At 39.1% G+C, this 72,089-nt stretch overlaps 1 protein-coding gene, 1 long non-coding RNA gene and 1 pseudogene across 2 annotated transcripts; 2 read left to right on the forward strand and 1 right to left on the reverse strand.

The window, feature by feature from the left end:
- Positions 1-33,270: 33,270 nt before the first annotated feature.
- LOC149839717 (caffeoylshikimate esterase-like) lies at positions 33,271-37,372 on the reverse strand. Its single transcript, XM_090002772.1, has 9 exons — positions 37,311-37,372; positions 37,189-37,217; positions 36,994-37,087; positions 36,853-36,885; positions 36,578-36,724; positions 36,362-36,492; positions 36,088-36,225; positions 35,858-35,956; positions 33,271-33,649 (listed from the first exon to the last, which is right to left on the reverse strand). Exons 1-9 carry the CDS (start codon positions 37,315-37,317, stop codon positions 33,386-33,388), a joined length of 942 nt encoding a protein of 313 aa, XP_089858898.1. The 5' UTR covers positions 37,318-37,372; the 3' UTR covers positions 33,271-33,385.
- A 10,729-nt stretch (positions 37,373-48,101) lies between these two features.
- On the forward strand, positions 48,102-50,618 carry LOC149839718 (uncharacterized). The gene is made up of 3 exons (XR_016431345.1): positions 48,102-48,382; positions 49,448-49,525; positions 49,977-50,618. It is a non-coding gene; the product is annotated as an uncharacterized LOC149839718 (long non-coding RNA).
- Positions 50,619-55,349: 4,731 nt separating this feature from the next.
- LOC149839719 (dirigent protein 10 pseudogene) lies at positions 55,350-56,510 on the forward strand (annotated as a pseudogene).
- The last annotated feature ends 15,579 nt before the right edge of the window (positions 56,511-72,089 follow it).

Consider the following 72,089-nt stretch of genomic DNA (forward strand, 5'->3'; position numbering starts at 1 on the left):
AATTGAATGCCTTTGATGAAAGATTCCGGTTTCTGTGGCACTTGTTGATGGCATAGTAGCAGGAGCCTTGCTCAATCACCATGATTGCGTTCTAGCCAAATCAATTTCCATGAAGACCCAGACAACTGACTTTTTAGCTCATAAGATCTTAGGCTTTGTTTGAAAACTGATGGTTCGAAAGAGGGAGAGGACAGTCTCACTTCCTCTCCCAAATGCATAAACTCTCATCCCAGCCGTCGATTTCCAAACACCCACAATTTGACCATGTATCTACCGAAAGCATGAACTCCCATCTCAGCTACCACTTTCCAAACAAAGCATTAATTCTAGACTTCAAGATCTAAGTCCCATCTCATCGTCAAATCTCGTCCAGCTGTTGGGTGCACTCTAAGGGCATGTTTGATGGCTCATCTCGTGCGTCGCACACGGGATGAAAAAGTTGTTGAGAACAATTTTTGTAACAAATATTGGATGCAACGGATGGCATTCCGCGCATCCGCCACATCCTTTCCTTTACGTTATTTTTTATCCACCTCCCCCTTGTTATGAAAAAAAAATGCATCGATGGGCGCGCTGCGCTTGTCGATGCATCTCTCTCTCTCCAATTTTGCAGAGTAGAGATCGATGAAAAAAATAGAAGAGAAAAGGAAGGGGAAGAGGGGATGGTGTTAAAGGGCAGATTCTTTCCTTAGTCCTCTTCTCCCTCCTCCAAAAGAACCACCAAGTCGGGTGCTCGTCTTCGTCGATCGGGAGCGGAGTTATTCTAGCTGTTTGTCAGCGTCTGCAAGTTGAAACCCATGAAGTTCTTCGCTGAAGAAGACGAATATGAGCAGATTTCGAAGATGGGTGGCAACGATTTTGACTCTAAGGAGGAGCTCATCACGGACCAGAAGGTGGTCGTCATCAAGCCCAGCCATCTTCGCAACTCGTCGGAAACCCCCCAAATTGGTACCTGCCCACCTCTTGGTTCTCTGGTTTCTTGCATTTTCGTGAACATTTTCGCCTTCGAATCGACTTACCTTCAGTTGCAAACGACGCACACGCCGTTTGATGTCGAAAACATGAAGGCTGCAGATCGGGCGATCGTTGCTTAGCTTCGAAAACTCTTTGAAATCAAGCACTTGTTTTCGTTGCAGATGCCCATGCCGAGGTAGAGGAAGCCGGTGCCAGTGACCTCTGAGGTGCGACGCTCGGTGTTCTCGTACTACTCATTTCTGTCGTCGATGATAGAGTCATCGGGCTCGAGTAAGGGAGAGAAGGAGGCTATGGTGTGATCGACCGAATAGTCAGCCTTGACGAGGATGATGATGGATTGGGGCCGCCTGATGGAGAGGACGAAGTCACACTGGGAGTAGTGCTCAATGAGGGGAAGGCCCTCACCCTCGCCCTCCTGTCGGGCACGGTCGACGGTATCATCGACGCGAAAGGTGGTGTGGTTGTAGACAGAGATGGAGAACACTACTTGGGGAAGAAGGGTTTTGTTGTTACGGCATCATCGAAGATATTTGCGCTGGTCGTAGGCGGCCAGGTGCTTCACTAGAGTTTCGTCATGTACGAAATCGACCAGAATTATCCTTGTCCAAGTTGTCCACATTGCCATCAAACAATGGATATTTGAAATATAACATATGAGTACGGTCCAAACAAACGTTGGACTTAGAACCGTTGTCATTTGAAAAAACGCTTACAGTGGGCTCCATCCCTATTGTGTTGGATGAGGGGGGACCCACCACTATGAACAAGACCCCTGCATCTCCCTTCTTTTGAAACAACGGCTCCCACCCCCTCTTTAATGGAGAGGGTGGTGTATGTTCTCCCCCGATGATTCTTGAATCCCACGTTTGTTTTTGGGGGTCTGAATGAGCACCACGTATACAAGCACATGGGGCTCGTATTCTCGTGTATGTTGACATCACTTAGCATTGGAGTCTGGTGTGGTTGCAAAGACTTCAGTACCCTTTCTTGTTATTCTTCTCATAAAGCGATGGTTTGAAAAAATGACAAAAATGCTCTTCATTCAAAAAAGAAAAAACAAATCGTTCAAAAAAAGGACAAACATGTCCTCCATCCAGAAAGTCGAGGATGATGTTGACTCTTCAAAGTCTTCTTCTTCTTTCTCTGTAAAACACTGTAAAACCCCCTCTCTCTCTAAAGAAGAAATCAAGAGAGGCAAAGAGTTCTCCCTAGAGAAGATCATGAACATCAACCCTCTCACTCTCTCTCCCTTCTCTCTCTACTTATATGCACATCCAACAGACGATCCTACATTGCTCCATCAAACACTGACTGACCTGCACACTGACTGTAGCATCGTTCAACTTGATGAGTTGTGGAGCCCGATTCATAGTTTTTGCCCTTATAGAAGGGGGTTTGAGGGCTCCTCCCAGCGTGGGTAACATCATTCAACTTGATTAGTTGTGGAGCCTGATTTAGAGTTTTTGCCCTTACAGGAGCCCCCCCCCCCCCCCCCGGCGCGGATCCCGCGATTTGTAGTGTCTTCCGCAAATCACTATAGCGATTTATAGTGCTTTTGGGTTTCCAACGAGCCCCACAACGATTTATAGTGTTATTCGGCTTTTCAACAGCGATTTGTAGTGTCTTCCGCAAATCACTATAGCGATTCATAGTATTTTTTGGTCTCCAATGAGCCCCACAATGATTTATAGTGTTATCCAGCTTTTCAACAGCGATTTGTAGTGTCTTCCACAAATTACTATAGTGATTTATAGTATTTTTGGGTCTCCAACGAGCCCCACAACGATTTATAATGTTATCTGGTTTTTCAACAGTGATTTATAGTGTCTTTCGCAAATCACTATAGCGATTAAAAGTGTTTTTGGGTCTCCAACGAGCCCCACAGCGATTTATAGTGTTGTTGGATCTTACTATAGCGATTTGTAGTGTCTTTCGCAAATCACTATAGTTATTTGTAGTGTCTTCCGCAAATCACTATAACGATTTGTAGTGTTATTCAGTAAGCAAATCGGTGTAAATCGCTACCCGAATTAGGACCAACTTGTCAGGGTCATATCTCTCTAACCGGAGGTTATATTCCAAATCCGTAAAAAGTGGTGTCTTCGTTATTGAGTCTAGTTTATTCCTGTAAATTTTCAGTGATTTCTATTGTCATTTCATTCCCCATTTTAACTAAAAACCAGACTCCTATTATTCTGTGTTATTTGAGTTGCACAACATCATTCTCGCTTGACATCCACATCTTGATTCTGGCATGCTCCTTATTATATTTTCCAGTGATTTCTTTCAACCTTGCTTGAAACAAACATATGTCTTTCTCACCACGACACCCTGTGCATTTTTTGACCACGACACCCAGGACCCGTGCCGGGGGGAGCCCCCGGACTCCCCTCCTGTAAGGGCAAAAACTCTAAATCAGGCTCCACAACGAATCAAGTTGAACGATGCTACCCACACTGGGAGGATCCCCCAAACCCCCCTCCTGTAAGGGCAAAAACTCTGAATCATGCTCCACAACGAATCAAGTTGAACGATGCTATCACGCTGGGATGAGCCCCCAAACCCTTCTCCTATAAGGGCAAAAACTCTAAATCAAGCTCCGCAACTCATCAAGTTGAATGATGCTACCCACGCTAGGAGGAGCCCTCAGACCCCCCTTCTGTAAGGGTAAAAACTCTGAATCAGACTCCACAACTTTTCAAGTTGAATGATGCTACCCACGCTGGGAGGAGCCCCCAAACCCTCCTCCTATAAGGGCAAAAACTCTAAATCAAGCTCCATAACTCATCAAGTTGAATGATGCTACCCACACCGGGAGGAGCCCTCAGACCCCCCTTCTGTAAGGGTAAAAACTCTGAATCAGACTCCACAACTCTTCAAGTTGAATGATGCTATCCACGCTGGGAGGAGCCCCCAGACCCCTCTCCTGTAAGGGTAAAAACTCTGAATCAAGATCTACAACTCATTTAGTTGAATGATGCAACCCACGTTGAGATGAGCCCCCAAACCCTGCTCATGTAAGGGTAAAAACTCTGAATCAGGCTCCACAACAGTCAATGTGCAGGTCAGTCGGTGCTTGATGGAGCAATGTAGGATCTTCTGCTCGATGTGCACAAAAGCAGAAAGAGAAGGGAGAGAGAGAGTGAGAGGGTTGATGTTCATGGCCTCCTCCAAGGGAGATTTCTTTCTCGGATAATCCTGCAGTGCAGAGACTGGGTCTTAAATAATTATCTTCAGGGCACTTAAGTCTTTACAACCACTCTTTTTCAAGAATCATCATTTTTTTTTGGCACCAATGGAGGAGAGGGTACTTAAGTCTTTGCAATCGCATCAAACTCCAACGCTAATTAATGCTGACAAACATAGGGATACGAGATGCACATGCTTACATACGTGGTGCTCTTTGGGACCCCCAAACATGAGATGTATCTAACTGCCCTGTTCAGGGGGGAACATATAACATGCTTCGTCTTTAATGGGATTGGGAAATCCCCCTGTTTCAGCCTCCAATCAAAACTTTCCAAGCCTTTATTTTTTGAGCCCATCATACGAGGAGTCTCCTTCCTACCATGGGGAAGCCGACCCGTCAGCCGACCAGTTTCGCAGAACAGATGCATTGCCACCTCCAGCATCCTCCTTATGATGCCAGACTAGCCTTCCTTTGTTGTTGTGTGGCTGGCTTCGCTCAACGTCAGCCTCGACCCTCTTGTTGACCTGTCGTTCTTGCTGCCCCCATGCTGCCAATCTTGGGATGAAGCCCAAGCCACAACGTGACCACCATGAGACAGTGGCCCCTCCTACACGGTCTGCGCAACAGGGGCTCTAGGTCCAGCAGACTCTGCCCCCATCGTGGTAAACCCAGCTTTACGTTCCTTCACTGCACCAGCCCTTTTAGAGATGAAGCAAGTTATATGTCCCCCCCCCCCCGGAAGATGCGTGTTCATGGGTCCCAATGAGCACCACGTATGTAAGCACGTGTGACTCGTATCCCCATGTTTGTCAACACCTGTTAGCATCGGAGTCTGGTGCAGTTGCAAAGACTTAAGTACCCTTTCCGCCATGGGTGCTATAAAACGATGATTCTAAAAAAAGAACGGTTGCAAATACTTAAGTACCCCGGATATGGTTATTTAAGACTCAGTCACTGCACTACAGGATTATCTGAGAAAGGAATCCCCCCTGAAGAAGGTCATGAACATCAAACCCCCCTCTCTCTCTCTTCTCTTTCTGCCTCTGTGCACATCCAACAGACGATCCTACACTGCTCTATCAAGCACCGACTGACCTGCACACTGACGCCCCTCCCCTCCCCCCCCCCGATGCGGGTCCCGCTGCGCGTTCAGCGGGTGGGGGTCCAAGGGGCCTTGTATACATTTTTTTTCTTTTCCTTTTATAACTGTCGAAAAAGAGCAATAAATTTTTCCCTCTGGGCGACCATGGTTTTTTACTCCCCCTCGGATTTGAGGGGAGATTTTTTCACATAAATTTGTGTGTCGTTGTGTTTTGTTTGATCGTTCTTGTTTATTGTTTCCTTCGGTTGTTTCTTGCTCACAGTTTTCGTAACACCCTTTCCTCCCATTGGTGTCATGAAATGATGATTCTAGATAAGGACAAAATTTCTTTTTTTTTTTTTTTGCTACGTGATTTATGAAAATCGCGTTGCGATTTGCCTTTTTTTTTTTTGCAACGTGATTTAGAAATTTACGAACATCGAGTAGCGATTTGCAATTTTTTTTTTGCTATTCGATTTAGCGATTTTCTAATTTTTTTTGCTACGCGATTTTCGTAAATTGCTACTCGATTTAGCGATTTTCTACTTTTTTTTTTGCTACGTGATTTTCGTAAATCGCTACTCGATTTAGCGATTTTCCATTTTTTTTGCTACGTCATTTTCATAAATCGCTACTTGATTTAGCAATTTTTTTCGCTACACAATTTTTGTAAATCGCTATATCGAGTAGCGATTTACGAAAATCGCGTAGCGATTTACCATTTTTTTTTTGCTACGCGATTTTCATAAATCGCTACTGTGTGTAAATCGTAAATCGCAATGTCGAACTCCACCCCCTTGAGCACGATCTTCGCCATGATCAGGTTGTAGTCGCCAGCCGTCCCGATGGCAGTCTTAAGGTCCATGATGGAGAAGCTGGAGAGGAACGTGACATTCTCGGCGTTGGCAGGGAGGTGGGTCTTATTGGAGAACACGATGCCGAAGGTCGAGATGAGGACCTCGTAGTGCCAGAACCCAATGAATGCCAGCCAGGACTTGAGGGTGCGAACGCCCATGTTGAGCAGCGTCAGGGTGGCCTGGAAGGCATAGCCCTGATCAGAAGTATTGTCGACGTAGGGGTAGACGGATTATACTTTGAAAGACTCTGTTGTAGGTGTACTTGAGGAAGATTCCGTTGTAGGTGTCTCTCGAAGGCGGCGGAGGGGCCACCGCAGTCGGTTACCTACTGGATGAGGGCAGCATTTTGACCACTGCTAGCAGGAAGAGAATGATGATCGCCATAGGATCGTCGACTCTTTGCTTCCCTTAATTTCCTCTCTAAAGAGAGAGAGAGAGGGGTTTTACAGTGTTTCACGAAGAAGGAAGAAGAAGAAGATGACGATGAAAAAATCAGACGAAAAAGAAAGAGAGAGTGCTTCAGGTTCGTTTCGTTGTTTGGACTTTCACTACAAGAAAATTGTTAATTACCGACGGAAATTTGCGACGGATTTTTTCCGTCGCAAATTAGCGACAAATTAGCTAGAGAAAACTTTTTTCATGAATCCGTCGCTAATTAGCGACGAAAGTTGTTTCATCGCTAATCCATCGCTAATTAGCGATAGATTAACGACAACAATTTTTCGTCGCTAATTCTCAATACAAGAAAACCATTTTAGCGAGGGATTTAGCGAGGGAATTTTTTCGTTGCTAATCCGTCGCTAATTAGCGACGGATTAGCGACAGAAAAATTCCCTCGCTAAATCCCTCGCTAATTTTCGATTTAAACTGAGCGCGAAATTTTCCCTCTCTCCTCGTTCGAAATTTAAATCGACCGCGCGATTTAAACCGCTCTCTCCCCGTCAAAGAGCGCGCTGGAGAGCATGACGGCGATGAGGCAGATTGTTGGAGGACGGCGATGCCGGCGACGGAGGACGGCGACGACGGAGGACGGCGACGACGGAGGACGGCGACGCCGGAGGACGACGACGATGATGAAGGACGGCGACGATGGAGGACGACGATGACTTCGGAGGACGCTGTTTCACGGAGGACGGCGACACCAGAGGACGGTGACGACGTCGGAGGACGACGACGGTGACGACGGATGACGGTGACGAGTTCGGAGGACGCCGTTTCACGGTGGATGGCGACGAGGCTGAGCGATTGTTGGAGGAAGGCGACGCCGGTTCACGGAGGACGGTGATGCCGGAGAGCACCGGTTCACGGAGGATGATACAAGTCTGTGAAATGCCTGTCGGGTGCGGTATAAGTCCGGCTTATTGCTGCCGGAATACCGCCCGAGAGGGATCAATTTTTTTTTATTTTTTTTTTAAATTTAGCGACATATTAGCGACGGATAATGTCTGTCGCTAATCTGTCGCAAATTTGGGCCGGAATTAACGACAGATAAGTTTTTCGCCAATTAGCGAGCAAAAATTCGTGATGGCCTCTATCCATCGCTAATCCGTCGCTAAACTGTTTAGCGATGGCTTAGCGACGGATTAGCGACGGATTTAGGTCGTCGCTAATCCACAGGTTTCTTGTAGTGTTTGAAGAGTTAACATCATCCTCGACTTTTTGTATAGAGGGCATTTTTATCATTTTCTCGAACCGTCATTTTCCTTTTTTTGAATGAAAGATATTTTTGTCATTTTCTCGAATCGTCGTTTCATGGCGAGAATAGCAAGAAAGGGTACTTAAGTCTTTGCAACCGCACCAGACTCCGATGCTAAGTGATGCTGACACACACGAGAATACGAGCCCCACGTGCTTATATACGTGGTGCTCATTTGGACCTCCGAACACGCAATGTAGCAAACAGTGTGTCTTCGGGGGAGAACACACAACACCCTCCCTTTTTGAGACGTCGCGGTTCGTTACCACAAGGTCGAGTACTCTTTTTAAAACATTTGTTTAATATTTTAATGCATGTTTACATAGTTGGTTCATATAATATTTGTTTATTCCCTTGACTCTGTTTCTAGAAAATTTCAAAATCATACTTGTTGTGAGAGACAAGGATTTAAGATAAGTTTTTTCAAGAATCAGCTCTCAAACCTTTTGAAATTATAGAAAATCACCTAGTCTTTTCTGTTTAACTCAACAACTTCTATAAATTCTGATCCAGGGTTCTGGTTTGTTGATTTTACCCTAAACTACCTTCTAACTTTTTTGATATTACAGAAAAATGTTTTTTATTTGTTGAATACCTCTCAATATTTTATTCTTGACAAAGACAAGTTTGGATTAGGAATCATTTCATGAGTTTGATATTCAATTAAGGTAATCTATAATGGTATATTTAATTTTATTTTAATGGTCTAAAAATTCATAGTTTATTTTTTGAATCCAATTGTAATCTGGATTCAATCTCTACTCTGATATTGCAGAGTTAAAACTTTTATTAACATTTATCTATATTGAATCTTGAAATGCTTTGTGTAATTGCATATTGTTTTTTATATGCTTTATATTTTGTTCATGTTCGGATCCTATTAATATATAGATCCGGTATAGCCTAGTATTGATCCAGATTTTCAGTTGAATCAAGATGGAACAAGTTAAATTCTAATAAACCTAGTTGGATTCAGTAAAGAAATATTGGACTTGGTTGAACTTAAATGAATCTAAATATATTCAGTTGAATATTTCTGGATCACAGTAATGGTCTGAATGAAATATATACATGATACAGGTCAGTTGGATCCATATTGACACTATGAGATCTAAAAACGTTGCATATTACTTTATGTGCTTATGAATAACTATTGTTTGGTCCTATTATATATGGATCTATTATGGTTCTAAATTAATATAATGACATTCAAATTTATTTAACTTGGTTATATGGGATTATGCTTGTTTTGATGCATATTTAATTGTTTGGGCAGTTTCTTATTGGGTCTCCTTATTGAATGAATCCAAAGATGGATCCAAAAAAGTATGCCAAATATGAGGTATGAATCCCTTTGAATTTGAAACCTAAGGATATGGATTTGGACTGCGGTCAAATCCTATGTGGCCCATGATTTTGCTTGAATTATTTAAACTTGCATTTAGATCCATTTTTTTATGGATCATGTTAATATTTTAAGTCAAATTTGGATATGAACTCATATAAATCCAATGGATTTTGATATAGATTTTTGTTTTGATGTGTTAATGGATCTGAATTTATATTCATAGACTTGAAGTTTGAATGCTTATTATCATATTTGATAAGATTAAAGCCATAAAAAACGAATGTGCTTATAATATTTGGCATATTCAAATGGTTATAGGATAAAAAAAGGATATGGATCTAGTGCATATCCAAATTAAATTTAGATATGAAGACTTAAGTTTTATTCATAATGCATATTGCTTCTAATTTATGATGTCTAATTGTACATATTGATTATTTACAATACGTTAGAAAAGTGAGAGTTGAATTATAATTTGCACATTCATCTAGATATTTATATGACAATAAACAATCATCATAAATCATGCTCCCTACGGTTTATTTATATAAATATGAAGGAATATTTTCATGTTTTAAAAACTTTATGCATGATATGCAATATGGTAGTATTCATATTTTTAATAATCATATTTATGTGGATATGGATATATCAATCTAAAATAATGTGATGGTGGTTAACCTGATAAGAGTTAAAGCATATTGCATGTGATGATGATGCATATGGATAATGGGAGTATTAAATATGGTGAAATCTTGAAAAGTACGAGCAATTGTTGGGGAAATCATAATTTATCATGAATTCATGAGTACTCTACTAATGTGCATGTGGATTTTGTCCAAGGTTATTAGCATATGATGATGCCATATAGTATGGTCATGAACGAACAATATGAAACCTCATGACTAAGGCCAAAAATGTTGTTTGTGGTGTAGCAGAAATGAATGTCGTCTGGATTAACCGCTAGAAGCTAGAAGTAGCTAACGAACAATGCAGTTATAATTTTGCACATGGTATTGCATATTAAGGATATGATTGAAATTTTTGACATGATGAAAAGCTTATATGGTTATGCGAAATTAGTGCATGAAAAGACCATGATGGAAGAAAAAATAACCTATTTTGCGAATATCCTCATGATACAGACATGTCATGAAGGAAGGGTTCAACTAGTATATGTAAAACCTTATGATGTCATGGCCAAACTGATACCATATGTGAAAAGAATCATGATTCTTATGATGATAGAAACATGCATGACTATGTAAAAATTAACTCATAGTATGTGTGAAAAAAACTGAATGATAAAAAAATCTACATGATTATAAAAAAATAACTCATAACATATAAGAAAAGCATCATACTTAGATATTGATATTACCCTTGGAATCATGCAAGTTTATTTGGTGGATGTTTTGACCTAAAATATTATGTGCTATACATGATGCATGAGTTGTGAAATAATCCCATGGCCAAGTAGAAAATATTGGATTTCGTTACTTGATCCAGTGTGGCCATGAGGTCTCACAAATGGAACTCCAAGAGCCATAAGATTGGTGGTCTCATTAAGATAATTATGTGATTTAATATGACTTACAAGTTGCATGTAACCTAATGAACATGGGTTATTGATGGGGTTATAGAGTTTAATAGAACATTACATCCATGTTAATGGTAAAGTTAAGCCCAATCCTCCATGGATCCCTATATATAGATCCATGACCATGTCAACATGAAAAGATTTGATATGAGAAAAATGAGCTAAAGGGAGGATTGAGGAGGGAAACCTACCTTGCACAGAGGGTTGAAATAACTCAACTGAGAGAGCATATGTCTTCACATGGATGGAGGTTTAAGTTCTCCTTTTAGCGCACATGCCCCATTGAATTTAGTGACCCCGTCCATACCGGATTTCAGAACCACTATGTTCCAACAAGTTAGGCAGATCCTTGCCGATTACATCATCATCAAAGGAAAAACCATTTAAATCATTGAAGGAAACCATTTCAAAGATTTATCTTTCCAAGTTCTAATTTTGCCAAGGACTCCAAGATGTGCAAGTTGCATTGGAATGTAATTACATTCCTTTGAAGTTCATACACATTTACTCTCGACAAAATTAGAGCCAAACCAAAGAAGCTGGGCTCAACCTTTTCCCATCCTCTTGAACCTGTCCACTACTTTGTTCACCATCTTCACGTCTTTCTTGAAGCTTTCCACTATGATATGGTGATTGGAAGCTGAAAATTTTTCAAGAATCTCTTTTTAGCACACCTATTCTCACATATTAATAAATGTGCCCTCAATGTTCTTGATCACATACCCACCAACCATAAATGATTAAACTTGCTATATACTAATAGCTTAACCCGCCCAACTGGAGCTTGTTTCCATTGGTTAGCGTATAGCCATTGTAAAATCACCAAGTGAAGATTTCCTCATAAATGGAAACAATTGCTCTATCACCCCCTTAGCCCATCTCTTCAAGGATTGTGTTAAAGATGTTGATCTCCACTTATAGCAGGAGTTTTTTTTACTAAATCTGACCCCATGAATATATTTAGTGTGGTAAAAATAGTAAGAATTGATTTGTGGATTGCAAGTAAAAATACAATTTTGAAGGTTGAAAATTGGTAGATTATAAGCCATTGATTTTTCAACCCCTACAAAATCTTACACACATTGAAATAACATGCTCCAGTTTCTACTAACCCAAACATGTAGATCATATTTGAAGAGGGTCAAATGTGCAAAAAACATTAAAATTTTAAAAATAATATATTTTTTTTACTAAAGGATTCCTTTCCCACGAGGGTAGCAAACATTACCTGCTTATAAAGTTGGATACACTAACTAGCTACCTTGCTTGCAAGTACGATAAGTGTTATGTCTCATATCAATGTTTTATAATAGCTTTGTAAATTAGAGCTTTGCTTTATATGCTCTGGTTTCTTGCACTCTAACTCATAGCTTAACAAAAAATAACTTCATTTATCTAAAAGCACCACATGTAAGTCTCTCAGTTGTCGCACCAATAAACATCACAACTTTAACATTTCATTGTCTATGATGTCATGTGAATCAGCATAATATGAGTATTTAGAAAAAATGATGCAACACATTTGGATCAATCTGACGCATATGATGAGCTGGAGAATGATTTACCATTGAAGACTTGCTCTAGGAAAGCATACCCAAGTCAAAAATGACTCATTTGGACCAAACTAGAGTATAAGGGTATTTTTGTTATTTATATTTTTGCATTTTTGAGTTTTTTTAGCATCAATGTCTCATAAATTTCTTTAGCTAGCTTAGTTCTAATTTTGAAATTTTTTTATACTATAAAAATAATTTTTATATTTTTTTAATTAGGTATCAGGTTCTAAAGATCTGGATAGTTCTAGTACTCATTAGGATCTATTTTGGGCACTAGATGGTGTAGGATTATTTTGGGTAAATTTTGTTTTTGGTCTAGCGATGGATCTGGACCTTAGATCTATTTTAATTCTTAGATTTAGAAGTTCTAATCCACCCAAGATTAGATCTTTCCCATTAGTTAAAGAAGAGGTGACCTCTTGGAGTAGCCAATCCAAGAGAGGCCAACTCATTGGCCAAGAAAAGAGATAAACTCCTAAGAGGACCACTCTCCATATTTTTAGAAGTATCATATTGGCTAGTAAGGGAAGAGAATAGGGCAAAATAATTTTTCCTTGCTTCTCATTGGCTCTCATGAGAGGTGGCCTCCCATGAGACCCAATGAGAACCAAGGCCACTTCCCCTCTCTTTTATAAATCAACCTAAAAATGTTGAACCAATTTTTTTTTGCTTGATTTGAAAATTTCTAGAAAGAATGGAAATAAAAGGTTGAGCCTTGTGAGTGAAGGTTGAATCTGAGTGTGAGCTTGAGAGAAGGTGAGAGTGATGATTCAGTGAGAGTGACTTTGAGAACTTGTGAGAGAGTGAAAGACATCACTTCTTCTTCAACAATTTTTCTCTTGACATCAAACTTGAGGATGTCCTCTCGGAGTTGTTGTATGTACCAGATCATGGAGTTGAACCAAGTGTGGACTGAACTACTCTGGGAGTTCGGCTTGGTGGTGGTTTGGTTCATTCGACTCTGATGGGATTAGTTCTTTGCATGTTGCTTATGTTTAATTTTCAAATCTGAAAATCATTTCTATTATCATCTTGTGTTGTTGTTGTAACGTGTTAACTTAGTCATGTTTACTGATTTAGCTGTGAAGAATATGTATGAATGAACTCAATTTGATAGTGATGTTTCATGCTGAAACTTATTGTTTTTATGAAATTGGTTTTATCGTTATTGGCTAAATAGGCTTGATTGAAATAAAAAAGAAACCATGTTTGTCGAACTGAATAGAATGTGTCTAAGTGTTGTTTTGATAGTTGAACCTGTTTTCTTATTTAGTTGTTAAATTTGATCCGATTTATGTGTGTAAATCTTAAACTTAGTTAAATTTAGATTTACCATTTAGTTGATGATTTCATAAATCGAAATTGAATGTTTGAGTGCCTTGTGGTTTTTAGAAATTGTCTCAGTATATATATATATATATATATATATATATATATATATATATATATATATATATAGAGAGAGAGAGAGAGAGAGAGAGAGAGAGAGAGAGAGAGCGTGTGTGTGTGTTGTTTACGTGGCTGATTATAGTTGTTTTCGAAAATTATCAAATCTGATGTGCTTATGTACGTGAAGCTTGAACTTGATTAAATTCAAATTTAGTATTTATGCCATAATTGCATTTTTATTGAATGTTTAGACTAACTGGCGTTGGAGATTGGAAAAAGGGTTCATAAAATTGGAGAATCAATATTAGAAGCATTATTTTTTGCAGGTTAAACTTCTAATCACCTAAGACAAAATTAGAATATAAAATTGTTATTTTTGTTAATCTTTTTGTCTAAAACTGTGACTCCCTGTGTAGGTCTCTTGGTTTGTTCTTGTGCTTTAGACCAACCCCTTAGGTCTGTCCTACTCTGCACATATGCATATTTGAGTCTCATATTTAGTTTGTTTGAAGAGTATTTACGTTGCATCTCATTTTTTTTAGACAGTTCTTGTCACTGGGTTGTTCCTTCACAAACTTAGCACTAGTGAGCTAACGCACGCTCGCTCTTGTGCTCAAGTGGACCCCCTATTTGTGTAGTTTAGTTGGAACGTTGCCCCATGATAAGATACCATATTAGAAAATTTCTAAAATTATCAATATAAAAAAAACATCATACTTAGATATTGATATTACTCTTAGAATTGTGCAAGCTTATTTGGTGTAGGTTTTAAAATGAAATGTCATATGCTATATATGATGCACCAATTATGATATATAATATGGTTGTTCGCCTTGTATGACCAAGTGAGAGATATTGGATTCTGTAAATGGATCCCCTATTTTCATAGGGTCTCATAAATGGAACTCCAAGAGACAGAAGACTGGTCGATTCATTAAGATAATTTATGTAAAATAATTATATGATTTAATACAAGTTATAAGCCGCATGTAACCTAATGAACATGAGTTATAGATGAGGGTTGTAGAGTTTGATGAGGCATTACCAACATGTTAATGGTAAACTTAAGCTCAATCTTTTTTTCATGGATCCCTATATATAGATCCATAGCCATGACAACATTGAAGGAATTGATATGAGCAAAATGAGCTCAATGGAGGTTTGAAGAGAGAAACCTACCATGTGGAGAGGGATGGCATAACTCAACTGAGAGAGCATGTGTCTTAACATGAATGGAGGGTTTAAGTCCTCCTTATAGCGCACATGCCCCCATTGAATTCAATGACCTCATCCTAACAAATTTCGGAACAATGTGTTCCAATAGGTTCAGACCCTTGCCCGTTACATCATCATCATCATAAGAAAAACCATTTGCGTCATTGATGGAAACCATTCCAAAGGTTTATCCTTCCAACTTCTATCATTGCCAAGGACTCCAAGATATGCAAGTTGCACCAGAATGTAATTACATTTCTTTGGAGTTCTTACACATTTAGTCTCGCCAAAATTAGAGCTGAACCAAAAGAGCCAGGGCTCAACCTTTTCCCATCCTCTCAAGTTGTCTACTACTTTGCTCACCATCTTCACGTCTTTCACAAATATAGTGATTGGAAGCTGGAAAATTTTCAAGAATCTCCTTCCACCACACTCATTCTTGCATATTAATATATAATTGATTGACCATCCATCCAAACTTAAGATATATGCCCTTACTGTTCTTGATCACATAGCCCACCCTCCATAAACAATGAAACTTGCTATATACTATAGCTTAACCCACCCAAATTGAGGTTGTTTCCATCGGTTATCATATAGTCATCGCAAGCACATTGGGTGAGAGGAATTCCTCGTAATAGGAAACAACTGCTCTCTCATCCCTATTGATAATTCTAATAGCCAGAATAAAGCTTTCAATCCTCTCTTCCTCAAAAATCACATGGTTCCTATTCTCCCACATGAAACTCACCACAAATTGGAAAACTAAAATCAATATGTTCATTGGGGTGTGGTGCAAAGTGTAAGCTTAAGGTGGTGTTTGTTTCTCCAAAGTGATCTACCAAAAGATGAAGAAAGTGTGACGGACTGAAAGCCTACTAAAGCTCAGTTTACAACTTGGAGCGTGTCGGCAGCAGGTGGTTACGGAACCTCCTCAATGGGCCCGACGGGTTAAAATGGAGCAAGGCTGATGAGGACGTTAGTACAGGACTGAATTACAGATCTTATGATAAAGTTATAGGAAATGGGAGAGGAGGAGCATCAGCTAACACTGATCTTGGTATTGTGCTAGAGTCTCTAGTAATGTAGCTAGGATGATTAGATGGAGGGGTGTGGGGGGAAAACTCATGAATTTCTGGATGTTCGAGGGGGAAACCCAGGCATACATAGAGGTTAGGATTGAAGGTCTTCATTGGAGACAAACGAAAGATATCAACATGATGACCTTGGATGAACTCTGGTCTAAGATCAAATTAACCCTGATTATTTCAGAGGTTGTTGGGTCCCTGCACTTGTTAGAAGCATTTAGGCGGGAACATTAGATTGGAAAGAGGCACACCCCATTGTTAAGAGGATGTGCCATCAATATATTCAGTTCCATGGACAGACAAATGGGAGGCAAGAGAGAGTTGAGTCTATATTGTATAGACTGATGCAAATCTCTTACACCTTACGCTCAGAGGAGCAAGGATGGTGGTGTAAGGCTTGTGCTACCCTAATTGATGTGGTTTCGAGAGAGATTAATTCCATCCACACCTCTATATATGTGGTTCCCCCGAGCACGTTGAACGCTCCCTCTCAGTAAAAGGAGGATGGGTGGGTGCAGTTTAAACCAAAACACGTAAAGAAGAAGGAAAGGAAAGCCCGAAGTACCAGACCTTGTCGACTCCTAAAATAACTTATCCGGGAGATTGCTCTTGCGGCACTTATGAATATAGCAACTTCCGATAGAGAGGTTGTTGTAGGTTTTGTGGGGCCTTGAAAAACAATGTTTTCATGCAACGAGCTCCAACTGGTTTACAATCGGAGGGGGTCTTCAAGGACATTGCCCAATCGAGGAACAAGGCTGTTGATTCATATTCGATTGGAGATCAGACTCTGCAGCACAAGCCCGATCCTAACTTCAGTGATCGAAAGGAAGACCGTTCGAGGGATGATCGTTTGATCTTCGATTCGTTTGGTTGCCGACTGTCGGAATTGGGACATCAGGATCAGGAACAGGTAGGGGGTGATCTCCCATAGACTTCTGGGCACTGAAGCCATCTTATAAATTTGGTTCATCGAAAACACGTCGACCAAAAAACTGGACAGACTTCTAGTCTTAAGATGATTATGCTAGGGACAAGAGTCCTAGGCGTGTGTATGGGAAAGGGGAGCGATCACCTTCCCAGATTGGTCTCATTTTTTATAAGTGCCAGTTGGTTGGGACAAATCCAATAATATCTAATGATGGTTTCTTTAATTAGCCTGATTCTTGAAGAGCATCATTTGCCTCTTTCCATTGCTAAGCCAATGGGATCATCTCATTCTCCCTTAAAAATAACACTCACAATCAATGGGGGAGGTTACAAGATCTTGGTGGAAGATGGTTTTGGTAGGAGTTGGCATGTTTTGAAACTCCCAGAGGCTTGACATGTGGCTTCACATTCCTTGATTCTGTCCTCCACAGCTTGGTTCACCTTTCCCATTTTTTGAATTCCCATTTTTATAACCATTATTTGGGCCATTTGTGGTCTTCAATTTCGGTTGTTGACTCGGACCCACCGGCCATCCTTACCTCAGACCCGAAACCAGCTACCAACAACATGGATCTGGTTCTGGATCCAATCTCTAAGGTGGATCAGAATAAAAGTATAGTAATTTCCGGTATTTAGATTGACCTGGCTTTGATTCTGTGTTTGGACCCAGTCAGTGTGATGTTTGATCAACAACCTCCTTCCCATCTGGTTCAGGCAGTTAAGGTGCAAGACTAGCTACTTCTTGCTCATTCAACTAATGTCTACAAAGATGATGAACCCTTTGATGATGATTATACATTGAAATCTATACTGAAGGTGATTAAGTTAAGGCTTTTGTCATCTTCTTGTTCGGTAATTGTCGAGAAAATGAAGATGAAGCATGTTCGGAGGAGCCCAGGGCCGCTTAGTTAAGACTGAAGCACTGGTCGTGTGTCTTTTCCTAGGGTATTCTGAATCAACCATTTCATATAAGGATATTAATGTGGAATATTTGCGGCCTGTGTTGCCACGACAAACAAAACTTTCTTTCAAGTATTATCAGACAAAAGAGGCTATATATAATTTCTATTCAGGAAACAAAAATCAAATTTTTTGACAATGATTTTTTGTTGGGTGAATCGGGCAACCTACGCACAAACAACAGAAACAATAAACTGTAAAAAAAAAAAACTACAGAGGCAGCAACATACCCGAAGCCGCCATCACTGAACCGAGATCGATGGTTGGCTGTGGCTGGAGCAAGGGAAGCTGCTGGTGGTGGCTGGAGCAAGGGAAATCTTCTACTCAGCCGAACTGCTACCCTCCACGAGCACAGGCTGCTGAATGCAGTCGGTGAGCAGGATTTGTTCCCTCATCAGATGAAAAAAACACGAATGAAAAGGTAAGGGATACGACCCTTGATTCTCTCCTATTTTTCATTTTTTACATTGTGTTTCACCGTATTTTGGGGTCACTCATGATACCCCTTTTATAGGCACAGAGTGGGAACAATTTGCGTAACCGTTCTCCCTGATTTTGTGTGAGTTTATTGAAAAGAACAACTTCAGGTGGAATGAAATCCACATTGTGGGTAACCACCACCACTCACAGTGGTTTATCCCAACATTCTCTTACTTATTCTGATGATAAACCCTTAACCAGAAAACTTTATAGGAAGGACTTGATGATTAGATTGGCCTTTATTATCTATTCTGTAGATCCTTAGTTGAATCTTTAATCCTTATGAGATTAACAACATATAAGTAATAACGAGAATCAATAAACTGAATGTGATCACTTTATTCATATGCATATATTAAAAAGAGTTTAACAAGCCCATCCTTAGTACATGTTCAAAATATAATCTCGGTGCTAGCCCTTTAGTAAGAGGATCAAAAATCATCTCTTTAGTACTAATATCAACAATATGCACTAGATGATTCTTTGTCATTTCTTTAACAACAAAATACTTTACCTCCATATGATTGCATGATGTAGTACTTTTGTTATTGTTCGAAAAGGATACCGTAGCTTCATTATTACAGTAGACCTTCAGTGGCTTCTCAGTAGAATTGACCACCTTTAACTGTGATATGAAGTTCTTCAACCATATGGCCTGTGACGTAGTCTCGTACAATGCTATGAATTCTTCCTCTATGGTGTGAGCAGCAGTGGTCGTCTGTTTTCTACTCCTCTAAGAGATTGTGCCCCCAGCAAGTAAGAAGACATACCCAGTAGTAGACTTTCTACTATCAAGGCATCCTCTTAAGTCCGCATCTGAGTAGCCAATGACCTCAAGGTGATCAATTTTATGATACTTGAACATATAGTCTTTTGTCCCTTGAAAATACTGCAAGACTTTCTTGGCAGCCTTTCAATGGGGTATGCTTGGGTTAGACTGAAATCAACCAAGCACCCCTACTGCGAAAGAGATATCTGGACGAGAACAAGTCTACACGTATTGCAAGCTGCCAACAACTGATGCATATGGATAAGCACTCATCTATACTTTGTCAACATCGTCCTGTAGACAATCCTTTATGCTCAGCTTGTCACCTTTTGATATGGGTGTTGAACTAGGAGATCAATTCTCCATCCTATATCACTTTAACACCTTATTTATGTTGGATCTTTGGGAGAGGCCTAGGAAGCCTTTTGCTCTGTCTCAACGGATCTCAATGCCAAGTACATAAGCAACTTCACCTATATCTTTCATATCAAAATGTGATGCAAGAAACTATTGTCTCTTAAAAAAACTTTATCGTTGGTTGCAAGCAAAATGTCATCAACATACAACATAAATATAATGAACTTACTCTCACTTTCCTTAAGGTATATACATTGATCAATAATATTTTCTGTAAACCCAAAAGTCATAATGACTTAGAAAAATTTAATATACCACTATCGGGAGGCCTGGATAAGTCCATATATTGATTTGTTAAGCTTGCAAACCAAACGATCATCTTCAGAGAAACCAATAGGTTGTTCCATGTATACCTCTTTATTTAGATCCCCATTGAGGAACGTTGTTTTCACATTCATCTAATGTAGCTCCAAGTCATAATGAGCTACAAGGGCCAAAATTATTGTCATTAACTATTTAGTTGAGACAAGAGAAAATATCTCATTATAGTCAATGCCCTCCATCTGGGTGAATCTTTTAACAACCAATCTTGTCTTATGTCTCTCTATGTTACTTTTAGAGTCTTTCTTGGTCTTAAAGACCCATTTACACCCTACTAGTTTTACTCCCTTAGGTAACTCGGCAAGATCTCACACTTGATTCTTAGCCATATAGTCTAACTCTTCTTTTATGGCTTCTATCCAGTGTGTAGTTTGTTTATTTTTCACAGCTTTCATAAAGGACAATGGGTCATCATCTATATCTATGAAATCACCAGGCTCCTGAAGGTACACCACATAATTTGGATGTATGGCAGATCTCCTAATTCTTGTGGATCTCCAAACAGGTCGTTCTTCAAGCTCAGATTGAACCTGATTATCCTTTTTGTGCTCTTCTGCATTGTCCACAATAGATTCACTTTGGATTTGTGCATCAACAACCGGGTGATCAACCACATCATCATTAGGAATAATAATGTGGTATCTTTTGGTGTTTTCTTTAACAAGTGGTAAAACTGAATCTTATACTTCCTTAAAACCAAGGTTTTGAAGTGCACTTAATCCTACTGAACCGTCTTTTAGGAATTTTGCCTTATCCATTTCAACAATCTGTGGTGAATGAGATGGGCAATAAAATATGTATCCTTTTGATCTCTCTGGATAACCAATGAAATATCCACTGATTGTTCTTGAATCAAAAGCTTTAATATAGAGGTTATACAACTTAGCCTATGTTGGACTTCCCCATATGTGCATGTAAGACAGTGATGGTTTCCTACATGTTCACAACTCGTAGGGAGTTTTAGGCATAGATTTCGTAAGAACCTTATTCAAAATATACACATCAGTCCTTAAGGCTTCACCCCACAACTTCACGAGAAATGTTGAATAATTCAACATGGCCCTAACCATTTCTTTAAGGGTACGATTTTTCCTTTCAGCTACATCATTCTGGTAGGCACTACCAGGCATGATATATTGAGGCACAATGCATTCTTCTTTTAGAAGTCGCACTAATAGTCCTTCCCTTTGCCTCATCTCAGTAAACCTACCATAATATTTGTTGCCTCTATCAGACCTGACTATTTTAATAACTTAATCGGTTTATTTCTCTACTTCTTTCTTAAATTTTTTGAACATCTGAAAAACATCATATTTTTCAAAGATCAAGTAGAGGTACATATACCGTGAAGAGTCATCAATAAAAGTGACAAAATATTGTTTGCCTATGTAACAGGGGAAAAAGGGTCGACATACATCTGTATGGACTATCTCCAATATCTCACTACTACGTTTGACACCCTCTTTATATGCGTTTGTATGCTTAGCCTTTATGCAATCAACACACGTGTTATTGTCGATAAAATCTAGAAATTTCAAGATCCTTTCATTTACAAGCCTCTTTATTCTCTTTTCAAAGATAACACAACCTTCGATGTCAAAGCATATAGGATTTATCATTAATCATGCTACGTTTATTCTCAACCAATGTGTATTCATAAGTCAAAGACTTCTGAGTTTGGATCTTCACGTTCAATTTATAAAAACCATCACAAACTGATGCAGAACCAATTTCAATAGAATTTCTATAAATGAACAATTTAGAATTTTCAAACTTAAAACAATATCCAAATTTATTCAATTTTGAAATTGAAACTAAGTTTTTACTATATGATAGAATATAAAAGATATCATGAAGATCCAAATCTACACTTGTATCTAAAATAGTCCTACAGGTCCCAACACCGTTCACATGCGAACGCATCTTGTTTCATGAATAGATGCTCTTTTCATGCATTGTTGGTTCCCTTCTGCTCAAGAACAACTATAGACAGTTGAAAATATGAACAATAGCACCAGAATCAATCCACCAACTATTTTCAGGAATTTGTAATAAATTACATTCATGAGAAACAAATGACAAATTACCTTTCTTTTCCAACCACTTCTTGTACTTTATGTAATATGCCTTCTTGTGTCTGTTCTTCTTGCAAAAGAAACACTTTATGGGAGCAAAGTCAGATTGCTTGCCTTGGGATGTCTTATCCTATGCTGGCTTCTTCCTAGCATTTCTCTTGAATGCATTCTTCTTTGGTCCTATTTTGGGTGCATGAGAAGTCATATGTGCACTCTACACATTCTCTTTTCAATCTCTTTTCTTCTTCAGCACACTTGGACATAAGTTCATTAAACGTTCATTTATCATTATGTGTATTGTAAAAGATTTTAAAATGTCTGTACTCCAAGGGTAAGGACGATAAAACTAAATGCACTAGGAAAGAATCAGAAATTGCCAACTTCATGTTATTCAGCTGAGACACTATATTTCTCATCTCTAAAATATGTTGGCAAATGTTTTTCCCTCCAGTATATTTCATAGATATGAGCTTTGACATTAAAGTACTGGCTCTGGATTTTTTTTAACTCAAGAATTGTGCTTCGATAGCACTCAGAAATTCTCTCACTGTCCTGCATTGCGGGATGACACTTCGAATATTCTTAGCCACCTTAGATTGCAGAAGCAACATGCTAAGCCTATTCGAACACTCCCACTTCTCAAAAGCACTCTTTTGTTCAGTAGTGTTTTGATCAGTCAGGGTAGCGGGTTCATCTATCCTTAGGGCCAGATCTAAATCTATATACCCTAATATAAAGAGAACAGTCTCTTTCCAATCACTAAAGTTCGATCCATCTAGAAAGGGAATATAGCTAGAGTCATCTAAAATCACAGGACTAGAAATTGCACAACAAAAGACATATATCAAATGGCATTCATACGAGACATAATGAAAAAAGCAAATGAATAAAGGCCCTCAATATGTTTATTTCTAGGCGAGTGTAGGGGGTCATTGAAGCCTTACTTTGGTAAGAGCTCCAACACGCAAAACCACTTCGCTTACCAACCATATTTGATAAAACTAAGATTCTTGTGAAGTTAGACCATTAACACAAGGTACCTTTGGATACACATGTGCAATGTATCTCGACACATTTATCTTATTTTATCCTACTTAAATTTCAAACATGATAAAACTTTATTTGGGTCATTTATCATTTCACGAATCTAAGTACAATGTTTATATTGGCTAAAGTTGTATGTTAGTATTAGAAATTTTTCGACAACATATGTATGTTCAGTCACTTTGGTGATGTGAATATACTAAATCATCTAACTATCCTTAATGCCAATATTGAATATTCATAAAATAATGAAATAACACTCTAAACATGTTGTAACTTAATGCTTATGCCCATAGACCAAAGAAAAAATCAATATTTATATCAAAAAATTATTAAACCGATGAAATAAAAGCTTGAACCAGTCACCAATTTATTGAATTGGTTCTCAACCCTTATGAACCGACTATAAAACCTTTGAATCAGTGACATAATTCCTTGAACTGGTCTTAAAATGCAAAGAACCAGTCATAAGGACCCCTGAACCGGTCAAAAGACCCCCAAACCAGTTCTAAAACTGAATGAACCAGTCAAAACAAGCTCTGAATCGGTTCAGAATACACTGAACCAGGTCTTTAACACTCTGAATCGGTCTCTGCTATAGTGAATTGGTCTCAATTGTCTGAGAACCGGTTTCAGAGAGACCCAGATCAGTTTAGAAACAGACCGAACTAGCTAAGCTGGTTCAGGCTATGTTACAAACTATTCTAATCTGGTTATGTCAGGCTAACAGATTCAGAACCATATAATCTGGTTTTAACCAGATTCTGGATCTGCCACTAAAAAAATTGGGTCCTGCTCACCCAGATCCGATCCAGAGAATAGTTTTTAGATTCAGAATCTAAGACCCAAAGATCTGTATCTAGATCCAACCCGGATCGATATCATGGGTCGGTACGGGTCAACAAATTCAGTCTGAACTGTAACCCAATCTAAAAGAACTTAGTGGATTGGGTAGGATTCCAAAAATCCAAAACGGATTTCACAGACCCGACTCGAATCCAAAATCATAACGGGTCGGGGTCATATAGATTTTGGATCCATTACCCGAGAACCGGATCTGATCCAAAGAGGCTTTTATGGATCAGATCATGTAATATAGATCGGATCCAGCTATGGATACAATCCAGACCCAAATCTTTACGGGTCATGGATCCTAACAGAACTTTGCCCCCCACCCAAATCCCGGATCTGATCCAGATAGCCTTATGGATTGGTTCGGGTGGGGTGGGGCAGGTCTGGATCCAAACTTAGACCCGACTCGAAGACGATTTAAAAAGAAAACCCAAAACGGGAAATAGGGTTTTCAGAAAACCCTGTTTCGACTCTTCTTCTTCTCCCTTGAAGCAGATCGTTGTGGTCGGCCTCGGCGGTCTAGCAATTGGCTGATCATCGGTGACCCCAGCAGCAAGGAGGTGGCAGCCACCACCGTCAATGGCCCAATGGTCACTGGCTTTCGACGGTGGGGCAACAGCAACCACGGCAAAAATACAGAGGTTCGGTGACTCGATAGTCGTTGGCGATGGCTCCGACAGCTCTACAGCGCCCTGACAGAGAAGAAGGAAACAGCCGCCAATGTCCTTCCCGACTGAACGCCCAAAAACGAAGGTAAGATTTTTTTGCATTTTTGGGAAGAAAATGGTGACACAGCCGGCATCGCCAAAAGGAATGGCAACGAATCGCCGACCTGGACCCACTGGAGGCATTACCCCCTTTCAGCCCCAAAAAAAAAGGTCGGCCCTATCAAGGTCGACAATAAGGGAAAAAGGGGTTTGTTGGGTAGACATCAGCCGACAATCCCATCGGAAAAACTCTGGTCTCATGGGCATAGGCGCAGTGGTGCAAGTGTCGGCCCATAACCTATTGTTGGGTGAATCGGGCAGCTTGCGCACAAACAACAGAAACAGTAAACTGTGAAAAAAAAGAACTGTAGAGGCAGTAGCATACCTGAAGCCGTCATCGCTGAACCGGGATTGATGGTTGGTTGTGGCTGGAGCAGGGGAAGCTGGTGGTGGTGGCTGGAGCAGGGGAAAGCTTCTCCTCAGTCGGACTGCTGCCCTCTACGAGCACAGGCTGCTGAATGCAGTCGATGAGCAGGATTTGTTCCCTCACTGGATGAAAAAACCCTGAATGGAAAGGTAAGGGATATGACCCCTGATTCTCTCCTGTTTTTTTATTTTTCTATTTTTCTATTTTTCACAGTGTTTTATCGTATTTGGGGGTCGCTCATGATACCTCTTTTATAGGCACAAAGTGAGAACGGTTTGCATAACCGTTCCTCATGATTCTGTGTGAGTTTATTGAAAAGAACAGCTTCAGGTGGGATGAAATCCACATTGTGGGTAACCACCACCACTCACGGTGGTTTATCCCAACATTTTCTGGATAATATTTGGAGAAATTGTAATTTTTTGGAGCGGCCAACAAGTGGGTTGGTCAAGAACAATGGTGAATTGCATGTGGGGAAAAATAATAGATGGAAACAATGAGGTAAGGCCCATTGGCTTCAATCGAAGGAACTCAATTCAAAATATTTTGATATGTGTGCCTAGTCTAAGGGACGTTTAAACAATATTGCGTCAATGGTTATTGATGGACATCTTTATGAGGGGTATCCTATTTTTGCTTAGGCTTCGGAGTATTTTAAGAACCTGTTCACCTTCTTTGTGTCGATGGGCTATGATTTGTCGGGATTGGAGTTCAAGAAACTTAATTAAAATTGGTGGGTAAACCTGGAAACTAATTTCAGCTTGGAAGAACTTAAAAAAGTTATTTGGACCCTTCCCAAAGGGAAATCACCGGGTATGGACGGTTTTTCAATTGAGTTTTTTGGTCATAATTGGGATTGTGTGAAAGATGATTTGTTGCTTTTTATGGAGGAATTTCATTCTAATGCAAAGGTGCCAAGTATATCGGAACTTATTCTCATACACCCCGTAGAGATTGGTAGATTTAGACCTATTTCTTTGGTCGACATGAATTTTAAGATCATTACCAAGATCTTGAACTCTATCAGCTCACTTATTTCACCATCAAAAAGTGCCTTCATTCTCGGGAGGAGGTTGCAAGAGACATATATTTTGGCATATGAAGCAAACTAGAAATTTCTTTCTAATTGCTTGAGTAATATGAACTTTGGAGCAAAACAAATCTCTTGGATCAAAGGTTTTCTCCATGAAACTTCGATTGCGGTGTCCATAAATGAAGAAAAAGGAGTGCCTTTTAAGCCACGGAGGGGCCTGCATCAAGGCGACCCTCTATCTTTATCTTCTTTGCTTTCTATAGTGGCTTTTGAGGCCTTATCGGTTATGATTTCTTCGGCTGAGGATGCGGGTAAATTTCATGGTTGTCAAGTCTCTACTAGTGTGAACATCACGGACGACCTCTTGGTGTTTGGGGGAGGCAACAGAGTTTTTTTTTACCAAATCTAACCCCATGAATGTGTTCAGTGTGGTAAAAAATAATAGGAATTGAGTCGTGGATTGCAAGTAAAAATACTATTTTGAAGGCTAAAAATTGATACAAATATTATTTGCCATTGATTTTTCAACCCCTGCAAAATCTTACATACCTGTTGGAATAACATGATCCAAGCACAGGTTTCTACTATCCCAAACATGTAGATCACATTTGGAGGGAAGCAGATCAGGTCATGCTGAACATGAGCATTTTTTTTCATGCCGACATCGTGGCCGTCTGTTTGCATTTTGGATGAATGCCACATGGTTTTGTTGATTTTTTAGCTTTTTAAAATGCAAATCGGATGGCCACGATGTCAGCATGAGCAAAAATGCTCATGTTCAGCATTACCTGATCGGCTTCGGAAGAGGGTCAAATGTGCAAAAGCATTAAAAAAAATTAAAAATATTATAGATTTTTATGTCTTATATTAACTCATATAAGTGTTACTATGTCTTATATTAGTGTTTTGCAATAGCTTTGTAAAGTAGAGCTTTGCCTCATATGCTCTGGCTTCATGCACTCTAACTCGTAGCTTAACAAAAAATGACTTAATTTAACTAAAACCGCGATATGCAATAAACATCACAACTTTAAAATTTCATTGTCTATGATTACAATGTGAATTAGCATCAGCACTGCATCTGGTCATCTTTGGCTATGTGCCTTGCAGGATCCAAGTCCATTTTCTTCTTGCATTCATTGATTGGGATGTCAACTGATAATCCGATCAAACCCTAATCCGATTAGTCAGATTAGATAAATAATTGGATTTGTACTCAGTATGCAGAGTTGCATCCAAGTTCGATCTCGAGTCCAAACCAAATCTGAATCTGATGTATTATCTGACTCGATTGCATGCAAAGATATATTTGACTAGCTAGTGGGATCCAGATTTGATATTACCTTTTCTCCATTCAACTCTGAACCCTAATTTGAATTTGATTAAACTAAATCCAATATGATCAGATAGATCCAACTCAAGTCCGACCCATTTACGTCCCTATAATGATTGCAACGCTTGGACCAAAAGGAAATCAATTAATACAAGTCCATCACTCCATCGACAGCCAATAAATATTGATGGTAGTGTTCATCTAACTTTTACACTTTAATTGATATGAACACTAGGAGCTTCTAAACTTTATGGTGGCAAATAGGCCAGAATGACTCTTGCAACCTTTTTTTTTTTTAATGTGTGGTTCGTTTTTCTTGTACTGTCCGTGTCACGTTTGTTAGGTGCCAAAATCAAGTCAACTTTCAAACCATAGTCGCTTATCTCACCAATTGCTTGGATCTCCAAATCATTGAAACAGTAAGATTCAAACACAAGACCCCTCGGCTAAGATAGTGTGAATCCTGCCTAGTGCTGGTAAACAAACTAAGCAGTGTGTGACTCGGCTCAGTTCGGCTTATCACAAACTTATTCGTTATCGGTTCATATAGCTGGCAATCCAAGCCATGAGTGGCTCGTTTAGCTTAAACGAGTTGAGCACAAACATAGGGTCTTCGTCTTTTCTCGGCTTGAAAGAGCGTGTGTGAGTTTATATATATATATATATATATATATATATATAGGAAAACATGCATCTTCGAACGGTTTTCCTTTTAACCGTTCGAATGCGCAAACACCATGCATCTTTTTTCAAAAAACAGACTTTTAGCGGTGGTTGTTGCTAAATGTCAGTTTTTCACCCAGAATTTTAGAGGTGGTCGAGACCTCTGCTAAAAGTCCATAGCGCACAAAAAAAAAATAGACACAAAAAGAAAATGCTAAATTATATATACAAAGAGAAGGATGCATAAAAACTATATACATAAGATGTAAACTATTAATTGAAATATATAAAATGTATATTTTCAGTATAATATATGAAAATATACATATGTTGTTAGATGTTATGTCCTAAAAATTCAATAAAATAATTTTTTAATGCAAAAATTATATATTCATTTAAAATGTATATTTTAACTTTTGAATCATTTTGTTTGTACTTATTAATATATCTTGACCATGAGATGACCAATATGATATGGGAAATCATAAGGGTCCATCGGTTATATTGTAGGGTAACTAGATGTTTGACTTGAGGTCGACATGAGAGAACTAGTTTTCCAATCTCTTGTACTTGAAATATACACAACTATGGATGAGGATGGACAACTCATTTAGAGGACTGTCATAGTGTATGATGTTCATATTAGACATCAAAGGTCTATTTCTCAAGTAATTGAAGTGGGGACTTCGCATTAACGCATGGGTGCTTAAATGTACACTGACTAGGTTGCAATTGAAAAATTATCTTAAAATCATTTAGTGGCAGTAGATAATTTTCTCATATACAAAATGGGTTTAGAATATCATCTCACCCGAGCAGCTCATTTATTACTAAGTATATGATCTAATTATTTTAATTGCACCTAAATAAGTTGTAATAAATTTATTGAAGGATGTATATTAGATAATTAGTGAAATATGAGAAATTATGAGTATCCAACAAGGGATCCAAAACTATTTTTGAACAATATCCAACATTGAGGAAAAATACAATTCAGATTAAAAGAAAAATTCAAGCTTGGTAATTTGATAAATAAAAAAATTTAAAGTATTTTGTTCAATTTATATTTTGAATATTTTTATCTAATTTTTACCAAAAAGTTGCATAAGATTCGATTATAGTATTTTGGATCTTCACTGATTAATTACATATGCTATGGGTTTGATAGTATTTTTTATTCCTAGAAGGCCTATATGGGATATTGAATTTTGGAAAAAAAATTAAATATTTTTTATATAAAATGATTTATTGAAATTATCTATTATTTAGGAGTTCAATAGTAATATGTATATCCCACATAACTTACAAAAGCCTAAGAAGGAGACAACCTGATCATCTTCATAAAATCTAACTATATATGATGGAAGCTCTATTAATAAGGGTGGTTGAGGGAAGATGAGTATTTTTCAAAAAAAAAACATAGTTCCTTTGTATCATTGAGAGACTAAGGTTGAGAGGTATAGCTATAAGAAGCTTTAAAAGAAGTCAAAGGAAGCCATTGCTGGGTCAAAAAGCTATATTTGATGTATATCTTCATTTCTTTTTTAAGGTTGTTTGAGTATATGATAACCTATTTATATTTATTATAATTTGGGTTTTAGATTTTAAACCTATGGTATCAAAGCTCTAGGTTTGAGCCTTTTTTATCTGACTTAAAGTCTATTATATATATATATATATGTCTTTCTTTTAAAAATTGTTAGATAATATATTATGTAGTTTTTTACGGAGTTTCATGCAAGTTTAGTCATGTGTTGGCTTCTTAGTCTAATGGTAATACCATTTGGCACTTTATTCAACATCATGAGTTCAAAACCCACCATGAGCGTTTCTTGGTTTTATGTTCTTTACTACATCTAGATATGGGAAATAAATCTGGTTATGGGATGTTTATCTGCAATAACTAGAGTGATTTATAACCCCTGGACAAGAAAACAAAATATGCAAGTTAAACAAGTTATTTTCACTAGAGATATACAGATTTAGATTTTCAAAAGGATCCAAATAACTATGCATCTATTTCTGGAATACATATTCATATTTTTAAAAGAATCCAAATAACTATGCATCTATTTATGGATATATTTTCACAGTTGGCCGGGTTGTGAGTTGGAGTGGTATAAAGCAAAAATGTGTTGTTGATTCTACCACAGAAGTAGAGTACGTTGCAATAGCTGAGGCAACTAAAGAAGCTATATGGTTTCATAGATTTCTTATTGAGTTAAGAATTGTTCCTTCACCGTTAGCAGGCAGTTCCTCAATAAAAAAAGATCCAAAGAATCACAATAAGATGAAGCATGTGCACGGAAAATATCATTTGATAAGAGATTTTGTCAACCACAAAGAGTTGTTGATTTCAAAGGTTCCCCATAAGCAAAACTTGATGAATCCTGACTAAAGCCTCATCGGGAAAGGACTTCAATATTCATTTAGAAAACATGGGAATCAAACATGTACCTTATTGTCTTTTAGGGAAAGTGAGAGATTTTTAAATGTTATGCCTCAAAAAATCAATAAAATATTTTTTTAATACAAAATTTATTTATTCATTTAAGTTTTATTATACTTTGGGATTGTTTTGTTTGTGGATATTAATATATCTTGGTCATGAAATCACCAATATGATATGAGATATCACGAGGGACTATATGTAACATTATAGGGTAACTAGATGTTTGACTTTGAGTTAACATGGGAGAACTGGTTTTATAGTCTCTTGTACCTTAAATAGTTACAACTATGGAGGCGGATGACAATTCATTTAGAGGGTTATCATAGTGTATGTTCATATTAAATATGAAATGATTATTTCTCAAGTCATTAAAACGGGGACTTCACATCAACACATGGGTACTTAAATGTACACTAACTTGGTTGCACATGAGAAATTATCTTAAAATCATTTATTGTCAATAGATTATTTTTTCATATACAAAAAGGATTCAAAATATTCTTTGACCTGAGAAGCTCATTTATTGCTAAATATATGATCTAATTATTTTAATTATACCTAAATAAGGTTTAAAAAAATTATTGAGAGTGTATATTAGATAATTAGTGAAATACTTAAGAAATTATGAGTATCCAACAAGAGATCCAAAACCATTTTTAGAGAATATCCATAGTTGAGAAAAAGTAAAATTCAAATTAAAAAAAAATCAAGCTTGATAATTTGATAAATAAAAAATTTAAAAGTATTTTATAAAAAATATATTTAAAAAAATTTATCTGATTTTATGAAAAGATTACATAAGATCCGATTAGTATTTTGGATCCTCAATGGTTAATTACATAGGCTATGGGTTTGACAATACTTTTTTATTTCTAGAAGGCCTATATGGGATATTGAATTTTAGAAGAATATTTTTGAAAATATTTTTGTAAGAAAAGACTTGTTGAAATTATCTCTCATTTAAGAGTTCAACCTTAATATGGATATCCCACATCAGTCAGAATTTCAATAAATATTAAACCGAAATTTATTAGTTCATTGAACATGGACTAAATAAGCCTAAGAGAGAGAACCTAAAAACAACCCGTAGATATCATCTCCCTAAAATCTAACTACACATGAGGGAAGCCCTATTAACATGGGTGTTTGAGGGAAGATGTACTTTTATCAAGAAAACCATAGTTCCTTGGTACCATTGAGACACTAAGGTTGATAGGTATAGTCACAAGAAGCTCTAGAAGAAGTCAAAGGAAACCATTGTTAGGTCAAAAGCTCCATTTGAGCTATATCTTCGTTACTTTTTTAGGTTGTTTGAGTATATGAAAACTCACTTATATTTATTATATTTAGGGTTTTATTTTAAACCCGTATTTCCTAACATATTTCATAGATAAATTACTTGAAATGTCTTTACACGAGCCAGCTCGTGTTAGGCTTGTCTCATTTAGAGATGAGCCAAGCTTAACCTTGGCTCGATTAAACCCGAACATGAGCCAATCAATGAGCGCAATCCACTGGTGAAAGAGCCGAGCCGAACATGCCCTGTTCCGTTCATTTACCAGCCCAGTCCTATAGATGTAAACAGGTAGGATTCTGTTTGGATGTAGGCTTTACTGAGTCCCACCTAACCTAATGCAGGCTAATTAGATCCGGATTCACATGAAAATGGGTAGTGCTAAATTGGCATCCTACTTGCATAAGGTAGTTAATAGGATACACTTTTACACATAGCCATGTTCAGATATTCATCAGATCCAAATTCAGGCGTGAACTTTGAACCGAATCTGGCTAAACAAATTTGACAGCATTAATGACAGCCGAGCCCGAATCCTATAGATGTAAACAGGTAGGATTCAGTTTGGATGTAGGCTGTATTTTTCGCATTTTTTTATTTTCTTTCGCAGATCAGACTTACCAGATGTGATCTACATGTTTGGTCTAGTAGAAGCCAACCCTTGTATCATGTCTTTCTGACGTGTATGACAAATTTTACTACGGTTGAAAAAATCAACAGCATACAATATACCAAAATTTTCACCCATAAAAATTTTTATTTTAACATTGAAAACATATGATTTGAGGGTCGATGCCCACTATTTTAACCATTTGAACAAATTCATGGGGTTAAATTTAATCATTATATACGCCCTTATGAGTTTCAACTAGAGATTTCGGAACCCACGAGTGTGGCCATGTTCTTGCCAAGATGATAGCTTAATGAATCTAGACCATACACCAGTAACATCTATGAGATAAGCCATAACCCAAATCTTTATTTTTAGTTGGTTTCAGCTAGGGATGGCAGTGGACCAGGGAAAAACAGGGCGGAGCCCTGCCTCGCCCCATTTGGACAGGGGATGAAGGACATAGAGGCGGGGATGAAGGTTAAAATCAAAACCTATGCGGGGATGGACTTACCCTTTCCCCCATCCCATCCCCGTTATAAAATAACTAAAATGCCTTTAGGGATGGCAGTGGACGGTGGACCGGAGAGAAATGGTGCTCTGTCCCACCTGGCCCCGTTTGGACTGGGGATGGAGGACATAAAACGGGGATGGAGGTTAAAATCATAACCTGTGCAGGGATGGAGGATGGAATTTTGAGACAGGGCGGGGGTGGAGACCCTAGTCCATTGCCATCCCTAGTTTCAGCTCTATTAGCATGATCATGGGTGCTGTTTGCATTGTTCCTAAAATTAATTCGCTGGGGTGCACTTCTTTTCATCTGTGTTGGCATTGAAATTAATTGGGCTCTTCTACTTTGGCATCATGATACCATGTGCATGGGGGGGGATCTGATGTGCAGCATATACTGAATGTTGTATAACTTGAAAGCACAACTATACTCAGAAATGAGTACGGGACAGCATACAACATTTTCCATAGTTTGACAGACCGATCCATCAAGGAAAAAGGTGAACCCTGACTCTACCATTCGGGAATCCAGTTTTCGTGCTCGCTCTCGACCCTTGAATTGCCCCATGCGAGGCGCTTGTCCAACCAGTTGACTATGTCGGAGAAGACCAGCTCGATGTTTTCCGGTGGCTCGCCGTAAGTCAAAGCATGCCACATCGCTGGGTACAGTCTGAGGGTCTTGTCTGCGCTTGATGCAGATTCAAATAGGATCTTGCTGACCGAGGGGTCAGTCACTTGGTCCTCTTCACCGTGAACTATCAAGAAGGGCAACGATACCTAACCACAGCATAAGCAAAACAACCTGGAGTGATCAATATTCTCTCATAAAGCAATGCATGAAAATGCCCCCCCCCCCTAAAAGTTTTAGACCTTTAGCGGCGGTGCAGGACCCCGCTAAAAGTTCATTTTTCCAAAAGATAATGTGCACCCCTGATCACGCGCGTTTGTGGGATGTACTCTCTCTCTCTCTCTCTCTCTCTCTCTCTCTCTCTCTCTCTCTATATATATATATATATATATATATATATATATATATATATATATATATATATATATATATATATATATATATATATATATATATATATATATATGCCCCTAAAGCAGCCTTGAAATAAAGTCTTGTGATTGTGATTCAGAATCAGAGAAACTTGTGAAAAATCTAAAATTGCAGCTAGGGATCGGATGTAATCCGGCATCTGACCCAAATCCAATTCCTATTGATCGGATTAGGTACCCAAATTCAGATACGATTAGTCGGATTTGGTAACCAAGTTTGGAGCCAATTAATAATCTAATCTGGATTTGGTATTGAGTTCTGCATCCGAGAGTCTGAATCTGAATCAAACTAAGTTCCGACTCTGATTATGTGTCAATATCGGATTTTAAGCTAGTCGGATTCAGATTCGGATTGGGTTTTGTCTGATCCCATTCTACTCCGAATCCGAATCTGATTAGGTCAGATCCCATTAGGTCGGACTCTGTAATGGCTAAATCTGGTACGTTTACATCTCTAATTGCAGGGCATAAACGTGCCATAAGAAACAGACAAATTCACAAATTAGAATATTAGATGCACTCCAAGACAGTGGAAACCATATTATTCCTTCATCTTCCTGCCATCTTGACTATAATTATGAACTTTTTGGAGTGGTGGGGTTTGAACAGATTTTTGTCATTAAATTGGCTGTGGACAGAGAATTTATGAGCAGGACAGGGATATGGTAATAATAATCATGAGAGATGAAGCCAAGTCAAGCTTAATGGTTTTTTTTTTAGTGAGAAGTTCAGTGTATGATAAAAGACATAAAGGCCCACAAGGGTTCCCCATCCATCTGGCACCGGTGACTTGTGAATGTCACCATAAGTTCAGAACCTTTTTTTTTTAAAGCAAGTGGGGGTTAGGCAGACGAGAAGGATCCAGAGAGACAGGGGCATGACTATTCAGCCAATCACTTGACCCTGTACTTTGTAACTGTGGGCCGCATACAATGCTGTCTTGTAATTGGCTACGGCACTTAACTATGACACTTAGTCGTACCATTGGATCTTGAACATGCAACATCCCAACACAAGGTGACGTGCACTAACTGCTCTTACCAGACAAGTTCCAAAACCTACCGGGCATCCATTGACACAAGGTTGAAGCTGTGAGTACTCACTCTCCAATAGGCAGGAGAAACCTCAAAGAGTTTCACCAACAGATGACCAGCCAAATGTGGGGTGGGTGATTTGGAGTGTGATGGGGTTTGGTTTTTCCCTTGGACTATCCCAAAAAAAAAAGAAATAAAGAAATAAAAAATGAAGGACAATGTGAAATATAACCTGAAAACACCCGTGAGATTGAAGTGTTCACGTACAGAAGAGGAAACAAGATTGTCTTGGTTAACTTAAATGAAAAAGCAAGATTGAGTCAAATTTTTTAAAATGAAAAAGAGAGATTTCTAGGGTCAAGCATTCTTTAAAGGAAAAAACAAAAAATCAACTGTTGCCTACTAGGGAGGGACTGTGAAAGTCACCAGCTGAGTGCTATGAGGTCAAAGCTGGCATACTCCCCGGTGGGCAAGGGGGACCTGGGTCAAAACTGGCATACCAACAGAGGCTCCGCTTGTCCGGTAGGAGCAGCTAGTGCAATAAGTCACCTTGTGTTGGGGGCGTTGCAGGTTCAAAACCCAATGGTATAGTTGTATTAACTGGTAGGGGTCTGCCTAACCCCAGCTTGCCTTTCAAAAAAAGGAAAAAGGGGGACATGGGTCATACGCCCAATGAACCTGGTGAGCGAAGTGGTTTTTCCCCAGTTATTCTAAATAGAAAAAACAACTGCTGAAATAATTGCCTATCACAAAAATTAAAGAATAATTTCCCTTGTAAAAAATAAAAAGAAAAATAATTGACAATATATGTAAAATAATTTGTTATGGAAAGAAGAACACTATTTAGAAGGATAAATTCTATATATTGGTAAATAATAAATTTTAATCTTACCTCATGGAGTCTCTTCTCGATTTCCAAGCTAAGCTTCAAGAGTTCATGCCCAGTATTCAAACGAGGCTTTCCCTTGTAACAAAATGGATTAGAACGAACCTGTAATTTACCAAAAACTAAATCTGCATCACCTTCATTCTCAAGAAATCTTTTGTAAGAAAAATACAAATAATTAACTAAGAAGCTTGCATATACAAAAAAAAAAAAAAAGGAAGTTTCTTTTCTTTTACCTCCTCTCTTCTCTTTGGTTCTTTAAAGGCAACATCTATAATATTTTTAGTAGGGACAATCTTCCATGTAGGGATGATTTTGCATAGTTTATTTGAAAGGCTGATTAGAAATTGACTTGGCTTCATCTCATTGGCTATCTGGACACCCAATAATCCCAAATTAAATTATTAGATGGGTCCTCATGAACACTCAAATTGATGTACAATGGTAACCAAACAGAGAAGTTCAACCAACAAACTTATGAAGGAAATAGTTTCATATATATAACTAGACCTTGCACATAGGTGCAACCAAAATTGCACCATTCCAATAAGAAGGCTGCCTCTTGTGCACAAGAAGGGCTACTGCACCACCCATTGACTCCCCAAGAAGAAATCTCATTTTAGTCTTGTTTTCCTTCTTCTCTACAAACCAAGAAAATCAAAGCACATTAAACTCAACCACATGAAAGAGTTGTTAAGATAACATTGGTCTTAAATCTCTTCTAACCGGCAATGCTTGTGAAAAAATCACTACAATCACCAACAACTGCATCAAATCTGGAAACATATCCTTGCAAGCCTGATGATTTTCCATGGCCCTCGTAGTCGATTCCATACACAGCCATCCCTGCTTGTGCTAACCTTATCCCGGTACCTATATTATACATCAAACATGAAAATTGGCTACCTTTTTTTTTATATATTCACATCTTTTTTTCTGTCATATATATACTCATGACTTCCTAAATTCCAGTTTAATAAAGGCATTAAAAAGAACATTACCTTTCATTGAGATGCTGCACTCCATAGCATATCCTACAGAATTCAAAGAAAAATCAATCTCAGGGAAGATAAAACTTCAAATAATAATGAACAAATTGATAGGTGATCAAAGAAAACAAGGCAAAGATGGAAGATAGTCACCATGGCAAAGAAAGACTAATCCTTTTGGCTCTTGTTTTATGGGTAACCACCTACAAGTGAAGAGTTTCGATCCGCGCCTATTGACGATGAATTCCTATGAAATGAAAACAAGTATGTGATGTCAAAAGAAACATTCAAAAACAGAATAGGAAGAGAGGAGGCAATGAATAAAGTTCTGATTTTTAGAATGCTTACCTCTTCATATTTAACGTTCTCTGCATTCTCTGCCTGCAAAAAAACAGAAGATAGGAAAATACATGAAAAAATAATCTCAGAAACGAAAATGGGTGTTGAAGAATTAATGGAAATCCAATAACTTGCCATTGGAACGCTCAAAGACGATGATTCTCTCACGCCAAGAAGCAAACTGAGAGAGACAGAGACAGAGACAGAGAGAGAGGGGGAGGATGATATAAGTTGATCACTCAAAGGAAGCTCTAGATTATTTGTTTTATTACGGATTTGTCCTTCTAATTTGAAGAAAATTCTAGTTTTTCCTCTTCACCGTCATCGTGAGCAACTTCTTTACCTTTCTTTCGGTTAGTGCTTCTCCTTCACATTTATTCAGTATAACTGTGACGTTATCAGCCCCCCCATTTCTTTTAATGAGCAGTACTGGGGTTAGGCGGAGCGCCGACCCCTACGGCTACCAGTGATTGCACACTTTAATTGTGCTGCTGGACTTTATCACCAACCATCCCCTTTGTGAGGCCCAACAGTAGATGGTGGGTGATCAGGTGCAGCAGCATACTAAAAGTGTGCAAACACATTGCACATGATCATCCCTATGAAAGAATCAATGCGACGATGCTATGATACCAAAGAGACACCATACAAATCGCTCTGTTGTATGGAACAGGTAAAAAAGCCAAAGGACACTACGTAATCAAGCGGAGATCCAATTATTAGACTGAGTACCTAGTACCTTGATCTAATTGCTGGATGCCATGTATAGGCTCAGTAAGCCCAATACAAACAAGTAGTGTTTAACTCAGTCCAATCATATAGGCTTATCAAGTATTCTAGATATATTTTGTATAATACAATGGAGTGTAAAATAAATAGTTGAACTGTTTCTTTTGCAAGCAATAGGTTTAAAGTTCAAAATTTAATATGCACTACAACAAAAGATGGAAACAGCAGCAGTTTCTACATCAGGCATTTTTGAAAATTGCCACTGTTTGATTGAATAGAAGCAATTTGGCGGAGGCTGACCTACAGAAACTGCCACTAAATATACACTTATCTACAGCAGCTTCAAAAACTGCGCTAAATATATGGTTTTCTCTTCTTCTTCTTTCGCGTATGATCCCTCCCCATTTTGGCGCTAACCGATTTTTCTTTGTCTTTCTCTTCTCTCTTCCGCGCTAAACGTCCCTCTGCCTAGGGCCATCGATCATCTCTCTCCAAAGATCGAAGAGATCGTCTAGAGAAGTTGCTGCAGGAGAAGAATGTTGCCCATTGGAAGACCGATCCAACATTCGAGCACGGTCTCTCTCTCTTTGGGGATGCAGGAAATTATGATCAGTGGTTGCAATGGGCGACTGCACCAAATGGTGTGTTCCACACCTACAAAGTGTATAGATCGTTGCTCTCCCAGGGGCAGATTGGTTCTCTGAGTGTGCGTTATGGGGTAAGGGCCCTTCCCCAAGATCTCGGGTCTTGGCTTGATTAATTTTGCATGATAGGGTTCAGACTCACAGTTATTTAAAAAAGTTGGGCTTTCAGTTTTCAAGTTGGTGTGTGTTGTGTCAAACTATTGAAGAAACTATTTTTCATTTATTCTGGTTTTGCCCAATTTTAGTGGCTCTATTTAATAGCAAGTGGAGATCTTCGAACGTAATTGTCAAAGAAGAGTCTTTTGCGCTTGATCTGCTTTTAGGTCCTATTGAAATTAGACGATGCAAGTGGTAAAGACTGATCTAGAAAACATGGTTTCTTACTACTTGATGGTTTGTTTGGATGGCATGCAATGATGCTACTTTCCGTCAAATTTTGGTCATCCTTAATAATCTTGTCCATAAAATCCTGGTTGATATTTATGTGATTCTACGTATGCATCTTAAAGACCTCTCCTTCCGTCCGTCTAAACAACGTTGACTCATCAGTGGTTTTTTCTAATCCAGAGGATCCTGGTTGAGCTTGGCTTTGTTGTTTGTTGCTAGCTGGTTGTAGTTTCTTTTCTTTTTCTTTAGCTTTTGTTTTTCTGTGTTTTAGTTTTGTTTTCTATTTTGTTCGGTTCATGGGTTCAACATTTTGATGATCTTCATGAGTGATAATGTTGATCCTCTTTCGTCTCTCTCTCTCTCTCTCTCTCTCTCTCTCTCTCTCTCTCTCTCTCTCTCTCTCTCTCTCTTATGGGAAAAACAACATCTCTCTCTTCCGTGAGGATTCAGTCACCGAAACATCCCTCTCTTGCCCTCCGATGGTTGCTTTTCTTCCGTTCTCTCAAAAGTTGATTTTCTTTCGTTCCCCTTCGACGAATGTTGTGGTTTTGTTTCTCCCTCTTTCTCTCTTCATATGAGATTGAGGAATCTCTCTCTCTCTCTCTCTCTCTCTCTCTCTCTCTCTCTCTCTCTCTCTCTCTCTCTCTCAGTCACTGGAACATCCCTCTCTTGCCCTTGCCCAGCTTTTCTTCTGTTCCCCTCCGACGGCTGTTGTGGTTTTGCCGGTGATTTGCGTCGGTAACCAACCTCCAACGATCGGCTTTGGCGATCACGTTTTGAAACACCCATGGGAGTTTCCTCTGTCTTCTTCCATCGTTGCTGAGATGCAACACCCCGATGTCAGCGATGCGGGTGAACTGCTACCGTCCGGTGAGCGCCACCCTTCTTCTTCATCTCCTAGGGGAAGAACCAGAGGGTCGTTTGTCCCCAATCTCTCGCAGCACTCACCCTTCTTTGCCCTAGTTGTAGCCTGCGACCGCACCTGGAGGCTCTCTCAATAACCCTCACTCCCTTTCCTTTCTTCCTACACTCTTCCAGCCCTATCCTGCTTTTTCTGGTAACCTCTGCTCTCATCGACGCCGGAGAAGTTCCGGTGACTCTTAAGCGTAATGACCTCTGCAACAACGATGTCCCTCGTCGGAGCAACAACGTTGTCCCTCGCCGGAGCTGCGTAGGAGCCACCATCGTCCCTCCTCCTTTGTTGTGGTGCCCCTAGCTAAGTCGGAACCTCCATCGCCCAACCTCCTCTGCAGTGACGCCCTTCTCCGTGCGGGATCCACTCTCGCTCGACCAACTCTGCAGCGACGCCCATTGATGCCTTCGCCCAACCTTAGGGTCATCCTCTGCATAGTTGTGCCTCACCGCATCGGAGCCACCATCACCCGACCTCTACAGCGTCGTCCCTCATCGCAACCGGAGCCAACACCAGCTGCAATCGCCCACCATCCCTCAGGCAGCAAGTTCTTTGGCGTTTTGAGAGGTTTTATGACTACTGAAAAGGTCGACCTCCCACTGCAACTGTCCACCATCCCTCCGGCAGCCAGGTGCTCTCTCTCTCCTTTCTTCCTCATGAGCTGCTCGTCGCGTGTTTTCTGGGGTCTTGCTTCTGATCGCTCTTTGGGAGCAAATTAGAGGGCCCTCCATATCATTCACGATGTTCTTAATGACTGGGGTGCAACATTCGCCTTTCGACAGTGGGGTTTTGATGTTGAGCTACCATTCAGACTCAAGCATTGATTATTTTTCAATCTCTCGGATGTCTTTGGTTCATGCCTGGATGCGGGCTCTCTTCATATCTCAGACGTCAGAAAATTTATTCGTTCTGTTAGGAGAGAGCCTCTCGAAGCTTGTTCTGTCATGGTGTTGCTTGACCCGCCTTTCTTTTTTCGAGAGCTTCCACATTGGGTCGTTGATCGAGGCTAGCAGCAGGTTCAGCCTTCATGGCAACGCTCCTTTTGTGCCATTCGCACAAGATCTCAGTTGCGTAGCTCTAGTCTGGGAGATTGGTGGTGCGCTTCATGTTTTTCTCTAAATTTTCAGAAACGCTTTGATTGTCATAGGTGTGGTTCATCTTTCCTTGCTCGTCGTCATCCTTTTTGGAAGCGAAAGCGAATAAGTGTTCCTCACAACCATTCAACCAGGAAGCCTCTTGACTCTCACGAATCTCCTGTGTTGGGGAGCCACTTTGCATGTCAGAGTTCTAAGCGACCTTCGCAACGTACTTCTTTTTCGCCATGGGTGCAGATTGAAGATCTTCAGGAGCCGAAGATTTCTTTTCGTGCCATCAAGATTGGGACTATCTGGGTCCCGGTCTAATTATCTCATGCTCTGCCTAGGCAGTTCACCGGAAAATCTTTTTCTACTACCGCTCTGGCTATATCATCTACACCTCCGACGTACGTTGCCAAACCCAGCACATCTGTTCGACTTCTCGTATCTCGCTTTCAATGACCGTCGAATGTACTGCCGGGGGGGGCATGATTTCTGTCGCAACTAGTTTTGATTATTATCCTACCAGTGATAAGTCCATTATTATTTTACATGCTCATGCCCATCATGGTCTCTCTGTCAGTGAATCTGTGCCTTTCACGACTAGGGCCCCTTCTCGAGGTGGATTGACAGCTTGGTTAGACAGTCATGCAAAAGGTGGGAAAAGGTCAATTTTGCCATTGTCCTTCATTATTTTTCCATTGAGGCATTTTGATTATATGGTAGTTCATATTATGGCATTTAATGCTCATTCCACTGAGGCTCACAAATGCATGATTATTGGTCTATCGGTTCTTTTTCCTTTATCGTCAGTCGTCAATGAGGCCACTACTACTGCCTCTACCGTCACTGATTCTGTGTGTAGTTTTTGGAGGTATGTGGCTCTACATTCCGCTCCATCGGTTCCTCGACAGTCCCCCACTCTGTCGCCTTTGGGTGTTGAGGTTAAAGAGGCAGCCTGGATGCTTGATATCTCTCTCTTCTCATCGCAGTTGATTCATATAATTGTCGATATGATATCTACCATCTCGGTAGTCTCTACTATCCTAGGTGGCTTCTTAGATCCTTCACTTGATGTTGTCTCTAGTCTAAGGGGTGATTCTCCAGGTTCTTCAAGGGCTACTAAGCGTACGGAGGTTGTTCAGCACCGACATGTCAGCAGTGGTAGTAGAAGCAAGAGGAGCAATTCTCTCTATGTAACGACTTTCGATGGCAGGTCTCCACGAAGGTCAGCGAGGCCACACACTCCACGGATTTTTCCAAATTGTGTGTCATGAAGTCTCTTTGTTGGAATATCAGGGGCTTGAATTGCCCCTCTAAGTGTATGTTTTTGGCTAATTGGGTTAGACAGAAGATGCCTAATCTGATTGCTATCTATGAAACTAAGATGGAAGAAGTTTCTCGTTCTATTGCCTCTGGTATATGGAAAGGTGCTGACTATTTTTTTAATCCTGCGGTCAGCCATGCTGGTGGTATCCTTATTTTGGGGAAGCAATCTTTAAATATTTCTCAACTGGACATGGGTCTGTTTTCATTGTCTGTTGCCCTCACTTTGCGGGACAGTGGCAGGAGGGTTGTGGTCACTGTTGTGTATGGCCCTAATCACGATGTCATGAGGCCTGCTTTCTAGAACGCCTTAAATAGGATCATCGTCTCAAATGGGGAGTATCATTTTCTTATGGGGGACTTTAATTGCCTTTTGTCTATTCAGGATTCTAATAACTTCGTTCTTCCCAATCCATCCATGTGAGGTTTTCAAGATTTTGTTAATCAGCATCACCTTTACCCAATTCCTTTTATTGGGGAGCATTACTCTTGGTCAAATAGGTGGATTCGACCATGTTGTAGAGTTCTTGACAGGGTTTTTGTCACTCCAAATTTGCTAGATCTCATTCTCGATGTCAAGTGTATCTTGCTGGCTCCCTCTATCTCGGACCATGGTCAGTTAATCACTATTTGGGGGGATGGTTTTAAACACGCCAGGAGTTTTATGTTTGAACAATGGTGGCTCTAAGAGCCAGACTTTCACACTATTATTTCAGACTCTTGGAACAAGTCTTCTAATGAGCAGTGGGCAGCTATCCGGTGTCATGAGAAGTTGTCTTGTCTCGCTAAGGATATCAAAGCTTGGCTCCATAATCGAGATGTGGCTAAATTTCAGCAAATGACTACTTGGGAGCAAGAGATTTCAGCATTGTATCAAACTATGTCTTCTCCGGAGTCTCTATTTGATTCTCATTTGCAGAGTTTGCAGGACGGATCTATTGAGTTATCAACGCTTTTGAAGAACTGGAGGGTCAAAGATGAAATTAGATGGAAGCAACGGACAAGGGTGAAATAGCTTGCGGCCGGAGACGATAATTCTAAATTTTTTCACTCATATGCTTCTCATCGTCATAGGAGGAATGTTATCTCATCAATCACCATTGGGAGTGTTTTGTACCTTAATCAACACGTTATTTTAGTTGTCACTCAGTATTTTAAAGATTTATATTCTCTTTCACTTACTGCGAAGGGTGTCATTGGTCATGTTTCTGTTGGTTCGATTCGGCAAGATCAAGCCAGAATTATGCAAATGAAATTCTCTGAAGATGAGATTTTTAGAGCCATCAAAGGTTTGTCGGGGTGGAAAGCTCCAGGTTCTGATGGGTTTCATGTGGATTTCTTCAGAATTTTTTGGTCTTGTGTGAAGCCTGATGTTATTAACATGTTTGATGAGTTCTATCGCAACTCCAGATTGCCTATTCAAACCCACTTGACAATTGTTTCTTTAATTTCGAAAGAGGATGCTGCCACTAATATCTCTAGGTTTCGCCCGATTTCTGTTATGAGTGCCCTTTATCGGATGATTGCTAAGGTATTGGCTAATAGGTTGAAGGTCATGGCTCAACAAGTTTTTTCGAACTCTCAGTTCGCCTTTATCCACAATAAAAGGATTCATCATTCATTCATCTTGGCCACTGAAGTCATTCACTCCTTACATCTTAGTGGCCAGTCCTATTTTTCTCTTAAATTAGACTTTCATAAAGCCTTTGATTTTGTGCATTGGCCCTTCTTATTTCAAATGTTATCCAATTTTGGCATTTGTCATCGTTTTTTTGGGTGGGTGAGGGAATTTTTCTTTAGTGCTCGTGCCATGATTAAGATTAACGGCACTAGAGGTGGCCGGATCAAGTTGGGGCGTGGATTAAGGCAAGGTTGCCCTCTCTCGCCTTTGTTGTTCAATGTCATTGCTGAGGGTCTCGTGGTGTTGCTCAAGCGTGCTGCGGAGAAGCGCCTGATAGATCCTCTAGATGTTCCAGATTTTTCAGACCATATTCTTATTTATGCTGATAATATGATTATTTTTGGGTGAGCAAACATGCAACAGATGCTTAGATTCAAGCTTATTCTCCAGTTCTTTCTTTCTCTTTCTGGGTTTTCCCTAAATGATAGCAAATGCTCTCTTACTATGTTCAATGTTCAGTCTTCTATGCTTGCAGTGGGTCAACAGATTTTTAATTGTGTAATCTCTAAGTTGTCGATGACGTATTTGGGTCTGCCGTTACAAGTAAAGCGCCTCTCTTCCGCTGCTTAGGCTCCAACTATTCAAAAAGTGAAAAACAAGTTTTTTTCGTGGCAGGCGTCTTATCTCTCTATTGTTGGTCGTCTGACTTTAATCAGACATGTTATTTCTTCTATCCCTGAATTCTTCATGTCAATGTTCGTGATGCCTATGGGCGTGGAGAAGCAAATTTGTCGTTTAATGACAAATTTTCTTTGGTCTGGGTGTCAACTTAAGAGTAAGCACCATTTGGTGGGTTGGCGAACGATGGTGTTACCTAGGCGTATGGCTGACTTAGGTGTTTTTGCTCCAAGACAAAGGAGTATTTCTCTTGTGGCCAAGCAATGTTGGATGGCCCATCAACCAGGCTCTCCATGTGTTCGCTTGCTTCATGCTAAATATGGTGCTCCTGATTTATGTCATTTTCGCCATGGAACCCAGGGGTTGGCGATCTCGCACATGCGAAGCATGTGGTTGAGAGCCTTATCGTCCTTCAGAGACCAAACTGGAGATGCAGAAAATTATGATCAGTGGTTGCAATGGGCGATTGCACCAAATGGTGCGTTCCACACCCACAAAGTGTATAGATCATTGCTCCCCCTAGGGGCAGATTGATTTCCTGAGTGTGCGTTATGGGGTAAGGGCCCTTCTCCAAGATCTCGGGTCTTGACTTGGTTAATTTTGCATGATAGGGTTTAGACTCACAGTTATTTAAAGAAGTTGGGCTTTCAGTTTCCAAGTTGGTGTGTGTTGTGTCAAGGTGCTGAAGAAACTACTTTTCATTTATTTTGGTTCTGCCCAATCTTTGTGATCCTATTTAATAGAACGTGGAGATCTCCGAACGTAATTGTCAAAGCGGAGTCTTTTGCCTGGGCCCTATTGAAATTAGACGATGCAAGCGATGGTTTTTTTGAACGGCGCAATGATATACTTTCCATCAAATTCCGATCATCCTTAATCATCTATGCATCTTAGAGACCTGTCCTTTCATCTGAACAACGTTCACTCAACGGTGGTTTCTTCTAATCCAGCGGATCTCTAGTTTTTTTTTTCTTTAGCTTTTGTTTTTTCTATATTTTAGTTTTTGTTTTTCTATTTTGTTCGGTTCATAGGTTCAACATTTTGTTGATCTTCATGAGTATTAATGTTGATCTCCTTTCGTCTCTCTCTCTCTCTAAAAAGGTTGTTAGCTCATCCCCTTCGATTTAAGGGCGATCACCTTCCATTCGGTTGCTCCGTATTGCGTTTATTTGCGTTCGTTCTGTTTCTTTCTTTCCTTCTCTTTCCCTCTTTCCTATCCTCCTCTCGAGGGAGTGCGTGGCTTTCCAGCGTCGGATTTTCAGAATTTTTGTGGTAAATTTTGAGTTTTCTGTGGTGGGATGGGGTTTAGGGTTTTTTTGGCGGTGGAGAGTTTTGGTTCTCTGGAGCCAAATTCGTGTTTTTTATCGTTGTTTTTGGGTGCTGGGATGCTGATGGTGAGAGAGTACTGGCTTTGGAGAGGGAATGTGGTGAGGTTTTTTTTCCGAGGTCTTCATTTTTATTTCCTGGAGATTTTGAGTTTGAGTTACGGTGAGGTTTGTGAGCGTGGAGATTTGGAGTTTATGGTGAGATTTTAATAAGATTTCGTAGCGTGAGGAAATAATGCTGTGTTTCGGGCGGATTTTTGGTGAACTGCGGTGTTTGGAGAAGGATCGGCCGAAGGTTTGAAAATTCTTGGTGTTTCTAAGGGATTTTGGTGTTTGCTTTGTGGCGGAGTTATGGTTCTAGTGCTCCGTTTTCTGGTGGAAAAAGAATGTGCGTGGAGTTTGGATGTTTGTGTTTTTTGGAGAAAAATTCAGAACTAGGTTCGTATTAGGTTTCTTATTCTGCTACAAAAGTGCAGGTAGTTCTGGATTTTAATGAAAATTTGCATCCTGGCGTATATGAGAAAGTTGGTCTTGTGGTTGGAAAATCAGTGGCATAGGAAAAAAATTCATAAAAAGATGTTCTTTAATTTGTCCAAAAATCTTTAAAAAAAAAAAAGAATCCTTCTCTGTGGTAGCTTTAGATCTGATGGAATATAATAAACGGTTCTTATTTTGACAGATTTGCATAAAGCACGCTTGAAAACTTTACCAAATCACAGTTTGTAGTAAGGAATCAAATAAAATTATGAACTTTTTTGTGTCTATTTGAAGAAAATTCCCTACTTCTGTCTGATTACTTAAGCTCAAGAGAGAACTCTGTAACTTTGTTTTGATTACAGTGCAACGTTTTTCTCGTTTCCCTTGTAATATGGTTTTCTCTGAAAAAAAAATATTTATTGATTTTGGTGAAAAAATATTTAATGGTTTTATTTAGAAAAACGATTGTTGTTGGTCATATGATTTATTTTGTTTCTGTGGTATTTTTTTTTAAAGGTAGCAATCATGCATCACATTCTCTCTTTTGTTTAATGGTTTTACTGGGAGCTTCATAAAGAGTTAGTCATCTGCTTAAATACGTGTGATAAGTTGTTTACTTTTCGTGAGAAGATTTTTGTTGAAAAATGATTAATCAGAGCTCTAACTGTGAGATTTGATTAATTTGGGTAGGAGTTTATGTTCTCTAGCTGTGAGATCTGATTAGTTTTCTTTTTTTGGATTAGTAGATTTGATTAGTTTTGGAAGATTTTATTATTATGTTCTGTGTTTTATGTTTTTTGTTCTATTATGTTATGATTTGTATGTTATTTGTGTATTTCACAGTGCTTTGTATGGTTCTATTGTGTTTTTTAAATCTATGGGGCATCAAAAATTTCTGATGGATGCCTTGCCACTTCCGTTGGTGATGTTCATGTGACTATAATTAGGACCTTCAATATAAACTTCTATCTTGGTGTTAATGGAAAGCAGTATAACAAAAAACAGAGATCTTGATTTTGCCAATTCAAAGAGTAATTGTTTGGTCATAGGATTGCAGATTGTTTAATTATTTTTGGATAATAACTTAATTTTTTATGAAATAACTTATTTAGCATTTTTACCATACATAACAGTTCTTAGATCTGCACTTACATATGCTTTTTATTAATGACTTTCTTAATAGAAAATATGTATTAGATTAGGTTTTTCATGTTCAAGCGTATTTAAAGAGATTAATGTCAGCAGCTTATATTGCAATTATTTACTTAAAGATGAGTGCACTTCATGGGAAAAAAATACAAAAAGAAAGAATTTTTTGTTTTTTCTTATTGAATTTGTTGACCAAGTGTCCAGAATATAGGTGAACTAGGTTATGATGCTTGTTTGGCTAGGTCAAAACCAAGTTCAGGATATCATGGCATTTATTGATTAAATACTACTAGAGAGGGAGAGAGAGGGTTGACAATTTTCCATCAAATTTATTGATTAATAGCATTTATTGATGTTATATAAGTTTTGTTCTATATATTAGAAATTTCTGATTTTTTTGACATAATGAATAAAATGGTACTATTTTACTTGGTCAGCCAAGAACAGAGCATTTTAGTGCTTTGCCAGCCAGTGTGATCTTTTCATGATCTCCATTTTTGGCAAGAATTTTTTTTTATTGTGTTAAAGTTACATTAAGTTGAAATCCTTTGAAAAAAGTTAGAGATCATGATGAGTTCAGTTTATTGCCACTTTCAGATTATGGTGATGCTGAGAAATTCATTTTAAGTTGTGCATGGAAGTGGTTGAAGCTTTTGACACCAAATCTTGTCGCCATGCTGCATCAAACACATATTCTTTAATGTGCTAAGAAGTGAATAAGAACTGTTTCAACAAGTTAAAAGGCCTTATGAACTCGAGGGGCCTGAACATATAAAGCTGCTACCTAGATCTTGCTTCACTTTGACTGCTTATTAGCTCGAGAATGACATTTTATGGCAATATGCACTCTCAGTAACAGACAATCTGGAGAAATTAGTGTATGCATCAACCATCTGAGCAAACAACTAATGCCATACAAGAAATCCATTGTTTCTATCTAATTGCTCTGCTGTTTACTGTGGTAGAAGCACTGTGGTCTTACTGTCAGTTAATAAATAGTTCTAGTTCTGTGATGATGATTTTTTATAATATATTTTATCCTTTTGCTATAGATTCATGTGAACATATTATATGGATGCAGTTGGGTTTCTCAAACTCACGTTGAAGTTGCATATGTGCATATTGTGGTTGAAATGACTTTGTGAGCTTCAACTGGATATAAATTTTATGTATAATTAGAAAGAATCTTGAAGATAATTTCTATTGCTTTATTCTGTTCCAAAGCCGATTCATTTAATTAAATAATTCTTCTGTTACCATTTTATTTTGCCAGTGTAAGGATTTTCCTTCTCAAATGCATGTGTAATTGGTTGTGACATTCAATTGGTCTCCTACCCAGCGCTGTGGGACTTTGAATTTTTTTACTTAAAAATTAATTATTTTATGCTATATTTAAGTTTCTTTTTTGGCAAATACTGTTTCAAATTTTTTTGAGAAAAAACTAAGGGATTTATTAGTATCTCACAAGGACGATGAATACTGTGGCCTGGTCTGATTTGGCCCATCCAACCCAAATCTGCTCATGTCCAAGCTTCTCTGGCATATAGATTTTCAGAAGCTTGAATTCTATTGTGTATTATTTGTAAACCCAAGTGATCCCTTATGTTGAAAATCCTTTGATTTCTCTCTGACCAGATATAGCACCATTCATAGAACGTTGATATGGCAGGTAGTTGAGTCTTAGCAGATCATTTATGTGTTACAGTTAGTTAAATACCTGCTTGTTTTGTGGATCTAGAGTTTTCTTTGTTTTTATTCCTTATTTCGACTATGGTTATTTATCACATGGCATCTTTTTCTTTATATAGGTTTTGCATGTAGAAAATATTTGTTTATTTGTTTACTTCTTTTTTCTTGTAAAAATCTTATTTCATTTGAGATTTCTTTGCAAAAGTATGGTGCTTTTTCTTACTGCTAACTTGTCTACAAATGTTCCTCTTCAGGCTGCTCGTAGCAGTGTTCTTCTTGCTGTGCCAGCCTTTCTCTATGTCATCAATAACTATCTGAAGTTCATAATGCAGGTTAAGCAATCCCTATGAGCACATTTACAATTTATCAGCTTCCTCTTATCCATCCATTTTTATTCATGGTTTTAGCAAAACAGAATTATCGATGTTGTGAAACTTTCACCTGGTGTGGGAGATGGTATTCAAGCTCACAGTTACCATATCCCTCTAGGGACTATAACTTTACCATATCCCTCTAGGAACTATGACTTGTGGCTTAATATCCTAAATCAACAACTGTAACCATGTGCTTGATTGATGGTTTTCTTTTTTTCTTAGTTATTTATTCCAATATATATATATATATATATATATATATATATATATATATATATATATATATATATATATATATATATATATATATATATATATATATAGTGAGTGGTAGTTGCTTGATCCATAGGTGCTTAATGAATTGTAACATATTTCTTGAATGATGGTTTTCTTGTTTTCTATTATACAGCCTAATTTTTGGTGAAGGGGTTGTAAATGATGCTGAGATGGAGGGGGGCATCCCTTAAATATGCAGCCAGATCCAATTTGAAGTCTCTGGTGATTATGCTGGAAATGTTATACTCTAGGCCAGAAGCAGTGAAGAGGTCATCTGAGAATATGGGAAAAGTCTTGGCCTTGTAGACATTGAACCAGTAGGCGAGTGGAGTCAGAACATACATGACAAGAACAAAACCTGCTGCAACGTTGGTATGATGAAATTGTAGACCAGTCAATGCCTAGAGGACCAATGCTCAGGTCATACGGCCTGATCCCAGCTGCTGATTAAGAACAGACTTGGGGAAGATCCAACATAGCCTGGAGAGGGAAGTGCCCATGGGGAAGAGGTAGCCAGGAACGATGTAGTAAGTGAACTGCAGATGAAGGCAACAAGAACTGGTTTCTCGATAATGTGCCCTTTGGTTGCTCTTCTTTCTCATGTAGAGCCAGTTTTAGAGAATGATTATGTTGCTTGAGTTTTATAATTCACAATCCTCTAGACATTTTTAAATTGTAATCCTCTAGACATTTGTAAATTGTTTATATTATGTTTATGTGTTTTCTTTTATGTATTATATTTTTTACAGTAAATTATTTTTAAAAAATGTTAGGTTCGAAATAGTGACAGTTTTCATTGCCACCGTTTGTCTGATGCAATTGCCACTGTTGAGTCAACTGTGGCATGCCACAATTGCCACTGTTAAGTCAATAGTGGCAGTTTGTAAGAGCTGCTAAATCAAATATCTGACCATATTCGATCAGTTTGAATCCATTTTGGCGTAGGCCCAACTATATATATATATATATATATATATATATATATATATATATATATATATATATATATATATAGAGAGAGAGAGAGAGAGAGAGAGAGAGAGAGAGAGGTGCAACATGGGTTTCAAACCATTACATGGATACAGTTTTTATAAAGTTTTCAATATGACTGATGTATAAAGGGACCCAAAATGGAGTATCAGTGTGACATACTGATGTAAATCAAGAGGGCTGAATTTACTAGAAAATTTTATGTTACGCTATGTCTACGCACAAAAATTAAAAAAAACAGAAAATTATGAGAAAAAGACCAAAAAGCATAAAGATGCAGAAAATAAAAAGGAAAACAAGAAATTAAAGGAAAAGCTAATAACTAATTTATCTCATTTAACCCTTCATCTGCAGAGATCTCTCATTTATAAATAGATGAGATTTTACCTAATTCTAATTAAAGCAAACTGCCAACTATATTAAACTTCTAAAAAGATAAGATTTATCCTAAATATATGAATTTGAAATAGTGATCCAAACACAAGAACCAAAATAGAAATATAAAATGAAAATAGATCCAAATGAATCCTTATGGACTTGGGTCTTCTGCTCCACTCCCGCATCATTCTCCTCGGATTGGAGAACACTTGCCCTGGATCCTGCTTGTATTTTTTTTTCAGTTTTATTTCACCTTGTGGGTTATGGCCCACAATTGGGAACCAAACCCTTATACCACACCATAATATACCAAGTAAGATCTACTTCAATATATACCTGAAAACCTAAAACATTATTCCTGAACCAACAAATGTCACACGAGACGCCTGTCAAATAGATATAGAGCAAATGCCTTAGACAAAATTTGAATCCACTCTAAAGGAACATCATTCATGGCCGCTTATGGAAGCTCATTTTAATCCAGTTTGATCAAGTCAAAGGTCTTAAATGGGTTTAGGTTGTAGAATGGATTTAGGATAGTCTTAGATCTAGTGGTTAGGGTTTGGATCCAATATATATTTGGGTATGTGTAGGGTTTTCAAAAGGCTACTTTGGATTGGGTCAAGTGGGACTAGGTTTAGATTAATTGGGTTTTGAAGGGAAACCAGATCCAAAACCCCAAAAAAATGAGTTTTGGATCCCGAAATACAATTTGAACTGGGTTTCGGTTTCCAAGAATCGGTTCCTAAAACCAAGTTTGCACTTGTTGTTGCCTTGTTCCAGGGAGGAACCGATTACCGAAGGAACCGGCCTCTCTACCCAACCCCGACGAACCGGGTGGGAAAACCCTACCTGCGTGAGGCTGAGGTGGAGGAAGGAACCACCGACCCAACTTGCGAGTGGGGTGTTTCGATGGGGGTAGTGGCCAGCGGCGATGGTATTCGTCGGCCAGGGAAGGCCGACAGTGGCTCACCGATCATTCCTCAACTGGTGGTTAGGCTGTTGGCCCAGCGGGTTGATTCCCCCCTCCGTCGGGTACCCCGACGAACCACTCGGCCAGCCTGGATCTGACGATGGAGGGTCATCGGGGCTGGACTGTTCGATAGTGGTGGTATGGCAGGTTGGGAGCAACCCAAAAGTGGGTAACCCTAACGAGAAAGGGATCCCAACAACAGCGCCATCACATAGGTTTCAAATAGACGGTACCAAGTGGGTAAGGTCATATTCGAATCTTAATCTGGCTGGATCTTACAAATGTAAAATCATACCCAGTATAAATCAGACCTTGAAAAATATTAATTATTTAAACTTTTACAATGAAAAAAAAAGTAGATCTTAATGGAGATCAAGTACATGTATCCATATACTAGTCAAACCCTGTGGTCTGACATAGGGGTGGCAAAACCTGACCCGAACCGCCAACCCGCCTCTTAGGCAGGTTCGGGTTTAGCTTAAACTAACCCGTTTAATAAACGGGTTGACCCGCATAACCCGTTTATTAAACGGGTCAGGTTTGTGTTAGGGGTATGCCAACCCGCCAACCCGTCTGACCCGTTTAATAAATGGGTTAGGCGGGTGGGTCAATCCGTTTACCCGAACCGACCCACCAACTCGCCCACCAACCCGTTTACCCGACCCAACCCGTTTATTAAACGGGTTGGCGGGTTGTGTCGGGTTACCGATTTAATAAACGGGTCGGGTTCGTGTTTGCCACAGCCGAACCGTTTATTAAACTGGTCGGGTTTGGGTTGAGGTATGCTGACCCGCCAACCCGCCGGGTCGACCTGCCAACCCGCCAACCGACCCGATTGCCACCCCTAGTCTGACACAAATACTAATCGGACCCTATTTCGAATCAGGTCCTATTGAATCCAGTCCAAGATGGAACTGGGTCATACTTGACCTGTTGGTAGGATAAGTTCCAAAATTTCATAAACAGGAGAGAAAGAACTGAGTGAGCTCGAACACATAACTGACTTTTGGTGGTGGAATCAGGTATGGTCTATGTTCGAGTTGACCTAGCATATGCAAAACCATGCTTGGGTCCTGGATAAACATATATGGAAAATGACCGTGTTGTCCTCAAAAAAATAGTGCATTCTTGCAAATGCCTAGAAATATATGAAAATCCTCCGCATAACTAAAATTGTCTATTCTCGACTTATTTATGACAGGCGACTACGGGCAGTGTAGGGCCCAGAGATGCCCAGATTGAAAAGGAAAAACTAAACCAAACACAAAACATCAACAAAAGTTCGGGCATTTCACCAAACACTTGGCATGCACAGAAGAGATCAAAGACTTTAGGTGAAAATGATGCAATGTCAAACATAATTTCTACAATTATATTGCCCTGCTGATATTTAATCAAACTACAACAAAAAGAACTCGCCAAACAAAAACAGTTTTACATGGTTAAAGGGTGAATTTGGGGACGTAGGGAACCCAAACAGCTCGAAAATAGTCACAAATGGTATATTAAGTACGCTGCCAAAAATCTGCAACGTGCACACTTGTTGAGGCGTTTCACCGAACACTTAACGAGCACCATGAAATTGGGTTTAAGTTTCCATCTTTTTTTATTTTAAAGGCAAGCTGGGGTTAAGCATATCTCTACCAGATATACAACTATACCATTGGGTTTTGAACCTGCAATATCCCAACACAAGATGACGTGCACTAGCTGCTCCTACGAGCCCCTCTTGGTGGGATTAATTTCCCATCTCCTTGTGGAATGAGTGCAAAAAAGTTGGTTGGGGTTAGATTAAAGAAGGGTGAAGTGTATTGGGTTTATAGTCTTGAGATTGTCCTAGTATTTTACATTTATGTACGTTTCTATTCTGAGAGGGCATTAGGTAATGAATACTCTAAAAATGGAGTGGTTGGTATAGGAGTTGGTAGTAAGGAGTAATGGATAGGGCAAGCTGTCTTAACTTACCACTCTAACTTCATGGAATTTCCATCAAGGGAGCCCTTTGGGCACATCATTTGTCATTTTTAAACCCAAGACTGTTGGACCAGAATAATCTGGTTCCAAAACTTTATAGACCCAGAACACCAAAAGCTTGCTTCAAGAGCGCGAAACTGCATGTTTTTCTCATGCTTTCAAAACTTTATGAGAAGCTTTATTTTAAATGTCTTTTTCAAATTAAAAATCTGAACCTTTTTTATAAAATTTATGGTTTTCATATTCATATACATACATATGTATAATGAGTACTGGGGTTAGCTTAATTATTGGTAATTGGGGATCCGTTCTCCCTCTCCCTCTCAATTCGACTATCATTAGGGATGGCAACGGACCGGGGCGGGGGACAGGGTCTCCACCCCCGCCCTGTCTCAAGAATAGAACCTCCATCCCCGCACGGGGATGGATTTTAACCTCCAGTCCCGCCTTCATCCCCATTTCATGTCCTCCATCCCCGGTTCAAACGGGGATGAGGTGGGGTGGGGCTCCGTTTACCCGTAGTCTATTGCCATCCTTTTAGAAGGACTGGGGATGGGGCTAGGCGGGGATGGGTGGGGTGGGTTAAAGTGTAAGTCCATCCCCGCCTCCATCCCCGAATGGGGATGGATTTTAACCTTCGTTCCAGCCTCCATCCCCGTTTTATACCCTTCATCCCCGGTCCAAACGAGGCAAGGCGGGGTGGGGCCCTGCTTTCCGCCCGGTCCACTGCCATCCCAAACTATCATGCATCATTAGCTTCTTTGTGTCCACTTCTTACTCTGTTAACTATGGTTTTGTACTAGTAGGGATGGCAGTAGATCAGGGGCGGGGGACAAGGTCTTCACCCCGTCCTGTCTCAAAATCCTACCCTCCATCTCTTGCATGGGTTTTGCTTTTAACTTCTATCCCTACCTTCATCCCCATTTTATGTCCTCCATCCTCGGTCCAAACAGGGTGAGGCGGGGCAGAGCCCTGTTTTGGGTGGTTTTAACCTGTCACCCTTTTTTTCACCAACACCAATAGGCTTAAGTCACTTAGAATGTTACGTGGGAAAGGAAGAGTTGCAATTAAGTAACGACACACATACTCTGCCACCAACTCCATCAAAACATTGACAAAGAAAAATCTTTAATACCAACTCCTCTCCCTCCCTCTATTTAAACCTCTCAAGCCCTAACCCCAATCACAGTCACCAAGCAAACCCATTACTCCTCTTCTTACACCTCCAGGCCTGTATACACACCAAAATGGCACAGTTCAAGAGCATTAACCTTTCCTTAATGCTCACGTTGATCGCCCTAGCATTTGCATTCACCCCCATCGTCTCAGCTAGAACCCTCCTCGACCAGGATCCTGCACCAATCGCACCCTTACCGAGCCCACTGGACGCACCCACCGCACCGGCCGTCGATCCCACCCCGGTCCCACCAACAACTACCAGTGGGGACCACACTCTAACCTTCTTCATGCACGACATCCTCAGCGGGACCCACCCCACTGCCCGGGCAGTCACGGGCATAGTCAACAACGTGGCGGCCAACGGTCAGCTGGCCTTCGCAAAGCCCAACAGCGTCTTCCCCACCAACGGTGGGGTCCCACTTCCCAACTCCAACGGCATCGGCGGCATTGACATCAACGGGGGCAACATCCAGCCGTTCCTTACCGGTCTGGGTGGGACCACCGCGGTGCAGACGAGCAGCAACGTGGGTGGGACCCTGCCCTTCGTCACTGCTGGTCAGATACCCGTGGGGGCCACCCTGGAGAAGCTGGAATTTGGCACCATAACGGTCATAGACGATGAGCTGACCGAAGACCACGAGCTGGGCTCACCCGTGGTGGGCAAGGCCCAGGGCTTCTACGTAGCCAGCTCTGAGGACGGCAGCAGCCAGACCATGGCCTTCACGGCCCTGCTGGAGACCGGCGGGTTCGCAGACACCATCAGCTTCTTTGGCATCCACCGGACTGCCGTCTCCGAGTCCCACGTTGCCGTCATCGGCGGCACCGGCAAGTACCAGAATGCGAAGGGGTTCGCCACCATCCAGACCCTCCATCCGGACGACACCCACCAGACGGATGGCGTGCACACCATCCTTCAGTTCCAAGTCTACCTCTCCTACTAGAACGAGTTTAGCTGGGGAAGAATGTCTCAAAAAAGTGTCTTTTCTTTGGACTTCTCTTATTCCGTGTTTACCATGAAAACGTGTAGTGTTCAAATGTTTGGTGTTTGATAATCAGTATATATGCTTTCGATATAAAGGGTTTTTATAATGATAAAATCTTTTTATATTTCGAATTTCGGATGTACCCTGCAAGTTGCATACTGTGATAGAACAACATGGATTCACGTAAAAAGGCATATGTTTACGTATTCCCGATAAAGCCAGTTAGGGTCGGTGGAAAATCTACCCTAACTGAGTTTTTCCAATCCGGACACGTACATTCATTTGACAAAGAATGAGTTTCATCCTACATTTTTTTTTTTTTGTTGAAAGAAAGAGTTCCATCCTACATTCAATCCTAGCTATCCAACCAATGGTTAAGATTGGTCCACGTTCACACCCCAATGTGGACAGTGTAAAAGCTATCTTCCTATTGGGTCCCGATGCATTTTCCTTGCCCATTGACCCGTTTACATCCTGTTGAGTCTTCCTAAGGGGCTGGACGTGCTCTCCTAAGTGCCAACAGAGATTCCTATATATGGGTTTGGTGTGTTCTCCCATGAGACGCCACCCTTCCCATTTTATCTCTCTTTATTCCAACTTCCAACGAGTGCTATCCCCATCTAGGACCTAGGGGTGGTTGTCGGGCCGGCCCCGGCTTGTTTAGAGTTCGTCCCCCCGGGTTTTAAGTGTGGCTCGAATCGGAGATGGCCCGGCCCATTTACTAATGGGCTGGTTTGTAGCCTTGTTCTTAACAGGCTCGGGTTTGAAAAGCAGCCCATGGCCCGGCCCATTAACAAAATGGGTCAATGTGAAGCGGGTTGGGTTCAGCCTGGCCTGACCCAAATTTATTTGTAAATAGTAATATTTAACAAGTTATGAGCTTCTCATGTACCCAATTAATTATTTTTTTAGTTTTTATAAAATTAATACAACTAATTAGGTATATAGTAACCGTTATTAAGTTACTATGCAATAGTTGATTTTTAAAAGTTTTATATTATTAAAAAATTAATTAATAACTCAAGCCCATCCAACAGGCCCGGTAGCTAACATGGACACTGACACGTACCACAATATTTTAATATTATTTTCATGTTTTTTTATGTTTTTAAGTATTATTTCAATGAAAATATATTTATAATATTAGAAAATAAAAAATAGTTTTTTTTAGAGAAAAGGCAAAATGCAATCATTCATTATTTTTGTTTCCTTTTGTTTTTCATAGTTTCTTGCTGCTACAATTCACTGTACAGGACGAAGACCTGTCGTCTTCTAAAACCGGCTTTAGCTAACACCATCTGATAACGCGATCTCACTGATCGATGGCTACGATGTGTCCCCGTCACCTTGCTGAACGCCCCTGTCCAGATTTGGCCGTCCCTGAATTCTCTGCTAATCCTGTTGTGAATCAGCTGCATGTTAGGGGCAGCTCCATAAAAGGTTATTTCATTACGATGTGACCAGATCTGTTGCCAAGTGACCAACATCGCCACTCTAGTCTGTCCTTGTCGTCCAGATAAAAACACTTGAGCTGCCCAGGTATTGTGTCTCCAAAACTTTGTGTGCACTTCATTGAACCTTCTATATTAGGGGAATAAATGCCCCGTACTCTTTATATCCTCTTTACAAAGGCCTGCATCTGCTCTTCAAACAAAACCCCGTTTGCCAATTTTTGCCTTGTTAAAAGCACCAACCACATGAAATGTGAGGACCGTAGAGCCATGTTACCGATGGTACACCTTGCTCCTCGTAACAAAATGTGACAACAAAACTTCTTAGTCATGCACTCACCATATAACCATATAAGTAAGGTTATACGGCCATAAGGTGATTGTTGGGAGCTATTTCAACAATCATAATGTTCAAATACAAAGAAATGTGTCTGTTGTGGGCTAAGGTATCTCGGGGTGTCCCAAAACTTGAACTCTTTATAAGTTTATAAATGCAATGAAATGGTATAAAAAACATACAGAAATGGTTAAAAAAATATATTCAAATTGTGAGTTGAGAGTGTGAACCTCTTTGACGATTTCGAGCGTAACAACGTGTTCTTCACCCTAAAACAATTATGCATCTGAGCATCCAAGTACTAACATTGGTATCTGAGCGGGTTCGACAAATCTCTAATGGTGCTGAAAGCAGCCTGTGCATGTAGGTGTATTGATGCAAGATTCGAACGCTAGTGACACTAGACCAGAACACCCCTTTCACGGTAGGGACTATTTCCAAAAAAGAACATTAAAAAATCAAAAAGAGAAAAAGGTCAGTTTTTATTTTTTGTTTTAAACAAAATCGATGAACCAAGGGTTTTCGATTTGCGCAAACTCAAAGAAAAAAAAACAAGCTAAAGGAAGAGGGTTCAGGCCTCTTCGGTTTCATTTTTCTGGATAAAGAAGAAGAAATCACCATCAGTGGTGATCGGACACCGGTGGTGACTCAATCTTCCTCTCCCTCTCTCTCTGTGCATCGATCAAGCAGGATTCTTTCTGGCTCGGACCGTCTAGTTTCACGGCAAGGGTCGCAGTGTCAGAAGAAAAAAAAAAGGAAGATGAAGAGGGTTTGGTTGCTGCCCTCTCACTGGAGAGCAACTGCAGCGACAGAGGGCGGGGACTAAACAAAAAAAAAAACCACCACCTGCAGTGGCAGACGAACGAAAAAAAGAAGAAGATGGTGAAAAGAGCTTTTACCTTGTCAGTGCCTAGGTGTTGCCAGATAGACCGGAGGAGGTGGCCGAACCTCCTCGTCCCTGTCTCCACCATCAGCCATTGAAAAGGGAGGATGGTGACTCACCAAAAAACTCATGCATCGCCGCTCCTTTGAGCATAGGGTGGCTTGATCCCACTCTTAGGCAGCGGCTCACCGGTAGAAACACTGAGCTGCCACATGTTGCCGAAAAAGCCGATGCTGCTCTAGTTGCCATTCTTCTCTCTCAAAGAAAAGAATAAAGGAAAAAAATAGAAAGGGAACCCTAATCGGGTTTTCCCTTTCGGTTTTTACATATAAGCTTTCACTTATAAAAAAAAATCAGTTTGACACTGAAATTTTTTGAAAATTTCGGAAAAGGTCTCTTTAAGAGGTTGTTAATTCAGGTTTTTTTATGAAAAATAGAAAAGCAATACACTGACTTTTTGAAATTATAGAAAAGTGGTTCTCTTCTTTTCTGTTAAACTTAGGAAATTTCAAACATATATATAGTTTGTTGGATAATATTGGAAAGGCCACTGATATTTTTTGAAATTACAGAAAGAGGGTTGAATCTCTTTGTTTAACTTAAAAAAAATCAGTTTGAAGTTTTTGTTTTTCATTTTTGGTTAGAAAGGCTTCTGCTCTTCAGAAAATTGGAAAAAGGTGGTTTATCTTTTCAGATAAACTCAAAAATTTCAGAAAGTGCTCTGCTTTATTGAACTTTTGTAGAACATAGCATTTAATCTTTTATGATATTAGAGAAAAAGGGTTAAAAACTTTTTGTTTAACTCAAAAAGTTGCATAAAGAGGTTTATGTATTTTTGCTTACATAAAGTCTCTTCTTTTGTTTTTTGAAATTAATAAAAGTGGTTCTGAGTTTCTGAAAACCACCCAGTGCTTGTTTGTGTTAAAAGCATTTAGAATTTAGCATTTATGTGCATATTCTTGCATGTTTAAGTATCTTATTACATGTTAAATTTATTTAGTAGGATCAAAATTAGTTATATTTATAAATATTAGTTGAAATAAGCTTTATTAATTATAATATTTATTTATAATTAGGAATATGGCAAATTGAATAGTCATGGCTGAGTTGTCCAAAATTAAAAAACTCAATGGGATGAATTTTGGAATGTGGAAAAGAAAGATGAAATATCTATTAACACATGACAAGACCCTGTATGTATTGAATAATGTAAAATCTTCATTAACTCATAGATCGAGTGAAGAAAAGAAGAAATCTCATAATAAGTTTATCGAAGATGATCAACTTGCTCGAGCAACTCTTCTAACATTTATGCAAGATGACCTCATTCGAGTATTTGAAGACTTTGACAGTGCAAAGAGAATGATGAAAGAAGTTGAAAAGAAGTATGATATGACTTCAGAAACCTACATTCAACTTCTTATGGAGCAATACAATTCATGCAGGATGAAAAAGTCAGACAATGTAGTCGATTATGTGAATCAAATGCCGGTAATGGCTAAGGACTTAGCTATAGCTGAAAATAATATTCTTGAGCGAATGCAAATCTTCATCATACTAAACAACCTTCCTCCAACCTTGAAGATGGTGTCAGTTGCCATGAGATTAAACCAGAAAAGCCTTACTCTAATTGAGCTCCCTCTGCAATTAGCCCTTGAGCAAGAGCACATGTCAAAAGATAGGAAGAGAGAAGTTATGAATACACAAGAATCCTTCCCGGCAACCTCTCACAAGTTCAAGCCTAAAGGCACATTCTTCAAGAAATTTAAGAAGAATAAATTCAATAAAAAGCATCTAGTGCAAACCAAGAACTCCAAAATTGCAACAAGAAGAGCATATTTTGCTTGTGCAAAAGTTGGGCATTTCAAGAATAATTGCCCAAATAAAACCAAGAAAGAACATCCAGAAAAACAAGTAATAGAGAATGAGAAATAGTATGCATTGTATCTGAATGATTGATCACATATAGTGATCTTTCAGGGTGGTGGATTCATTTAGGGGCGACTAGCAACTAGCAATTCATTATGCTTCTCTTTGTTCATGTGTTCTTATTCTATAGCTAGTTGAATAGGCAATTTGGACAGTTCGACCTCAAATGAGTTTAATCTCTTGACAATAGTGACCATTTTACAGGAATGTGGTAGGTTGTCAAGGATTGTGAAGATCTGCATGACCATTTTTCAGGAAAGTGGTAGGTTGTTAAAGATTGTAGAGATCTGCATGCGATCTGGATCATATTTCCCACAACTGCAAGATATTTTGCCATAACCATCACATTATTCACATGATCAACCACATTATCCCCTTCATTCACTTTGCATGAATTATACTTTTCAAGAAGTAACTGAATGTGTGTCTCAGAGGTCATATTATATTTCAAAGAAATAGCTTTAAACATTGTTAATGCAGTAGGATAATCTTCAATAACCCTAAGAAGATTATCTTCCATGTAAGTAAGCATGACAATTTTGGCAAGCTTGTCATCCATTTTGAATTTTTCAAATTTATCTTATCTTCCTCTGATAACTTATCACTTTGGTTTATCATTTTCTTTTCTAAAACATATTCAATTTCTTTTAAGGATAACACAAGTGAGATCCTCATCTTCGAGGTATGAAAATTTGTTCTATTAAGTTTGTCAGCTTTAGCTAATTTGCTAGTATAAATTTTTCTCATCATTATTCTATATTTTATTAAATTTTGATAAATACAAGAGTTTGAGGTCCAATACCCACACAAAGAAATACACACATCACAAAGTACATGTTTCAACAACTTTTGGGAATAATTAGAAATTATCCAAGTTTCTTGTAAAATTAAGAAACTCTGACAGGTTTTCTGAAAAATACAAGTTCTGATCATTCTTTTGAAATTAAATAAAATTAAACCTCTTTTTAGAATCTCTCATTAGTCAAGCCATTTAAAATGAAATTATTTGTTTATTTATTAACCAATGTAAAGAAAAACCCATAATTTAGGGGTTTCATCTAAACGTGAAAGAAAAGAGGGAAAGGAGGGAGGGAGACACCACTGAGGAAAGACAACCTCCATTCGGGAGGTGGTTGGTTGATCATAGCTCGAGATGGTACCCGATGACGAGGTGCCCTCTTCGGGCGACATTGCACCTCATTGGACCCCTATTGGTGATGCAACACACCAGGTGGAAGAGGGTGACACCGCTCCTCTCCATGCCCTTTGCCGACAATGCCATTATAATGTTGTTGCCGCCCGACTGGAGAGGTTACAGGGAGAGGAGGAGGAGTCAGGCAGCTATGGGAAGAAGGAAGTGTTACCCCTTTGCCTCTCCCACAAAAATGAAAAGTGGGAGAGGAAAGGGAAAAACATCTTCTTTGATTTTTAAAGGAGAGGGGTGAGGGGGTAACGCTTACCCTCACCTATGGCTATAAAAGTCATGGGTTCCCTTCTCCCTTCCCTTATCTCCTTCAGCAAAAGCATGATGGTGGGAGAGAGACTCAGAGAGAAAGAGTGAAGGAGAGGAGGAGGTGTAGCGGTAGCTAGAGCCGCCACTCTCAACCACAGGTAAGCCCTCTCTCTCTCTCTCTCTCTCTCATTTTTCTTTTTAAAGGAGACACCAACAACCACGAGTGAGTTGTACAACATAGGGATAGGGAGAACCTTGTCCCTATCACGCACCTGAGTGGTGAAAGCAAAGGATTTTTTTCTCTCTGTTAGCACTACCGACAACCGACAAGTTGCCCATGATAGGGGAAAAGGGAAACAAGGGGGGCGACAGACTGCCTATCGTCTGCAACAAGGAGGTACAGTCCTTTGCCCTCATCGCTGGCAAGTGCAGACTGGAAAAAAAAAACCCACAGACATCGAGATAGGCAAATTGAGTCAGTCGCATCGTAGGCCAAGTAATGACTAGGGTGACTCGGTCTAGGCATACCCAGACCAAGCCAAGCAGCAAAAAAAAAAAAAAGGATTGTTAATGTGACAGACCGTCTTGGTTTGAACAAACCGAGTCGGGGCTATAGAAGGATAGACCGAGTTGGGTCTCAGTGGTGTAGCACACTGAATCAGATCTGATTTTGTTAGATAAGATCGACTCGGTCTGAACAAACCCAGTCAGGTCTATTTGCTTAGGAGACCGGCTCAATCTAGACAGATTGAGCCTGATCCATAGTCAAGGCAAACCGAGTCAGGTTTGCTTTCGACGAATCGACTCGGTCTAGACCAAGTCAGGCCCACAAAGAATTTTATATATATATATGTGTGTGCGTGCGTGTGTGTGTGTGTGTGTGTAGAGTTGATGGGTACATAGAGCGGAGTAAAAATCAAGATGGCGAAATCCTCGATTTTTCAGTATAAATTGAATCTAGGTTTGGATCCAAACTCAAATTGGATCACGTGTACCTAAAGTGAATCCAAAACTAAGTGGATTTAGCTAAGTTTAATCCAAATCCAAGACTCTCCAACATAGATGCCATACTTATGCCAAACCAGCACAAAAAGGTTTGGATCGGGCATACCAAAACCTAAATAATCTGCTTTGGAATAAGAATGGATCTGGATCTAAAATTTAATACAAATTAGATATGGTATAAAGACAACATAAATAAAAAATATTACATGAAACTGGGAGTGGTCGATGAGTAAAAAGACTATTTTGCCCTCAGTATGCTCAAATAATAAATATGGCATAACTTGGTACCCCAAAGTCATATTCAAGTGATTTTTGGATCCTTGGATTCTTCTTTGAAAATAGAATCCACTAGCACTTTGAAAGAACGGAGTCAGAGTTTGACATTAAAGCTTAGAAGTATTTTCGTAATTTTTACTAAGATGAGACTTTATATGATGATACAAGAATATTTGTTTATTTCATATCAAAACTTTTGAGAAGGCTAAGGTTATTCCTTAAAGTTGAAATTTAAGTGTTTCAAGTATGTGAATATTTGCAAATTCCTCCTTAGTTAAATAAAATACATGTTAATTAGTTTAGGCATCCTGCGATATGATTTCATGGGTTTTAAGTATTCTAGTTGTACTTTATTGTGACTAGAACAACTATTTAGCATGCTTAGGAATCTATAATCATGATATTCTTTATAATGCTTAAATGAGATTATATATGTTGCATGCTTCCTAATTTATGACATGAATTAAATTATGAATGTATCATGTGTAGAGAAAATTATGACATTTCTGCATGTAAAAGATTGATGTATAATATTAAAAATTGAGTGTAGAGTTTCAGAATTTTAGGATAGGATTAGTATTAAGAATATCACGCTTATGCCTTAGGAGAGGCATTGTAGGTCTTGTAATTTAATAAGTTGACTCTATGATGGGTCATTATCCTTAAATATATGATATGTAAATACGGATTAAAAGTGGTTAGCGAACATACATTAATGATTATATATGACACTAACTTTAAGAAATAAAAGTTAAAAGAATAATGTACATAAAATAACTACGCAAAGCTTGAAAATGAACTCTACTAGGAGACATGGTCTAGGCAACTATTGAGGTGTGTATCTCAGGAATTTCTCAGATATTCCTAGGTCCCTTAGGTGTTAAAACATTTTCCATTAGACACATGTATGATGTAGCATGAACCATAAAACCTTAGAAGCACTTATAACTTCTCGACACCATGGGAACAGGTATAGCCACCCTAGCTCTTTGGCTAGCTACCGATGAACACTTTATGGCTTTCGGATGTATGTGATATATATATATATATCAAATCATTACATTCACCATGAATGCATGATAAATTAGATATTTTTTTCATCATAACATTCTTATGATTCTCTTTTAACTGGTTAGGATAATATTCGTAACATCATAGGACATTGATGTAATATGAATGATTTGAATATATTGTCATGTTTGATGTGACTGTATCCATGCTTGCATGAAGTTATTTTCGATTTGATTATGTATCCATGAAATTGCATATCATGTAATTGATCCAAATAACATATTTATTTGTTAGAATATGGTTCATGGAGGTAACAATGGACGAGCACTCAGTGGTCGAGAACCAAGTGAAGGTCGTGGGACATTATTTGGTAGATGTCTTTGTTTTCTATTTAAATATAGGCATTCATTATGTTTTTGTTTATATGTTGATATAAAAATTATTACTTGTTAATTGTCTTTATCGGATTTCAGCTCAGTGATAATCAGTCTTAGCCTTCGTCTTCACGTAATGCTTCGATAGGTATATCATTTAAATAATTATATACTTGATTAGTTTAAATGTGCATTGTATGAATTTTTAACTCATTGTTCTGTAGGTGATGTTTCGCCTACACATGACCCACCTACACCAGTTAGTCATACTCATCACGAGACAACGCCGGATGCAGGGTCTTATCAGTCTGACACATAACGACTCATTCAAAAAGTGTATATCGATAGTCAATCGTAAGTATTTCATTGTCACTTGTCCAATACTTATCTTATAAAAAGTGTATATCGATAGTTGATTGTTAATGTGTATCAATTCATATGCAGCGCGCAGTTTAAGCTACACGAAGTAATACGAGAAATTAGGAAGTCACTACTTCAGCATCTTCTAGGACCGATCGTTCAATGAAAAGAGTACCCGAAGGAGGTGTTAGACAGATTATTGTCCTCATTCATGGTATGCAATCGTCTATCATAACTAATATATTTTATATTGAATTTTTGTTATAGTCATGTGTGCTAACTTTCTAAAAGTATTTGTAGGTTTTGCATCACTTCGCGACTGCGAACGAGGAGAAGGATGCGAGGGTAGTGTGGCAGAAGGTGATTGTCAATCGATTTGCCGACATGCTGCACAATATGAAGTCTGCAGCAATAAAAGTAGCTGGTGGGATAGATGATCCACTGTAGTGGAAGAACCATGACCCTTCTACTATCAAGAGTGACTATTGGGAGGGAATGTGCGACAAGTGAGCGAGCAATGAATTTCAAAACTGCTCAGCAAAGGCTGCACAAAACCGAGCAAAGATGCCCATCTACACACAGGTAGATCTAAGACTTTTGAGAGCCACTAGAAGAAAATGGTAACTCATTAATATATATTGTCAAATTTATAAGTATTGTTACATACTTTTTAATTGATTTTTTTATCATTTAACCTCACAGAAAGCAGAAAAATGAGGCATTGTGCCTTACAAGGATGTGTTTGTTGAAACACATAAACGTAAGAGCACGGGAGAGTTCATATAAGAAAAGGCGAGAGTGACAACGATATGTATTTATTGTATTAATAAACATTGTAATAGACAAGTTACTATGAATATTGTAATTCTCAATTATTAATCCATATTGTAATCATTACTTTGTAGGAGTCATACGAGCAGCAGATGGTAGAGCGATATGGCGATGACTCCACTCAACATCCGCCTTTTGATCCTGCAGCATGGGTGACTACAACCGGTGAACCCAAAAAGGGTCATGTGTTCAGGTTTGGGAGTAACATGAACACCACACCAGTCGTTGCCTCCTGTAGCCAGGGCTCGCAGAGTTCTCCCGCCAGCATCAACTTCCACCATCTGATTGACCCTGTTATGTCTTGGGATGGTGTCTGTCAACGTCTTGAGGATAAAATGCTTGACTTTTTACATGAAGTCATTTCCAACCTTATCTATAATGAGTTATGCAACTTTTTTCGGGACAGAAAAACTTCGTCTGCATTCAACATGAGCTCCAATGCCTGTCAGGTATAAAGATTCATGTAATTTGTTTCATGTTGTTAGATTTCAAGCTAGTATATGCATGATTGAAAACATATATGCATGATTGAATCACTATAAATTTTTTTGACACCTTTAGAACACACATATGCATGGTTGAATCACTATACAATTTTTATGACACCCTTATAATATATATATATATATATATGCATGATTGAATCACTATGAAAGTTTTTTGACAACCTTAAAACACATACAAGCATTCTTTCATCAATATGACAACCTTAGAACATATATGAGCATATATAAAAGTTTTTTGACTGCCTTATAATACATATATGCATGATTGAATCAATATGAAAGTTTTTTGACAACCTTAGAACACATATATGCATGATTAAATCACTATAAAAGTTTTTTGACTACCTTAAAACACATATATGCATGATTGAATCACTATGAAAGTTTTTTGACAACTTTAGAATACATATGAGCATGATATTAGCATATATGAAAGTTTTTTGACTGACTTATAATACATATATGCATGATTGAATCAATATGAAAGTTTTTTGACAACCTTAGAACACATATATGCATGATTGAATCACTATGAAAGTTTTTTGACAACCTTAGAATACATATAAGCATGATTTCATCACTATGAAATTGTTTTACTGCCTTATAACACATATATGCATGATTGAATCATTATAAAAAATTTTGATTGCCTTAGAACACATATATGTATGATTGAATCACTATGATTTTTTTTGACAACCTTAGAACATATATAAGCATGATTAACGCACTATGAAAGTTTTTTTACAACCTTAGAACACATATATACATGATTGTGATACATAACATATTTATTTGACAGCCTTATAAACCATATATGCATGCGTGAATCACTGTGACATTTTTTTACAACCTTAGAATACATATCTGCATGATTGAATCACTATAAAAAAAAATTGTCAGTCTTAGAATACATATTTGAATTATGTTAATGTTCTTCACTTTATTGCTTGTCTATGTGTCATTCAGCCATTTACTTTGATTGCATTAGATTAAGTGTATTGCATATAATTTATTTTATTATATTTTATTTATCAATACTAACATTTTGGTTCTCTTGTAGGATGCTGGAGATGATCAGCATAGAGGAGTTGATGGAGGCATGGATGGAGGGGTAGATCGAGAAAATGAAGAGGATGATGCCCTGAATCTTGGTGAAGATTAGCTTCATGTATTTAATTTGTTTCACGTACTTGTAACTAATTAGAACTTTGCAAGGTCTGTATTAGGTTGTTAAATTTGTTTTAGTTATAACTTGTGTTAAATTTGTTTCACCTGCTTTGTATATGTATTTTTTATGTGTACTTTATTTTTTATACACAGGTTATATAAATTGTATAACGAAAATTTTTTCTCGATATTCATATTTCAAAAAAATATTTTTTTTTTAAAATTTGCGACGGATATTATCCGTCGCCAATTTAAATTTGCTGATGTTTTACGATGGAATTTAATCTCTCGCTAAATTGGCGATGGACATTAGCGATGGATACATATTCCTCGTTAAAGTTTAGCGATGAATTACATTCCGTCGTAAAACCAAATCAGTCTTTATTTAGCGACGGCCATGATCCATCGTGAATTCATCGCTAATTAGTGACGGAATAACAACAAATTAGTTCTGTCATTTTTTAGCGACCAGGATTATGCGATGGACCCTTTCCGTTGCTAAGCACGTTAGCGACGGATAACATCCATTGCTAATCCATATTTTTCTTGTAGTGAATTTGTAAATAGAAACTTACTAGGTTGTATATTCACCTCCTCTTTTTATTGCAATTGTAGGTTAAAAGACAACTATCAACCGCGGGTACACTGCCACCAGACTTCATCGTATTCTAAGTATTGTTCACTTTCTCTTTTTTGTTTATTTTGCTTATGCAATGGGACATTTGTATTTGGGAAGTAATGTTTATTGTAAATGATTGTATGAACTTTTAATTAATTGTTGAAAAAAATAATTTTTCTGGCATGATTTTAAGGTTATTGTGATAATTTTTTTTTTGAGAACTAACGTTCACAAACCCGAGCTTAAGAGGCCTCGATTTTGGGTCGTTACAGTCACATACACACAAAAAGGGTGACGGTCTCAGGTGAAAGATCGCTCATAGCCGTGCCCTCTGCCAGCAATGACGCATACACAAAGGGAGGGTTCTAGATGACGAGCTCTCTCGATCGTTACAAGTGCAACACAGTAGAGGAAGATGGCGACCCAGCGCCTACCCGCCACTGAGACCGGCGAAGTTGAAGCGTCAGCCATCCACTCATCGGAAAAAAAATGTCACCGGATAAGCCGTTCTCTTTGTTTTCTGTATTTTTTTTTTAAGTTTCGTTCTCTCTGTTTTGAGTGACGGTTGATCAAGAAAAAGGAGAAAGGCGATCTGTGCCTGATCCCGACAAAAGCGGAAAAGGGAAAACCGTGTTGCGTGAAGCAAGCACGAACCCAGAACAGAAAACCAGTTTTTTTTAATACTATGCATGCATCAAAGAAAATTGAAGAACAGTTTTTTTTTGTTTTTAATCATCCTCTCTCTCTCTCTATATATATATATATTTTATATCTCTCTGAGTTCGATTTTTTAAGTCTCTGCTGTTCTGTGAACTAAGATAAAGAGAAAACACAGAAAAAAAAGATCGCCCCCTTATCCCAAGAAAAGAAAAAAAACTGGGAAATCGAGCTGCTCAAAACAAGCACGAACCCAAACAGAAGCAATTTTTTTTCTTCACCCTGATTTTTGGTTTTTATTTCTGATTTCTGGTTTTATTTCTCTGATTTCGAACTAAGCTCTACATTCATGAACTCAGAAAACCAAAAAACAGTAAACCGTTAGATATATTTTTGTTATTTTTTTATTTTAATATTGCAAGTTCAGAAACCGTAAATCGGCCCTTTTAGTTTTTTTTTTTATTAATCATGTTGTATGTCTGTTCATAGACTGCATGTTGGGATTTTTATGATTCATGTCTGCATTCATCCATGAAAAAAAATATTCAAGCATGTGATCGAATGTACGTGTCTCTGCTTCTTAAAAAAATGCACTTAAACGAATACAATACATTTTATTTTACATGCTTGTATGCATCTCATATTAAACACATATATGACATGCTTAAACTTCATTACTTTAGGCCTTTATATATATATATATATATATATATATATATATATATATATATATATATATATATATATATATATATATATATATATATCTTGCTTACATGAATATCATATCATACATACATAGAGGAGCATGCCATAAAAAATCATGAACAATTGTAGCCTATGCTGTATGTGTCTATATAGATGTGCATCTAAAAGTCAATTTTGGGTTACAGGTCCAACCCACAGACTGACCCGGTTTGACACCTAATAGTGGGTCACGTAAGTGGCCAGGTAATGGAGATAGTGGGTGGGAGTTACGTGAATGTGGAGAGACCACATTCACGTAACTGCCTAATCTCCCATTACAAATAAGGGGTTAGGGGTTACGAAGATAATGAGAGTTCGTAGCATTTCCCTGCCAAAATATCGTTCCGCATTCAGACTCTGCGGAAAGGGTCCTGCTCACCGTCGACATAAGGCCTGGGCTTAATGTGGGCGTCGACCGGCTGAGGAGAACGCCGAACTACCTACACGGACTATGGCGAATCCAGGTACGCTCCTTGTCAATGTTGTTTTTACAGGGTTTCTCCAACATTAGGTTATGGGCCCACGGTTCCACGCATTTTCTGCTGCGTGTGGCCGTGTAGGCTGTATCGGCAATTTGGGCATCGGTGGAGTCGCCATGGGGCGACAACCACCGATAACCAGCAGATGTAAACCCCCGAATCGTCTGTGGCCATTGGGCTGCAGAGGGGTTTATCCTCTGCCGGTGAGCCCTCGCCTGATAATGTCACCGGCAGATGTCGAAAGGGGTTTAAAAACCCCTTTTCTCTATGTTTTCCATTTCAGTCATCGGGCGAGTTGCTTTTGCCGAAAAACAGCAGAGGTGTCAGTGGCGGTCTTGACGGCGCCCAAGTTTTCCCACCTCATCGCCGGAGTTACCAGTAAACTGGCGACGACAATAAAAAAATATATATATATATATATATATATATATATATATATATATATATATATATATATATATATATATATATATATATATATATAGACCCTTACCTGTGGCAGAGGAGGAGGTGGGTTCGCCGGAGTTCGCCGTGGGGCGTTTTGCCGGCAAGGGCAGCCATTGGTCGGCGGCATCCTTGCTAATGTCGTCGGGGCTGCCGCCGGACTGGCAGGCGCTGCCGTGCCCTTCAGCCATTGGACAGCGGAGCCACCATCGTCGCCGTGGGGCGACGTCTTTTGACGGGGGGGTTGTCACCAGACCGGCGTCACCATGGGGTGACGCAGGTCGCCGGGGTCCGGCGTCAGTCGCCGTTACGGCGACGTCGGTCACCGTGGAACCGAAAAGAGCGGAAACCCCTTTCGGTTTCCCTGAAATTTCAAACAGAAACCCATCGGGTTTCTGTTTAATTTCAATAAGGGGACCGGATCGGGTCCCGAGTGTGGACCCGATAGCAGGGCCCGATCCAAACCCGAAATGGATCGGGCCTGCTATTAATTTTTGGATTTGACCTGGACCCATAATGAGACTGGGTCTGATCTGAAAAGGATCGGCTCTCCATTTAGGATCGGGTCTGATCCGGATCCATTTTGAAACGGGTCCGATCCGGACCCATTAAGAGCAGGGTCGAACCCGGGGTCCGATTTGGACCGGGTCGAACCCGGGGTCCGTTTCGGATCGGGTCGAACCCGGGTCCGGTTTGGACCGGGTCGAACCCGGGGTCTGTTTCGGACCGGGTCGTACCCAGGTCCATTAAAGGACCGGGTCGTACCCGGGTCCATGAAGGACCGGGTCGTACCCAGGTCCGGTTTGGACCGGGTCGAACCCGGGATCCGGTTTGGACCGGGTCTAACCTAGTTCTGTTTTGGACCGGGTATAACCCGGGTTTTAGTTTGGGCTGGGTTCGACCCATATTAAGTATGGGTCGGGTCAGACCCGGATCCCATTTAACTGGGTTGGATCCAGCAGGATCCAAACACTATTGAGACTGAATCGGATCAGGAACCTGATCCGACCCCTTCCAGAACCGGTTTAGAGCCGTTTTTGACCGGTTCTTTCCAGTTTTTCACCGGTTCCGAGATGCTAAGACCATGTTTTCAAAAATATAAAGAAATACAGGGATTTTGGTATACGGTTATAGGGTTTTATGAACTTTTGTTCATATTAAGTATCGGTTTATAAGGTTCAGAACTGGTTCAGACCCTTAGATGACCGGTTCAGGGCAGTTTCAGACCGATTCAAAG

The sequence above is a fragment of the Nuphar pumila genome, chromosome 4 (assembly GCF_984573655.1).
Source record: "Nuphar pumila chromosome 4, dmNupPumi1.hap1.1, whole genome shotgun sequence".
Classification (NCBI taxonomy): domain Eukaryota; kingdom Viridiplantae; phylum Streptophyta; class Magnoliopsida; order Nymphaeales; family Nymphaeaceae; genus Nuphar; species Nuphar pumila.

Coding starts and splice junctions, on each gene's coding strand:
- LOC149839717 (XM_090002772.1), bottom strand. Junction 37,088..37,188: donor AGAACGTTAAATATGAAGAG/GTAAGCATTCTA, acceptor TTCATTTCATAG/GAATTCATCGTCAATAGGCG. Junction 36,725..36,852: donor GTGCAGCATCTCAATGAAAG/GTAATGTTCTTT, acceptor TGTATAATATAG/GTACCGGGATAAGGTTAGCA.